The 72,089-nt window shown below is 40.1% G+C and overlaps 3 protein-coding genes across 4 annotated transcripts; all 3 read right to left on the bottom strand.

The window, feature by feature from the left end:
* Positions 1-8,575: 8,575 nt before the first annotated feature.
* On the bottom strand, positions 8,576-15,285 carry arrdc2 (arrestin domain containing 2). Of its 2 annotated transcripts, XM_017716586.2 has the most exons (9): positions 15,230-15,285; positions 14,709-14,969; positions 11,208-11,277; positions 10,948-11,095; positions 10,748-10,850; positions 10,391-10,647; positions 9,941-10,103; positions 9,692-9,846; positions 8,576-9,388 (listed from the first exon to the last, which is right to left on the bottom strand). In XM_017716586.2, exons 2-9 carry the CDS (start codon positions 14,965-14,967, stop codon positions 9,335-9,337), a joined length of 1,209 nt encoding a protein of 402 aa, XP_017572075.1. In that variant the 5' UTR covers positions 14,968-14,969; positions 15,230-15,285; the 3' UTR covers positions 8,576-9,334. The 2 variants fall into 2 exon arrangements, with proteins under 2 accessions (XP_017572075.1, XP_017572074.1); XM_017716585.2 differs by lacking the exons at positions 14,709-14,969; positions 15,230-15,285 and adding an exon at positions 11,626-12,826.
* An 8,338-nt stretch (positions 15,286-23,623) lies between these two features.
* On the bottom strand, positions 23,624-32,065 carry LOC119265277. Its single transcript, XM_037545589.1, has 6 exons — positions 31,989-32,065; positions 31,599-31,699; positions 30,735-30,853; positions 30,312-30,501; positions 24,975-25,063; positions 23,624-24,589 (listed from the first exon to the last, which is right to left on the bottom strand). The coding sequence occupies exons 3-6, from the start codon at positions 30,768-30,770 to the stop codon at positions 24,449-24,451; spliced, it is 456 nt and encodes a 151-aa protein (XP_037401486.1). The 5' UTR covers positions 30,771-30,853; positions 31,599-31,699; positions 31,989-32,065; the 3' UTR covers positions 23,624-24,448.
* A 6,970-nt stretch (positions 32,066-39,035) lies between these two features.
* On the bottom strand, positions 39,036-67,719 carry homer3b (homer scaffold protein 3b). Its single transcript, XM_017716588.2, has 10 exons — positions 67,222-67,719; positions 63,938-64,094; positions 63,679-63,810; positions 62,878-62,985; positions 55,906-55,914; positions 51,121-51,260; positions 48,386-48,542; positions 42,321-42,431; positions 41,803-41,883; positions 39,036-41,409 (listed from the first exon to the last, which is right to left on the bottom strand). Exons 1-10 carry the CDS (start codon positions 67,224-67,226, stop codon positions 41,224-41,226), a joined length of 1,086 nt encoding a protein of 361 aa, XP_017572077.1. The 5' UTR covers positions 67,227-67,719; the 3' UTR covers positions 39,036-41,223.
* Between the last annotated feature and the right edge of the window lie 4,370 nt (positions 67,720-72,089).

The raw sequence follows: 72,089 nt of genomic DNA, 5'->3' as shown, positions 1-72,089 counted from the left end.
TTTGTGCTGTTTTTATTTAAATATCTGTAAAATGATAACTTGCAGATCTCCACATTCTGCTTTTATTTGCTTAGTACCAGCTGGATTTGTACATATACATACACAAAACCTGCACTTGAATAAAAATAGAAATTTACTGTGTATATTTCTACTTGAGCACAAAAATACAAATTGCTTGCTTTTAAATGCACTTAAGCATCAAAAGTAAAAGGACATAGGTTTTCACAGTTATTTTAATAAATGGTTTCTATTAAGAAGATCTGCATGGCTGCAAACATGAAAAAACAAAGCAAGGTCTTTACTGCTGTGACCACACAGGTCACCTTAATAGAATCTTTATGTTCACATTTTAACTTAAATAGAAATATACTGAAAGTGATATATGGTGCTCCTAACTGGGTCACTGCCCTTTATGCTTCATTCTTATCAGTGTAACAGATGGTTTTAGTTTAAGGCCCATTATGTCAATATAATGACATCTACTTCATAGCGCAACTATAAATACTATTCAATGCTTAAGTATGTGTCATGAAAACCTTTTAAAGGTAGCCTTCAAATAAAGTATCACTATGTAAGTGAATTAAGTGACTCTTTGGACAGAAGGTGCTCCTGCCTCTATCCGTTAGCAGCCCACATGTATGTGCAAATGAAATTGTGGAAAAATATTTCACCTGTAGATAAGGCTTTGTTTTGGTGGCTTCACTAGCCCAAGGCTTCATTCACAACATTGAGAATGTCTGGAAAAGCAGATGGTTTCCTAGAGGGCAGAAAGTGGGTGGGAGTCACATAACAAGTGAGAAAAACATTTCTTTTTCATTCCTTGAAGAACATTCTGTCCTCCCTTTTGCTGCTAGAGCAATTGTGCAACTCCATTTCAACCAGTTCAGTGCTATTGGGTGCTATGCGCTACTCTCTCCCTCCTCTGAGCTAAACACATTCCTCTGCAGGCCCTCCACATTCACGATATCTGGACCTCGCGTGTCGAGCTGAGCAGCCAAGACTTGAAGCAAAACAACCAACCATGTGCTGCGGCAGTGAGCAGGCGCACCTTTGACGTATTTAACACTGCAGCATTAGCACATTAGCACTCTGTAACCAAGTGTGTGCTTGAAATGCTAACCACAAAGCTGCTGTTTGTCACTGTTTATGTCACCTTATATCACAGCAGAAACCTATAACAAATTTTATGTGTTTGTGGAGTATCTTAGCCTAATTCATACACTTAATGGGCAAAGTTCACATTATTCAATTAGGCAAATGAATTACATTAGCCTACATAGTCAATTGGATCATGTTTTAGAGTGCAGCATAATGTCTGGCTGTGATGTATCTGTGGTAAATACCTGACACAAATCCATTTGGCAATGACTGAAGCCTTTAGATCAGAATAATTTTTATAGAGGGAACAAAGAAAAGAGCTGTCCCCAGAGAACAAAGCAGACAAGCAGTTAGAAAAGGCAATGAAACAGTGACCTCTAAGAGCTTCAGTTCAGCTAATGGCCCCCATTAAAACACGTTTAGCATCAGACATCACGTTTAAATTAACCAAATAAAGATGCTCCAGGCTGTTCCGCTTGCCTGGGGTGTGCAGTGGGGAGTCCTTAGACATGCCTCGACTGTTACAGGAGCCTCTTGCCCTTACTGCTCCCTCAGTTTCCATGAATCTGTTACTGAGGCCAAATTTGCTGCAAGCTAATCTTCCCTTAGCATAGTAGTCAACAGCTTACAGCCATAGGCATAGCATGCAAGGGAACCTTGCTTTCAAGGGAGAAAAGTTAGCAAAAATAACTGCCAATTTAATTTTTTTGCGGTAAGGTAACTTCTTTTAATTTGCAATCTTCTGTCAGGAGAGAGTAACTGCTGGCTGAGAATAATCTGGAATGAATGCTTGCATATCCAGAAGTTGCTTGGATATGTCAAGGACTCCTATGTTTGAAGGATTAATGTAAAGAATTTTAAAGCATTCACTGGCCCTGACATTGCAGTGTGGTGTGCCATAATGTTCAAAACCACTTACTGTGCTTTACCACACTATGCTGTACTATGTAAAACAATACTATACTATATTTTACAGTACAACAAACACTAAGCTATTCTACACCACACGCTACACTACACTGTACTATACTGTTCCCTACTTACTAATTTGTGAGTTCAGACCATGTGCTTAACAGGGTGGAAGTATGAGGTAAGATTGAGGGAGGGGTGGAATTCTGAGAACTTGGGCTGGAGTTCTGGGGAGCTTCTGCCTATAGCTAGAAGGCAGAACACCTCCTCATAGCTGTAGTAGGACTGAGGGACAGGGAGGAGATGGGGTGGTGGTGGGAATTGCGAACACTTCATCATGGGAACGGAAGGTGAGGATGGGAATTTATAGAGTGAAAGATTGGAATAAGGAGGGTTTTCAGGCATGTTCCTCCCACCAAATTTCATTTTTAACACAACTATTTATTATACTGTACTACACTACACTCTTAAAAAAAGGTTCTTCTAGGGTTCTTTTGTAAAGACAGTGGTTCTATATAGAAACATAAACACTCAGATAACCATTTGCATGCTTAAAGTGTTCTTTGCATCATGAAAGGCTTCTTCAGATTGATGGGAGTAGTTTTTTTGTATATGGTTCTATATAGAACATATACAATCCAATAAACTTTTCGGTGCTATATATAGAACCATATCACTGCTGTCAGGACAAAACCTTTGTTTTTCAGTTTTTGGCATAATCTGAAAAAACCTGTTGTTCTTTACATTGTGTGTAAATCTCATAACGAATAGACCAAAAGAAAAGTCCCAAAATTACTTGTAAAAAAGTCTGGTTCCATTGGCTTACATTGAAGTTAATGTAAGTTTTTTCCTTTCCCTGTAAAGTTACCATTTTGGAGATACGTTGTTTTGTTCTGACAAGAGCAATATACAACAAATTGTGTAATGTACAGTGCCCTCCATAATTATTGGCACCCCTGGTTAAGATGTGTTCTTTAGCTTCTAATAAATTGAGGGTTTTTTTAAATAATATAGGACCACGATGGAAAAAAGAGCAAAATCCAACCTTTATCTCAAGTGCATTTATTCAGTAGGAAAAAAATCCCACATTAAGAAATAATTGTTTAACATCAAATAATGTGTGCCACAATTATTAGCACCCCTGATGTTAATACTTTGTACAACCCCCCTTTGCCAACAAAACAGCACCTAATCTTCTCCTATAATGTTTCACAAGATGGGAGAACACAGAAAGAGGTATCTTCGACCATTCCTCTTTGCACAATCTCTCTAAATCATCCAGCGACCTGGGTCCTCTCCTCTGCACTCTCCTCTTCAGCTCACCCCACAGGTTTTCAATGGGGTTAAGGTCTGGGGACTGAGATGGCCATGGGAGGAGCTTGATTCTGTGTGTGGTCAACCATTTCTGTGTAGATCTTGCCATATGTTTAGGGTCATTATCTTGCTGAAAGACCCAGTGACGACCCATCTTCAGCTTTCGGGCAGAAGCCACCAGATTTTGTTTTAAAATGTCCTGGTATTTCAAAGCATTCATGATGCCATGCACCCTAACAAGGTTCCCTGGGCCTTTGGAAGAAAAGCAGGCCCACAGCATCACTGATCCTCCCCCGTATTTCACAGTGGGCATGAGGTGCTTTTCTGCATACTCAGCTCTTGTGTTACGCCAGACCCACTTACAGCATTTGTTGCCAAAAAGCTCTATCTTTGTTTCATCTGACCAAAGCACACGGTCCCAGTTGAAGTCCCAGTACTGCTTAGCAAACTCCAAACGTTTACGTTTATGATTGTGAGTGAGAAAAGGTTTTTTCCGTGCATGCCTCCCAAACAGCTTGTTGGCGTGTAGATAGCGTCTGATGGTTGTTTTGGAAACTTCGTGACCCCAAGATGCTACCATTTGTTGCAGTTCCGTAACAGTGAGCTTTGGAGAACTTTTTATTTCTCTTATCATCCTCCTCACTGTGCGTGGTGGCAAAATAAACTTGCGTCCTCGTCCAGACTTGTTTACCACTGTTCCAGTTGTTTTAAACTTCTTAATAATTCCTCTGACAGTAGATACGGACAGGTGTAGGTGAGTGGCTATTTTCTTCTAGCCATTGCCTGACCTGTGAAGGTCAACACACATCTGCCTTACTTGAATGCTATGTTCCTTTGTCTTTCCCATGTTGAAGAGAAATGGCCTCTGTGTCACATCATAATTATACCCCAGGGAAACAGGAAGTTGTGAATTGCTAATTAAATGTTCCTACATACTTTGATTAACTTCGTAAACTACTGTAGAAGTGACAGAAATTCTTTAATTACATTTATTTCCTAAGAATTGTTAGGGGTGCCAATAATTGTGGAACAGGTGATTTTATGAAGAAAAATTATTTCTTAGTCAGGGATTTTATTTTCCCCCTAAAACTCTACTTGAGTTAAAGGTTACATTTTTCTACAATTTTCAGTGTGACAGTATGTTTCCACAATAAAAACTGAATTTATTTTAAGGCTTTTGACACATCTTAACCAGGGGTGCCAATAATTATGGAGGGCACTGTATATTACACAATATACTATTCCATACCACACACACACACACGCACACATTCTAAGCCACTTCTCCTTCCGGGTCACAGGGGGTGCTGAAGCCTATCCCAGCTGTCACTGGGCGAAAGGCAGGATACACCCTGGACAGGCTGCCAGTCCTCCATACCACACACTGCACACTATACCATGCCTACTTTCACCATACATTACTACTCTATTAGTAGTTACTAATATTATACTAATACTTTACCATGTGTACTTTACTATACTATGGATACTATAAGTGTACTATACTATACTATGCATACTATGGTTATTATGTTCTATTACTGTGCAGACTGGTATACTAGTCTGCATAGACAGCAGGTAACATTTCTAAAAGCAAACCAGACTCTTTTGAACACGTCCCCAGTCAGCCTGCAAAATACCTTCAAAATAGCCCTCTGAGCTATGGTTTCCATCCTGGCGTACTTCATTTCCCTTCCTATAAGCAGAAGTACTGAATTAACCTGACAGGAACTTCTATTATGTATTATATAGAACTTCTATATACTATCTTGTATTACACATTGTTATCATTTTATATAATACATTTTTAGATTGGGGCGGCATGGTGGCATGGTGGATAGCGCTGTCGCCTCACAGCAAGGAGGGCCTGGGTTCGATTCCCCGGCCGGGTGACCAGGGTCCTCTCTGTGTGGAGTTTGCATGGTGTCAGCGAGGGTTTCCTCCGGGTTCTCCAGTTTCCTCCCACAGTCCAAAGACATGCAGTCAGGCCAATTGGATGTACTAAATTGCCTAGGTGTGAATGTGTGAGTGACTGTCTGTGTCTGTCTGTCTGCCCGCCCTGTGATGGACTGGCGACCTGTCCAGGGTGTATCCTGCCTTCTGCCTGAAGAATGCTGGGATAGGCTCCAGCACCCCCCTGCGGCTTAGAAAATGGATGGATTTTTAGATTGTAAAAGGAACAGAAAAGATAAAAAATGTCTGTGTTATGTTTCTGTCCAGACTAAAGGTTGGCCTACATTTAATGATGTTTGCATGTCCTGTCGTTGCCAATCTGGTTGTTTGTACTGTTTTGCATTGGGTGTCCCATGTGGGGGCATATTTAAATTGTTTGTACAAAGTACACTCACTTCCTTCAGGGCGATGTGTACATGCTGTGCTGTTAGTGAGCACATTAAAAATAGATCATGTAGGCTATAAAACTGCAAAATAGCAATAGTTTCATATATTGTTTTTATATTTTAGCTCCCATCACCCATGAATCAGGGAATGAGGTGGAACAAAACTGAAGTGTTAGTAGTGTTTGGGTATACTTGAGCACTATGTGGGATACCAAGTGCAAAACATAGCAAAGAGTTTTTCTATGGTAGTGCGCAGCCCATTAAAAGTTTGGGGACATCTTCCTTGTGTATTTTCACTATCACGTTTCAATTAAAGTTCCACTGGTTTTTCTAAATTTCTGTATAATGCTATTGTTAAGATTTAAAATTTCAGAGTGGTAGATGTGGAATATACCATTTGAGAAATGAAATGTTCACAATGGCGATAATAGGAACCAGACATCCAAAAGGTGTCATGGCTCAAAAAGCTCCCTCCCAAAAAAAAATTTCAGGAAATAGTTACAAACATTACTTGATGCCTGATACACTGTTTTACAATAGTTTTGAGGTAAAGTTTTGGCCCAAGATGTATTTTTTCAAATCTATTCAGGGTGGAGAGTTACATGGTGGGTGTTATACGGTGAAATAGTCCTTCAAGAACACATTGTTTTCAGATCTTTGTTAACAAGTTCCTCTAAAATGGCATATTTCACATCAAACCATCCTCAAGGACTTCTCTCTTGCAAATATTTTGTAACCATTAACATGTACTGTTTTGCAGCCCTCAGGTTGTTCATTAAACTGCCTAAATGTTTATTTTCTTTCCAAACTATTGTTGAAAGCTCATATTCAAGCTCTTTCGCTGCAAAGATAGTTTAAACAGCAGTGCTGACATCATGGGATATGGCTTCTGTACCACAAATATGCACGACATTGTTTAATTAACACCGTTTCGTCTTTAATACGTTAAGAAATAGCAGCACAACAAAGGAAACACACAATTAAGGTGTCTCCAAACTTTTGATTAGCAGTGTAAATCTAGGAACTTCTTATTCTATATTTGCTCTGTGAAATCACATGTTCTTGTTTAGAATTGTAGGCCTTCACAATAGCTGGCAAATCCTAAGCATTTCCACTGAAATGTACAAATCACCTTAATTAATGGCTTGGCGCAATCAAAACAAAACCATTTTATGATCAATGACGCGTTGCCAGAGAACAAGAAGTTCTCACTGTTTTCCTTTCGTTTTTGTTCCTCTTTAAGTGAAGCCGAGTAAAACTGATGACAGTGTGTGACGACACAAAGTTAATACAGCTTTATCTATATTACTTTGAATACTCTCTGTTTTTACACCTGTGATAGATGTTGTATGGTGACTTTGGTCAAGTCTGCGGTCACCAAAACATGCCAATTGTTCAATCGTTCTGCCTGATTTGATTGCTGAGATTTGAACTAAGAAATTCAGGGTGGTTTAAAGTAAAATGCTCCATTGTAGAGAAAGGTATAGACTCTGAAAGGAGCCAGGGGTCACAAAGTCTACAAAGAAAATATAACCATTTTCTTTACTATCCAAAAGGAGCATTAAACTTAAAAAGATCTTCTAAATGTTTTTAAGTAATATTGATAATGTCCAAGATATCAAAATATTCATAACCACTTTATGTAACAGCTGTCTGTGAGCCAACTTCAGATGTCTGGTTCTGTAACTTTGTTACCATCCTAATTTAATCATGCAGAACTTCTGAGAAATCGTTGGAATTGCTCTTTAAATTTCAACAAACTGCAAGAAAAGCTGAACCTGACCTAACTGACCCGTAATTGTAGTAAAGGTTTAAATTATTCCATTCAACAGTAGCTCAGACCCTCAATGCAAGGCATCCAGAGTATAACCACCTGCTATACAGTTTAACATGACTAAAAGAAAAGTCACCATCTTCCATGAGCAAGACAGATGTACAACTTGTACTGTGAAACTTTTTTACTTCACTGCCTGAAGCTTTTCCAAGAAAACACTGGAATTTCAAAATATTGGTCTTTTAAGCAGAAGGAAACACTGGCATATTCAAAGGCCTCCATCTCAAAATCCACACTCGGGAAAAACACAAACACAGACACAGAAAGACACAGCCTCCATTCTTTGGAATCTTGTTTTAAGCGTATGGCCACAGCAGTCATTGCTGACAGCAAAAGTAAACATAAGACTTTGCTGGATTTTCATGTACAGTTTCATGACCCAACTAAATTTCTGCAATAGCCCACAAATCCATCCTATGGACGTTTCATGACTGAGAAACCATCTGAAGCCATTCCGCTTCACCATCTGTTGTATTCAATTTGGTGAATTAATGACACCAAAGATGCTTGAGGTTTTTGTGTAACTTTTATTACAAAATGATTACCAAAATATAGTTTTGACTTGAAAAAAAAAAAAAAAAGTCTAGAAAATACATTCATTTCTTTACACGAGTGCCATAAACATTACATTCAAATGTGTTCCAAACCTGAAGTTTTTTTGGAAATTAGGAAAATCCTACCCATTTTTGGAATGTTAAGTACACTTCAGAGTGGCATAAGTTCAAAGCTTAATGAAATGTGCATAATCCCTGTACTCATTGATTGCTGTTGAAACAACAAAATAAGGCACCTTGAACGAACATGGCTCGTCATCTTTCTGATGCTTCTAAGGCTAATTGTGCCTGCGACGGCTTTGTGCTGTGTTGCAAATAATCATTTACTAAAACCACTGGCAAAAACACAAAAGCCAATCAGCACTATTCTCAAAGAAAGATCAGTAACAGTGGTATATGTAGCTTCGTATTCGATTCATTAAGACATTTAAATCCTGATGGCCAGCTATGTGCCATCAGCCCAATCTTTCTCAAGCCTGAGACGTTACTAACAAACTTCAAAAGCACAAGGGCGGCTTTCTGTTCAGAAAAGAAAAAAAAAAAAAAAAAAAAAAAAAAAAAAACCCACAAAGTTTCTGCCTCAATGATTCTCATGCAACATCTGACAAATCTCCTTGGCACGAAGCTTAACTTTTTTCCCCCCCCTTATGCCCAGTATTACCCGTGCATTTCATAGCAGGCCTAAACCTGCACATTAGACTCCATCACACCTGCATACAGCTAAGCCCACATGAGAGCTTAGATCAACATTATTTCCTTGATGGTGGAAATAAAATGGGGAAGCAATGCACTTTGGAAACATTCTGGCTACCACTGATGGTTTAACATTTAAAATTACAAGCCCCACTTTAAATACAGAAAAAGCCACCTAACCATTTCACCTACATGGTTAGACACCAAATGTTTCATGTTTTTTTGGTTTAGCCTTCTCCAAAAGACATTTTCCTCCAATTCCACCAAACATAAGCTTCATAAGTTGACAATCATTGGCAAGCACTGACCAGAGTCTTCTTACAGACAGATTAAGGACGTTTACATGACCAGAAAATCCAACCACCTTTCATCATGTCCTTTTCTCTCTTTAAAGGACTTGAAAGGAGTCCATCCAGCCACTTAGTCCAATCTTTTCCTCCTTCTCTGCCCCCTTCTCAGTGGTACCGAAGATCCTCGAGTGATGAGGCAGCTTCCAAGAAATGGGTACCAGTCTCAGAGATTCCAGGGCATCCAGGAGAAAGCAATTCTCTGCTTCATTTCAATCATCAATTGATGCTCAGATGCAATGGTGTTCAACATGTCATGCAGCGAGGTCTCATATTGAATGGCTGAGGGTTTGGGTCCACCTGAGGATGGAACCAAAATAGAGCTTTTAGTAACCAAGGCATTTCGACATAGAAAAGGTATATGATCAACAGTGGCACCACTGTCATTTCTTTTAATGTTTAGGGGTAAAATAAACCCAGATTTAGATTCTGATATCAAGTGCACCATCACAATGCTTGATAACAAGGCAATGATATGACAGAATGTCAATTTAACATTAACCTCTTTAAATCAAGAAATAAATTACTGAATTTTTTAGAACTTTGAAAAGCACTGAAATGTCAATGCACTGTGCAAAATTAGGCTGCAAGTCAGTCGCTTACCTCGCTGTACACAGGAGGTGGCCTGAATCTGAATTCCTGCACATAGGCCATGAAAGATCGCTCTAGCACCCCACTGAGGTCCTCCTCCTGCCGAGCAGCTGGAGAATTCTGGATGGCCTCCTCCTCAGTCACAATTGAGCTGTATTCAGGAGGAGCTGTGGAAAAAAAAATAAAGGAGTCAACATATGGACCATGTATTCGAAAAACAACCGAAGAGGAGTAGTACTGAAGTATGATTCAGTTACTCACGCTCAGGCTGCTCAGGGATGGCCATGCGGAGCCACTCCATGTTGAGACTGTAGTGGCTGCTGACACTGGAGGTGCGGCTGCCAAAAGGATGGAGTGGGATAGTTCCCATGACCAGTGGAAGCTCCAGACACAGCTTAGAGGTCCCAGGAACATCCACACAAACCTAATGGATCAATAAAAGACACTAAGCATGTCATGCTGCTTTCAACTCTAAATCATGGTTTTACCATCAGTTCTGGAGCCCCTCTACACTGCATAGTTTTGAGTATGGAAAGCATCTCCACCATACTCAAATCTGTCAACAGCTGTTTCACCTGCTTCAGTATACCCAATTCAGCTGAAGAAGGAGTTGATAATTAGCTAGAGCAATGAAAATACAAAACTATGCACTGCAGAATTGCCCCAGGACTGACCAAAGAGCAGTTCAGATACAAAAACATCAGAACTCACCCTGAGCATGTATTCCACTTTGATGATGCGACACTGGAGGATGGAGGGGCCTACAGGAGGGATTTTGATGGCTCGGCCATGCCAGGTCTCTCTGCGTCGTGCTCCCACTACATCTCCACTCAGTGTGGCTACAACAGATTGCTTCTGCTTCATGGTGCCCCTTGCAATAAAGGTTTGTGTTTGAGTGATGCAAGCCTTAGGCACCACAGACCGTGAAGTTGAGTTGTCAAACTCTGCAAAAACTGGGATCACTTCACCTAAGGAGTGACAACAGCATGTTACTGTTTGTTTCTTTTTAAGACATTTCATGTTAAAGCTTTAGAGTTCTCCTAATATGCACCAAGTTTCAGCCCTCACCTGGTGTGTAGCCTTTCCGGTCAATCTTTGCAGTGATTGAAACTTGTCCAAAGTTTCGGTACCAGGCACGAGCAATCTTCTCTTTGGTTCCAGCCTGAGGTGCCTGCATATTACATCAAAAACAACACTTAGAATACAGTTTCTTCTCTTTAAAACTAGATTTACATAAAATGCCTGCAGAATTAAATACTGAAACTTACAAGTAGGGAGGGTGTGTTGATGTCAATGGGCTCAATAACTGTAAACTCTTTCTTGATTTTCCTCACTGTGCACCAGGGACGATGCAACTTCACTTTCACCCAGTAGCGAATGCTACCATGCTTGCCCTCAAAGGAAGTCACAAGTGTCCTGAGGGAGTAAACACATTGTTATTTCTCACATCCATAATAGCCTGGTGGAAGAAAAACTGCTTAATACTGAAAGCATCATGGCAAGACAAAATTATAAAAGGCATACTCACTCCTCAGGCAGCTGGAAACTGAAGGGATATTCATGTCTACCAGCAGGAAGGGTGGTCAGTTCCCCATTATCTGTAGGAAAAAGATTACAGTTCAAAACCTGGAATACATCCTGAAAGCTGTGTTTCAGCAAGTGTGCATAAGCCAGGCAGTCTTGAACAACTACTAGCATCACCACTGATGCCCTGCACTGCACTACTCACAAAGACAATAGGACCTGGACAAAAACAAACTCAGCTCAGACTGTCTAGTTTGAGCCAGCAGCTCTTTTTCAAGCATGAAGGCAAATACACCTTCTTTAAAAGTATATTTCTATTCTCAATGCAGTTTTTAAAGTGACAATAAAGTGATGGGCCTTGTAAGGGAACACTAAAGCACATGTAAGCCAACTGAGCTACTCATTCAGACTGAATGACTGACCTGCCTGCAGAAGCACCTCTCTTTGATTCAAATACTCCACTTCGTCGCTGTAGTTCTGAGTGTAAGTCGTGCTGGAACCAGCACTGCGAGACTCCGTCCAGTGGACTTTTGCAAAACCTTCTGCATGTAATTTCAACGACTCCACTTTGTTTTCGGCAGACAGCTCGAGCACGACTTTCCCGGACACCACATCTCCGCTGCTGAACACCGGAGGCGAGTCGATTTCGGGCGAGTCGAAAACAATGTCAAACTTTTTCACCTTGTCGAAAATCATTATCGCTCCTCGCAAGTTCTCACAACGAAAGCTCAAAGTCGCTTGTTCGAGTCAGGGTCGGTGAGAGGAGCGCGGTTGAAGTGCTGGGGAGTGGTCTGCGTCACCTCCAGTTCACAACAATAACTGAAGGGCTTCATGGCTCTAGACTACCTTTAACGCCGAAAACAGGGGGCGGGGCTTCCGAAATTATTATGTAAGTCACCAGGGAGAGAGCTAATCAGCAGCTCGGCCTGGGGGTGGACGTGCGGAGCGGGGCGGGCCCTGTCGGATGATTGATGGCTCCAGGTTCTTAGTCGAAAACAAGCTGACTGAGCATGCTCAAACCCACCGAGGAACACAGATTCAAAACATAACACTACCCAAAGCTGTTTAGCCTATTCACGTTGTTTGGTCCGGAGTAACATATGCTAAACTTTTTTTCGCATGTGCTTTTTTCCCCCCTTTTTGCCAATTGAAACTTACATTGAATTAAACAAGAACATAAAAATGCACGACTTCATACAATGCAAGACATCAATGGAAACCTATTTGTCAGCCAGTAAACAAATGAAAGGACATTATCTGCACTTAGACAACGTCAAACGGCTCAAAGCTAGGAAAAATAGGATAATGAAGAAAAGAAAACAAAACAATAAGGAAACAAAGGTGAGGGAAAACAAAGGAGTTAAAAACTGTCATATCGCCTCCTTGTGGAAAGTCAATTGGTCTTTCTTAGTCACTGAATGAGACAAAACTTTTGGACTGGTCGCTTTTCTCTGTAACTCGCGCTCCCTCTAGTGGTTATAAACCCAAACTGCAGAGAGCCTCATCACTACCCTGATTAACAGGGCACACAAAGACGTATTTCCTACTGGCTTAATGAATTTGAAGTAAGCAAAAACCTACGTTCTCAAGGTGTAATTCTCCATTTGCACCACAAATCACGCAATACACAATCACAGAGTTGAAACCAGTGATAAGGAAAATCACTTATTTCAAAATAAGTGCGTTCATGAAGGCCAACACTAGTATATAAATTATTAATCTGCTATCTTTAAAAAGGGAATTCCATCGATTTCTAATGAATTAGTTGTTGAGTTGTAAATACAGTCATTGAGAGTGGCTTGATGTGAAATGGTTCACCGTAAAGAAATGCACAAGATATCGTTACAGTGATGGTGACAGGAACCAGGGGTCATATTGTCTACAAGGTAAATATAGCCATTTTAATACTAATCAGAACCACCAGTGAACCTACGTGTGTCTGAGTTTTTAGTTGTAATATTAATAAAAATTTTTTTTTTTTTTTAATCAGGCAAGACATTATATGTAATAACTTTCTGTGATGTAGCTTTTGCAGACATTACATGCTTCAGATCTCTGGTTCCCATCACCACCACTGAACAATTCTGACTCTGCAAATTTCTCAACAATAACACATTTCACATCACAACACTCGGTTTAACTTCGTTTCCAAAAATCTGGTGGAATTTCCCTTTAACAGCAGAAATGTAGACATTCGGAGTGACGGCACCACCTTGCCATGTGCATTTTTAACTGTAAAGTCTATTTTATTAGCTTACCGATTAAGGTACTTTTTCTTTCCACCACTGCACATATTTCTGTCTGTGTCTTTATTATTATGCCACAAAAATGTTCTGAATGTCCCTCTCTGCACATTGTAGTAACAATGTGTCTGTGTCTGGTGGGGCACTTCTGTTGTTTCAGAGTCTGCTGTAAAGAGAATAACTGGGAGACCTTCATGATCATTACATTTGTGATCAGTAATTAATCAATAAATTTCTCATACCTCACTGCAAATAACAGAAGCCAACAGTTTGCTGTATCTCAGAATGTCCCTGTAATAATTTAATTCAATGCATCCAGTTTGCGAGGAGCTGTTTAAATGCAAATAAACAATGTGTGATATATATTTAAGGGCTACCTAAGCATCAGCATTATTATCAGGAGATCGCAACTTTGATAACCAGTGATGCTACTGCCATCTGGGTGGGCAGGATGGCTCCCCCTTCTACATATTGTACATATTGTTTCCACATGTATCCACTCCTAGCGGCAGTCAGGGCCTTTTTATCAACTTGCATGGTAGGGTTAAAGGGCAACACGCTACATGAGTCTAATAACATACTTTGTTTCTGCTTTTGACCTCAACAGATTAATGATCAGCCAAATGAGTCTCTAGCTCAGCTTTTCTGGACCTTTTAACCAAACACAGTGACAGCTGGACCAGTCTAGAGGGTACCTACATCAACCTCCAGCTTCAAACACAGACCAATTAGTCCAATATGCAAGTTAAGGAAAAAAAAGTTTAAAATGCCACCCAATTAATGTCAAGCCATCAGTGATGAGAGAAAATGCCACATACTGCTAAAAAGACTGTTCATCAACCAGGAGTTCTATCTAGAACCATTGTCTTTACTAAAGGACCCCTGAAAAACATCTTTTTAAAATGAGCACAACTTGGTCTAACGTGATGAAAGTTGGAAGAGTTTTGCCTTGGAGGTACATCTAACAAAATTCCTTTATTTATTTATTTCATTATTTTGTGATTGTTTTATTGAAATCTGTAGAGCATGTTATCAAGAACTACACATGAGAAATTGTGATGAAACTCACTTTCTTCATCAAATATGATTGACTGACTGAAAAAAGCAAGTTCAGAGAAATGTTCCAGAAGGAAATGTGACCTACAAAGGACGTTCAGGAGTTAATGAGTTAGGATTAATAACTGAATATTAAGCCTGTGGTTTAATAGGTTAAAGGCCTGATGTACAAGCTGATAAGTGAACTTGAACCTGATATTAATTACCTCGAATGAGCCGCTGTTTCTTGCGGAAGTAGATGACTTTGGAGGTGTAGTCGCTGTAAGCGGTGTTCACTCCGGGGCTGCGGTTCTCCAGCCAGTGAGCTGTAGCGGCTCCCCGGCCAAGCACAACCAGCTCTGACAGCCTCAGCTCCCCGCGGAGCTCCAGCACGACCTTCCCACTAACCACCTCCCCGCTGCTGTACACGGCCTCCTCGGGGCCGTCCAGTTCAAGCGCAAAGCGTCTGATACTTTGGGGAGTCATAGCTATGGAAAGAAAAGTGTAGCTAATAACCGAAGTATTTGTTTTTGGCTGGATGACCGGATGCTATCTGGCTTTACTTATTTTGGCCAACTTAGCGAAGTAGCTAACAACCGGTTTCATGAGTAGGGAACCTCCACAAATAATTCACTAAATGTTTAACATTTTCATTATTAACAAACTATCAGAAACCTACTTATATTGACAGAATTACATTAGTCTCTGGTTTGGGTTTAATAAATATGAAATTAGGCAAATAACTCACCCTCAGTCCCACAGTGTGTTTGAACGTAGCCACCGGTCCACTTCACTACAATAACAGCGAAGCAGTGAAATTTATGTCGTCTGCTGTTTGGACCCCGCCCTCTTCTGAACGCTCCAATAAGATACGACGGCCACGCCCTCCTTCATCACACTGACTAACTGCTCTTACAAGAAACGAGTAGAGGACCCTGAACTCAGTTTTAAAAGTTTTCAATCCCACTTTTAAATAACGACTCCAGCGAAAAAGAAACTATTTCCCAAAAAATAGTACGAGGGATCAGGTCAAAAACCTGCACTACTTCAAAATTAAAAATTGGTCAGAAAATATTAGTTATTTGCTGTGTAGACTGAAGTGTTAAACGATACACCAAGTCGAAACCCTGATAAAAAAACAACACAGATAAAAATAAACCAATAAAACTAGCATTTGTTTGGATGATTTTATGCTGGTCAGCACCAAAACCAGCAAGGCCAAAGAAATATGAGTATCTCTACAGGAGAGGGCAAAAATATTATTTACGTTAAATGGAAGTTAATGTAAAAATATTTTATTCCAGTGTCGCGATTGGCCCCTCCCAGTCCTGTCCAAGTGTTCGTGTTTTGGTTTAGACCATGTGTATTTGTTTCGGTTTTTCTAGTCCTGCCCCCTCGTTTCGTGACTCCACCCCTGATCGGTCCTTCGTTGTGCCTTTTGTTAATTAAGCCCTGTGTTTGCACTTTGTCTTTGTGTAGTTTGAACCTGTTTATACTTTGTATGTCATGTCTGCCACACGATCTGTCTGCATTGGCTCTATGACCCCGGACCGTCTTGACCCTGACTTTGGATTTGCCCTCAATAAAAGTCGCTTACCTCCGTACATGCGTCCGCTACCTCGCTCCCCTGCGTAAGAGCAAATCCCCTGGCGTCTCGTCGGTCCCACAAGAAGGCGAAGGACCTTCCCGCCTTATGTCCGGGCTGTGAGAGCTCAGGTAAGCGCCTTGGGTCCACAACCGCACGACCGCAAGTCGAGGTGAGACGCACGGAGCATACAGATAACCTGTACGATGGTACTCGGCTTGTTCTCAAGCGCCACGTCGAGCTGCCTATAGCTCGAGTGAGCTTTGAGAACGGCCGAGTGGGTTCTATGTCTGTGTGTTCCTCCAGGTTGGAGCAGAGGTCCCCAGCCCGAAAGCCTGATCCCGTGGCCGCACCCCGGGGCACTCCTGATCCCGTGGCTGCACCCCGCGGCACTCGTGACCCGCCGCCAGTCGCCACGGATGTCGCTGCAGGCCCTTTGTTCCCGCCCATCCCGCCCTCGCCTGTGTCTGTTCCCCATGGGCCTTCCATTCCTCCTGTCTCTGTTCCCCATGGGTTTCCTGTGCCTCCCATGTCTGCTGTTCCCCGTGGTTCTTCTGTGCCTCCTTTTGTGCCCCTTGCTGCTTTCCTGGCATTTTTGCCCTCCTCTGTCCCTGGTGTTGTCTTGTTTCCTACTGTTGTGTGTCTGCTCCCGTTCCTGTTCCTAATGTCTGTGTGCCTGTTTCTGTTCATGTGTCTGTCTTGGTGCCTGTTCCCCTGCCGTTTGCGTGGTCTATGGTTCGTTCTTGTTTTCCTCGTCCTGTTTCTCTGGTAGTGTCTCATTCAGCGGCGTTTTGTGTTGTGCCTCCCTGTCCCTTTTTTGTCCTCGTTCTGTTTCGACTGTTCCTGCTCCTGCCTCTGTGCCCGATTTCTTGCCAGTTTCTGTTCTGCGTTCTCCTGCTCTGGCTTCTGTGTCTGTCCTTGTCTAGTTTGGTTCTGTCCATGTTTTTGGGTTTTGCTTTCTTGTTTTGTTTTTCTGTTTGGCATGCCTGGGTGTGCGTGCCTTTGAGGGGGTACAGTCACGATTGGCCCCACCCAGTTCTGTCCATGTGCTTGTGTTTTTGGTTTTTCTAGTCCTGCCCCCTAGTTTTGTGACTCTGCCCCTGATTTTCACCTGTCCCTCATTGTCCCTTTGTTACTTAAGCCCTGTGATTGCACTTTTTCTTTGCTGGTCTTTATCGGTCTTCGTCTGATGTATTGGTCTGTTTTGTTTATTTAGAGTCTCTGCTGTGTTGTTTGAACTGGTTTATAGTTTGTCATGTCTGCCAAACGATCTGTCTGTATTGACTCTATGACCCTGGACCATCTTGACCCTGACTTTGGATTTGCCCTCAAAATTTGTGCCCAGGCACTTTTACAGCACATATATTGGTCCATTTATCATAAATGTACACAGGAGCCTATCCCAGTGGTCATTGGGCAGAAGGCAGGACAGCCTCTTACAGATCATTAGAAAACTATGGAACATTAGCATCATATTAAAGTCATTTTATACATGTATCTGCAACAAAATTGGTAAACATTATTCAAAAGTGACTGCAACTTTAACTGTACAGTAGCGTAAATAACTGCAGTAGAACTTATTCAGTATTTATCAGCATGGAAACTGAAGACTGTTTGGCCCTCTTCTCTATTTGATTTACTCTTGGACTAAAATGAGAAATGCCACACAAAAATGGAATTAGATAAGAGATAATCCTTTTAGTCCCACAGTGGGGAAATTCACAGTATTACAGCAGCAGAGTCCTTCTTCTTTCGGCTGCTCCCTTTAGGGGTTGCCACAGCGGATCATCTGCCTCCATCTTGCCCTATCCACTGCCTCCTCTACTTTTACACCAACAATCTCCATGTCCACCTCACTACATCCATAAACCTTCTCTGAGGTCTACCTCTTCTCCTTCTACCCGGCAGCTCCATCTCCAGCATTCTTTGACTAATATATCCACTTTTCCTCCTCAACACATGTCCAAACCATCTCAACCTGGCCTCTCTGGCTTTATCTCAACTGCTCCACCTTCACTGTCCCTCTGATCTGCTCATTTCTAATCTTGTCCATCCTTGTCACTCCCAACGAAAATCTCAGCATCTTCATCTCCACCACCTCCAGCTCAGCCTCCTGTCTTTTAGACAGAGCCACAGTCTCCAAACCATACATCATAGCAGGACACACTACTGTCTTGTAAACCTTCCCTTTCACTCTTGCTGCTATCGTTCTGTCACATCAGCCCTGACACCCATCTCCACCCATCTCCACCCACTCCACCCTGCCTGGACTCTTCACCTCTTTTTTGAACTGTCCATTGCTCTGGATGGTTGACCCAAGATATTTGAAGCCATCCACCTTTACGACCGCTACTCCTTGCATCTTCACCTCTCCAGATTCTCTTCCACCTGCTCTCTATTCTCACCACAGATTACAATGTCATCTGCAAACATCATGGTCCATGGAGCCTCCTGCCTGACCTCATCTGTCAACCTTTCCATCACCATTGCAAACAAGGGGCTCAAAGCTGATCCCTGATGTAACCCTACCTTCACCTTGAAACCATTTGTCACTCCAACTGCACACCTCTCCACTGTCTCACTATCCTCATACATGTCTTGCACCACCCTAACATACTTTTCAGCTACACCTGACTTCCTCATACAGTACCACAGTTCCTCTCTTGGCACCCTATCACATGCCTTCTCTAGATCCACAGACACAATGCAGCTCCTTCTGACCTTCTCTGTACTTCTCTACCAACACTCTCAATGCAAAAATTGATGGTACTCTTTCTGGGTATGAAACCAAACTGCTGCTCACTGATCTGAACCTCTCGCCTTAGCCTTGCTTCAACAACTCTTTCCCATATCTTCATGGTGTGGCTCATCAACTTTATACCTCTGTAGTTACTGCAGCTCTGCACATCACCCTTGTTCTTAAAAATGGGGACCAGTACACTACTTCTCCACTCATCAGGCATCCTCTCACTCTCCAGGATTTTGTTAAACAACCTGGTTAAAAAGTCCACTGTCTTCTCTCCTAAACATCTCCATACCTCCACAGGTATGTCATCTGGACCAACTGCCTTTCCATTCTTCATTCTTTTCAAAGCTGCCCTCACTTCCACCTTACTAATTCTCTGCACTTCCTGATCCACTATCTCTCCCCATTGTCCTCCTCTCTCTCTCGTTTTCCTCATTCATTAGTTCTTCAAATCTCCTTCCATCTGCTCAACACTCACTAGTACATTTCCCTCTCTATCCTTTATCAGCCTAACCTGCTGTACATCCTTTCCAGCTCTATCTCCCTGTTCAGCCAAACGATACAAGTCCTTTACTCCTTCTTTACTGCCCAGCCTCTCATACAGCTCATCTTGGGCCTGAGCCTTTGCCTTTGCCACCATTCTTTTTGCTATGCGACTAGCCTCACAGTACTCCTGCCTACTTCTTTCATCTCTGGTTATCCCACTTTCTTAGCTGCCTTCTTCTTCTGAATACTCTCCTGGACTTCCTCATTCCACCACCAACTTTCCTTGTCTTCTTTCCTCTGACCAGAAAAAACACCCAACACATTTTTTGCCAGTTTCTCTCACCACCTTAGCTGTAGTTTCAGAGTTCTCAGGTAGCTCCTCACTGCCCCCAAGGGCCTGTTGCAATTTTTCCCTGAACTGCCTGCAACCATCCTCCTCCTTCAGCTTCCATCTAATCTTTGGCTCTGTCTTCACTCTCTCCCTCTTCTTTGTTTCTAATCTCATTCTATAGACAACCACCCTATGCCGCCTTGCTACACTTTCCCCTGGTACCACTTTACAATCTCCTTTAGGTGGCATCTCCTGCTAAGGATATAATCCACCTGTGCACCTCCCTCCACTCTTGTATGTCACCCTGTGTTCTTCCCTCTTCTGAAAATAGGTGTTCACCAAAGCCATTTCCATTCTCTTTGCAAAATCTACAACCATCTGACCTTCTGCATTTCTGTCTTTCACACCATACATACCCAGCACCTCTTCATCCCCTGTTCCCTTCACCAACATGTCCATTGAAGTCTGCACCAATCACTAATCTCTCCTCTCTAGGGACACCATCTACCACTTCATCCATCTTACTCCAAAATTACTATCTCCTCTAACTGACAACCAACCTGTGGTGCATATGAACTGACCACATTCAAAATTACACCATCAACCTCCAACTTCAGGCTCATGATCCTGTCTGACACTCTCTTTACATCCAGAACACTTTTTCCAAGCTGTTCCTTTAGGATTATCCCTACTCCATTTCTCTTCCTCTCTACACCATGATGGAACAGTTTGAATCCACCTCCAATGTTCCTGGCCTTGCTTCCTTTCCATCTGGTCTCCTGGACACACAGAATATCTACCTTCCTTCTCTCCATCATGTCTGCAAGCTCTTTGCCTTTCCTTCTCTCTCGCTGCCTTCTAACCCGCCTTCCACCTCTTCTCTTTGATGGTCTTCGACCTACAGTAGTCCAATTTCCACCGGCACCCTGCTGGTCAACAGCACCGCAGACGGTTGTTGTTAACCCGGGCCACGACCCATCCGGTATGGCAATCATATTTGTGATCCGCATGATAGTTTTGGCACAAGTTTTACGCCAGATGCCCTTCCTGATGCAGCAGAGTAATAGAAATAAACTAAATATTAACTGTGTTGTCATGTCAATAATGACACATCCCTTTGGCCTAAAATAAAACGCTAAAGCTGAAACGTGAGAAGAGTGAGCAACAGCAAAGTTGGACCAACAGAACAGCATTAGGTTTAACACCAAGCAAGTAGGAACTGAATGTGAACAGCTAACCGAACTGAGTGAAAAGTAGATTCCTTTCCACAGTCGTAAAAGTACTCAGAACAGGTCCAACAAAAGGTTACTTAAATAGATGGGACTGGCTACTACTCACCTCTGGCCATGATGCACCAGCCTAAAGTACCTCCAACAATTCTTGATTCTTTATATCTGTATAATTGAAATGTTATTTAAAATATTTGCTTTTTATTCATGAGGACCAGTTGGACCAACTTAGGTCAAACTCCAGTCCCACAGTAAACAAAACAAATAAATACAATAAAAAGTATTCAGAACTTGGATATTTGTTATGGTTGTATTGTGATCTGTTTATGATTCTATTATCTGTTTGTTTTTATAATTATATTTTTATTTCACTGTAAAGTGAAGTTGAAAGATTTAGATTTATTATCAATTATTTTTAAATACAAAACCTTTTTAGTTTAGTCAGTAGGCAGACCCTTGTTTTAGCCACACCCTTGGATTTTAGACCAGGAATGGTGAGCAATTGGATCCCATTGTTTTGAGGTAAATGTGCCCCAAAGTCTGAAACCTGACGAGTGTGTAACATTAAAAACAGTCATGACCAAAACACATTTTCTTTGTGTTTAAATGAAAATATTATGAATGTGTGTGGACAGTTGTTCAAAGCTGTGTTTGCTAGACATGGTCGGCCTAGCATTTGAGTTTTGCTCAAAATGAGCTAAAATTGTCACCAAAACAGTCACTACTGCAACGTCACTATATTTGGTAGTGAGCAAAATGATGTTAGTGTAAAGTCTTATCCATAAAAAAAAAAAAAAAAAAAAAAAAAAAAAAAAAAAAACACAATAACTTAGCTGCATTAATGACTCAAGTTCACATTCTTATCACCTGCATGAAATAGATACAAAATAAACAAATACATTAGGGAAAAAAAGCCCTACTTACATGTTAGTCTTCTGCTAAAACTGCATTCAGCCTTGCACTAAATGCTTTTAGACAGGTGAGTTTGTTTTGGTGAGTCGGGTGCAAGTACACTGCTCAAAAAAATAAAGGGAACACTCAAATAACACATCCTAGATCTGAATGAATGAAATTCTCATTGAATACTTTGTTCTGTACAAGATGAATGTGCTGACAACAAAATCACACAAAAATCATCAATGGAAATCAAATTTATTAACCAATGGAGGCCTGGATTTGGAGTCACACACAAAATTAAAGTGGAAAAACACACTACAGGCTGATCCAACTTTGATGTAATGTCCTTAAAACAAGTCAAAATGAGGCTCAGTATTGTTTGTGGCCTCCACATACCTGTATGACCTCCCTACAACGCCTGGGCATGCTCCTGATGAGATGGCGGATGGTCTCCCGAGGGATCTCCTCCCAGACCTGGACTAAAGCAGCTGCCAATACCTAGACAGTCTGTGGTGCAACGTGACGTTGGTGGATGGAGCAAGACATGTCCCAATGTGCTCAATTGGATTCAGGTCTGGGGAACGGGCGAGCCAGTCCATAGCTTCAATGCCTTCATCTTGCAGGAACTGCTGACACACTCCAGCCACATGAGGTCTAGCATTGTCCTGCATTGGGAGGAACCCAGGGCCAACCGCACCAGCATCACATCTCGGTACCTAATGGCAGTCAGGCTACCTCTGGCGAGCACATGGAGGGCTGTGCGGCCCTCCAAAGAAATGCCACCCCACACCATTATTGACCCACTGCCAAACTGGTCATGTTGAAGGACGTTGCATGCAGCAGATCGCTCTCCACGGTGTCTCCAGACTCTGTCACGTCTGTCACATGTGCTCAGTGTGAACCTGCTTTCATCTGTGAAGAGCACAGGGCGCCAGTGGCGAATTTGCCAATCCTGGTGTTCTCTGGCAAATGCCAAGCGTCCTGCACGGTGTTGAGCTGTGAGCACAACCCCAAATCTGTGGACGTTGGGCCCTCATACCATCCTCATGGAGTCTGCGTTTGTGCAGACACATGCACATTTGTGGCCTGGTGGAGGTCATTTTGCAGGGATCTGGCAGCGCTCCTCCTGTTCCTCCTTGCACAAAGGCGGAGGTAGCGGTCCTGCTGCTGGGTTGTTGCCCTCCTACGGCCTCCTCCACGTCTCCTGGTGTACTGGCCTGTCTCCTGGTAGCGCCTCCAGCTTCTGGACACTACGCTGATAGACACAGCAAACCTTCTTGCCACAGCTCGCATTGATGTGCCATCCTGGATGAGCTGCACTACCTGAGCCACTTGTGTGGGTTGTAGAGTCCGTCTCATGCTGCCACGAGTGTGAAAGCACCACCAACATTCAAAAGTGACCAAAACATCAGCCAGAAAGCAGAAAGGTACTGAGAAGTGGGCTGTGGTCTCCACCTGCAGAACCACTCCTTTATTGAATGTGTCTTGCTAATTGCCAATAATTTCCACCTGTTGTCTATTTCATTTGCACAACAGCTGTGAAATTGATTGTCAATCAGTGTTGCTTCCTAAGTGGACAGTTTGATTTCACAGAAGTTTGATTTATTTGGAGTTATATTGTGTTGTTTAAGTGTTCCCTTTATTTTTTGAGCAGTGTATATATCTTTAAATCTTGCCCGAGACCACAAGCAGAAATAAATCCAAAATAAATCCCACTTTGCCCCACAGGTGAAGTTAGGCTAAATCCTCCTAATACAGTTTTAGTCAACAATGAAAGCCTCCAAAACAAATAGCGTCCAAGTTCAAGGTTACACAGCTGTCACAGGAGCGAGCTTTTCTGTTTGTTCAGAGAAAAATCAACAAGAATGGAAAAAGAGTGAGGGCTTTAATAGCACTGTAACACTGCCAGAAGAGCTGCAGTGGATCAACATCAAAATGTTTTCCGGTCACTGCACAGAGGTGCCTGCTGTGAAGCTACAGGTTTAACCAAGTAAAGTTTTAACACTCGGCTGTGGGATTTAGCACGTAGCATGTCAGCATACCTTAACTTGCCTAGTCTATATGGAATACGTTAGTCTAGGAATGTATCTCATAAACCTATATTATAAGTGATAGAGTTCCTGTTGACTGTTGTTACTGGCACAATTGCTCTTATCATTTAAGTCTTATCTTTCCCGCATAAACTTCATGTAGGACAAGTGGCATTTTCACAGCACGCCACAAACAGTTGTCTTGTTCTGATAAGACATTTGCTAGTACATGCTGGAACAAAGTGCATGTGCTTCATTACTGTACTTAAGTACATCTATGCATTATTACAGTATTTAGATTGTATGAGACTTTTACTTATTCCAGTACATTTCACAGCAAAACATGCCAATTTTTACTCCATTACACTCTGGAAAAGTGCTGTAAAGTAAAAATCAATTTACCATAATATCCAAGACAATATCATGCAAATAAATGAAACAAATCAAAGCACACTTCACTAAATCTCTCTTTTAAACATCAACTGGCCTTGGATTTCTATACATTGTCCAGCACTAGTTATAACTATAAAAGTATGCAGTGTGTGTCAATGAAGTTAACACTAGGAGAGAGTTCACATAACATTCTTTTTAACATGCGCTCCATAAGACATTGTGAAAAGCCATTTTGTACTGCAGTAAGCATCACTTAGCATGCTTGTCTGGTCAGAACGCAATGTGGCTGATATGCTGTCTGGGACAGTTGTCCAAAGACGCTTTGGAGAAGGGCTTGGGCTCAAAAGCTTCTTTGTGGGTTGTTCTGAAGCAGCGTTCGCTGTGAGGAAGCCTGATGTGACTGGCTTTTATCTAGAAAGGCAACAGAAGAGATAGCATAGACCAGACCAGACCAGAGCAGAGCAGATCAGAACTTGCTGTATGAACTTAATTTCATCATGCCATATACCTCATTTCTATTTAATCAAATACAGTAAATATTACCATTACTATCAACCTATTTTGAGTTTATAAGTCAAACTGGTTCTCTATTTTTCCTGTGTTTAGTGGCTGAGTCGCTACAAGCTAAAATGCAATTAGACTTTTAGAAGCAAACCACTATGAGCTATACCACTATTATTTGCCAAAATAATACGAATATAATAAAGATGTGTAGTTGCTCCTTCTATTTTAGCCATTGTGTAAATAAGAAACTATGAAAGTAGTAGATCAGTGACAATGCAGGGAAAGGTTTTACCTGGTGCAGCTTCTCAGGGCTTAAGTCGTGTCTTGTGCAGTTTGGTGGAGTAAAGTCGCTTTGCACAGTGCTAAAAGCTGGACCAGACTCTAGAGATGAAGAGCAAGAGAGAAAGGTCAGAATGCAGCAACAGAAACAAGAAACTGCTCATTCTCAATGCACTTGTCATATAGTTCAGCCTTAGGCCATCCGAGAAACTTATATGGAAAGCTTTTTATCTGCGCAGTAAACATTTGTTAAAAAAAAAGTTAGAATAAATACAAATGAAAAAGGAAGGCAATGTATTCTAATTTTATTAGGGGTGTAACTCATAATTAAATTTTATACAATACAGTTGTGTCTAAATTCAACACATTTCAACATTCGACACCACATGTTTTTGGCATGGCAAACATAACTGCTTATATTCATATTTTGATGTTTATTATATGAGCTTATTAGACCATTATACATACAGGAATAACATTATGACCACCTCCTTGTTTCTATGCTCATTGTACATTTTATCAGCTCCACTTAATGTATAGCTGCACTTTGTAGTTCTATAGTTACAGACTGTAGTCCATCTGTTTCTCTGCAGACTTTGTTAACCCCCTTTTACCACATCAGTGTTACTGCAGTGCTGAGAATGATCCACCACCCAAATGCTCTGCGCTGTGAGGGTCCATGGGGGTCCTGACCACTGAAGAATAGGGTAAAAGGGGGCTAACAAAGTCTGCAAAGAAACAGATGAACTACAGTCTGTAACTATAGAAATACAAAGTGCCCCTATATAGTAAGTGGAGCTGATAAAATGAACAATAAGCGCAGAAACAAGGAGGAAGTCATAATGTTATGCCTGATTGGTGTACATAAATGTAGTAATTCAGGTTGTAGAGCCTCTAGTGGTATTTGTTTGAGTCTTGTACAGTAGATGAAGATTAGATGAAGCTAAAGTTAACTTCTTATTCTTATTTCCTGTTCCTCCTTAAATTATGGAGCATTTACATTGAGATATCTGTACGAGTGCTCACATGTAACAAGTTTTGTTCCCAGCTTTTTAATGTTATATTCCAATTGCTTATGTCTAAAACAAATTAACAATAGCTTACATTCATCATAAACTTCGCTTTTGTGACCACGGCAATGAAAATTATGAATTTTTATTATAGAAACAGACGATTTTGCATCTTCTCATTTATACAGTAAGACTAAGAACACTATAGGCATTGCAAATTTACACAGATTACCAAAAACTGTTCAGAAGTGTGTGGTTTTCCGAGATTGGACCAGTTGTACATAGTTTTCATCTTTATGATTGCCTAGGAAGCCGCAAACCACTGCGACAAAACTGTTCCAAGCCGCTATCTCCTTCCTATTAAGCTTCTTGGGAAATTCACTGCACTCTATGATCTTGATTTGTGGTCCGACGAAGACAACAGCTTTGATCTTTGCTTCAGACAGCTTAGGGAAAAGATCTTGGAGGTAATTGAAAGCTCTCGACTCCTTATCTAGAGCCATGACAAATTGTTTTATGAGCCCCAACTTGATGTGTAGTGTTGGCATCAACACCTTGCATGGGTCCACCAGTGGCTCCCAATTTACATTGTTCTTCCCCACAGTGAACTCTGTCCGCTGAGGCCAGTCCCGCCTGTGGTAGTGCGCTTAATATCCCGGCTGTCCCAAAGGCAAATAAAGCAAGGATACTTAGTAAAACCACCTTGGAGGCCCATCAGGAATGACACCATTTTGAAATCTCCAATAACTTCCCAGCCATACTCATCATACTTCAAGGCACCTAGCAACATCTTGACACTGGTGTATTCCTCTTTCAGGTGCACCGAGTGAGCTACAGGAAGAGATGGGTACTTGTTCCCATTGTGAAGCAGCATGGCTTTGAGGCTCTTGCATGAGCTGTCTATGAAGAGACGCCACGCATTCGGGTTACAGGTGATACCTATAGCCTCGAATAGACCGGCCACACTGTTGCAGAAGCACAGTCCGTCTTGATGACTGAAGAAGGTGGAAAAAACTTGGTGACGCTTCCTCTGACCTGTGACTTGGACGCTTTCATCTAATAAGTTCCATTGCTTGAGCCTTGATGTCAGAAGCTCAGCGTTGGACTTGGTGAAACCAAGGTCTCTGATCAGATCGTTGAGGTCTTTTTGGTTAGGATAGTATGGCTTCCGCTCCTCATCTGCACATGAAGAGAAATCGTGCTCTTCAACATCTTCCTGGGTGTCTGACCTGCTGCTTTCTTCTGAAGGTGGTGTTGCTCTGTCTGGAGGTGTTGGTACAGGAAGTTCAGGACGGTGTGGTACTGGGGCAATAGATGAAGGAATGTCAGGATACGTTACAGGCGTTGCATTTTTGCCAGTGCGACGTTTGGAAGGATCCACCATGCAGAAGTAGCAATTTATTGAGTGATCAGTCGGTTCACGCCAAATTCTTGGGACAGCAAAATCCATGGCTCTCTTCTCTCCCCTGTATCAACCTATAAGCAAACAAAATAAAATTTGGATTGAGAATTTGATTTAGGCCTATTTCGCACTAATGACTAGTGGTATGTGCGATATTAACACAGTTTGAAATCTGTTATATATCAAACAATAAAATATATCTGTATATATTTGATATATTTAACTTTAACTGATTTAAAAATTTTGCAAAATAAAAATTTAAATCTGCTATTTAAGAGAGTATCATTTATCCACTTACCTTCAAGAGTTTTCTTGCAGTGCTCACATGTGAAATGAGGAGCCCATGGTTTGTCTTGGTCACCAACAGGCATGCCGAAGTATGTTTTGTAGGCCTCACACATCTTAGCAGATGCTTCCACAGAGTACTTTTTCTCTCTTGTCTTTATAAAATGGCCACATACATAGCAAAATGCGTCTGCTGGATGTATGCAACCTCTTGATGCCATCTAAATTGACTAGGTTGCTGTGTACTGTAAGGAAAAAGGATGTCTCTCCAAACTCGATAAAAATGGTCAATCTTTATTCCATGCAGTATCAAAGTACAAGAGTGTACTGAGGATTCAGCAGAGCAAGACTGATCACCCGGTAGCAGAGTAACACACAATATATACATTTGAAAATAGTGGTCCTTCCTAAGCTCCTCCTGTAATGGGTGTGGGGTGAAGTGTGAATAATGTCGTTATCAGAATCTGAATAGAGAATGAATTCACACCTGTCTGTCTAGGTCAATTCCCCTTTGTCTGTGATGGCTGTTGCCCACTTACTATGCAATCCCAATCAATTAGATCATGTCTCTCCGTCTCTCAGGAAGGGCTATAGTGGCCCTATATAACTGTAGTTATACAACTACCTACAATTCTGTACAGTCCCAGAAAGTTCTAGATAATTCTGGACAGTTCTAGAAACTTCTTGATAGTTCTCACAATTCCAGAAGCTTCTTAAGTATCTTGAAATATGGCGAATATCCTTAAAAATAGATCAATTTCAAAATATCATTGTGCTGACCACAAAAGCAAAGTTTACAGGGAATAATAACTTTTTTCTATTCATTTAGGGTACAAACAATCAGGAAAACACACTTAACAACTGGGAACAAACATTTTTTTTGAAAATTGTTACATGGTGTTATTTAAGGCCTTGAGAGATGTATCGAATAGAGCACAACGACGTGAATCTAGTCACCAGCATATGTTGTGTTTCGGATGCTGGCCAGCATATTAATAACTTTGTTACATTTTACAGTTTTTATGTTTATTTGTATTTATTCTAATTTTATATAGTATTTGCAAGAAAAACAGACTCACTGCCAGTAGTTCATCAGTTTTCTTGGCTGCCTAACACTTCACCTGAACCCTGCTACAATACACTGATTAAACCATGGCATAAACGTGTTATGGAAGACGTCATATGCTGTCATGAATTGTAATAAGAGATTATGTCTAGTAATATTACTAACTAGAGTATATTTATCAAAAGTAGCATGTGACATAGGCGATCAGGACATAAAATATTAAGGCATCTGTCACAACAATAACAGGTAGTGGTAACATGATAAAGCTGTCATAACAACACCTGACAGCACATGACGTCTGCCATGTTTGTTGTATGTCTGTCAATATTATGTATCAGGGTTCCAGTACAATTTTGCACACTTTTGCTCAAGACTGTATTTTTTGTGAATACTATCATAGATTTTACAAGCCTTTATAAGTACCTACATTTTGAACTGTATTACCCTTAAAGTAATAAAAGCCTGTACGTGTGTATCGAAAAACTTTCACTTTTGCAATCCCTCATTTATCAGCTTGAGCTACAGTAAACCTGTGATCATTTATGATTAGGTAATTCATTACCAGATAAATTATTAATGAATCAAATACTTATATATTAATTTATTTGTGGTCCTTAATTCTTCACTCCTTGTATTGCTATTTACACAACTTTACAAACAGTTACTGTAGCTACAATAAGTTAATAATACAACTACAATAACTTGATAATAATCTTCCACTGACAAATAAACAAACTAATTTGTATTTATTTTTTGCACTTGGGCCTAGAAGATCCTAGCTGTTCAACTGCGAACAGCACGTATTATTGGATTTGGGGAAGGAATTCAGTATGGTGTATAAAAAATGTTCAAATAAGCGCTAATACTGTTTCCTTCCTTCTCTGTTTCTGGCAGCAGTATTGTCAAACCTTTGAACGAATATCTTGAAATACTGATTTGTTTTCTCAAACTTTTAACTTAGTACATTGAAAGAAAAGTATATTATGTCAAAATAATTGCTTAGTTTTGTCATAGTATTTTAAAATAATGACTTATTTTTTAAAGTTTTGACTTAGTATCTGAAAATTATGGCTCATAATCTTGAAATAGTGACTTATTTTCCCCAAATTATTTTCTTGACTTCTAAATGACTTATTTAGTCTATATAGAAATAAAGTTCTCAAACCTCAAAATAGTAACTTATTTCCTTGAAATTCTGGCTTAATTCTGGCTTAGTATCTTTGAAATAATTCTGTTTTCTTAAAACCATTTGTCCTCTACATGGTGATAATGAGATTCCATAGCATTCATAGCTGTATTAAAAGAAAATGTTGCACCAGAAAAGTCACTTGCTGTTGCTCTTCCCTAATGTGAGTCAGTAGAGGGCACTTGTGTATGTTATTTCAGGTCAGGTTAGATTAGAGACAACACATTAGTCCTGGAGGACCAGTGTCCAGCACATTCTGGTGATTCCATTCTACTCAAACAGCTGATTTAACTCATCTGTTAATTGCCAGGTTTTGTAGGTTAATTGGAGGACAATCACCAAACTTTGCTGGACTCCAGGCCTCCAGGACGCCTCCCCTGCTTTAAATCATAAGGTGGTACCTTGATCTGCCAGGACTCGGCCTGGGGGGTAACGCTGTGGCTGGGCTGGAGCTAACGGTTTGGGAAGATAGTTCTCCTGGTTTGTTGTGCTGTACAACATTCCACCCAAACTGTGCTCCCCAATCTGCACGTTACTCTTAGTCCTAATGCTTGCTCCATCCACATGAACTGGGAACTGCTTGTTGTTTTTCTGAGGAGAAACAGCAATACGATTAGGTCTCAGTGAAACAGCACTGGGAGTTTGCACATAATAGTGTTATCACTTAGATCTGTGGTCATCCGCCTTCCTCTTTGGAGATCTTGCTTTCTTCAGAGTTCAGCTCCAACACTGATCTAGTAGATTATCTAGAAAGGTCTTCGAACAAAAATGATTGATAGAGCTGGTGAAGCAAATCCCAAGTGGAGCTTTGGATGAAGTTGTACCTCTGAGGAGAAGAAGAAGTGATTAGTGGTGACCATCCTCTCTTGGTTACGCCTTTCATCTGTGTCTCCTTGAGGAATGGAGCTGAGAGTTCTCTTTATTGACTTTACATGAACCCAGTCTAGTGTAGAGTGAAAACAGAAACAGATCAAACAGAGTTTATATCATGCGTTGCCTTTGTTAGCTTCTCCTTTTATGTTTTCATTGTAGCTAATTGATGTGTATTCTGCATTTTCTTGACTGTTCACACACTGCCATGTGAAGGCTGAGCGTAAATACAGGCTCCTAAAAAGTATAGTGGAGTAGAAGATATAGAGCATAACATTGAATAATTAAAGGCCTTTAATGGCTTGTTTGCCAGAAACAACTGAAATGCCTCCATCTGCTGGACAAATCCTGCTACCTTCACAAGCGTAAACATGCTTTGAATTCTGAGTCAACCTGAGACGGGAATTTACAAGCCATGATTTCTCAACTTAAGCCAAAACTCAGGCCTGTCCAAAAGGCAAACTTTTGGATAGGCCTGAGAGGCATTCCTATTGGATAATCCTCACTTTGGGCTTTTAAGTTACACAGCATTACTGAGAAATGCTGAAATTGGTGAAATATTACTGCAGATAAGTCAAGATTTCTAGACAACTTACTTGTTCTCAATAGAGAATATGAAAAGCAGGCTTTAAAATCTGACCTTATTTAGAAGTCTTAAACATTATGCACAAGAAAATGTCACTTGTAGCTGGCATTGTACTCTGTATCATTTCCAGATTTATCTTCTGCGTAAATAATGTGTAGCATATCTGAGATTGTGTTTCCCTAATAAACATTACTTTCTCAAAGAACATGATTACAACATACATTCCACATACCAGGCTTGATTTCAGTAAATGTGTCAGATGTTGTTGTGCTCCATTTCTGATATCGATCATCGCCAAGATTGACACGTAGACGTTGTTTTAGTAAGACAGGGCTGTGGTAATGAGAGAGTCATTTATAGCTTCATTTAACTATATATATAACATACACTATATTGCCAAAAGTATTCGCTTATCTGCCTTCTCACACATATGAATTTGAGTGACATCCCATTCTTAATCCATAGCATTTGACAAAGTATGCAGAGAAACAGATGGACTACGTTCTGTAATTGTAGAACTACAAAGTGCACCTATATAGTAAATGAAGCTGATAAAATGGGCAATGAGAATAGAAACAAGGAGGTGGTCATAATATTATGCCTGATCGGTGTGCACACGTACAGAATGGGGTGCAGACATGACCAAGACAAACCAAAGAATTTTAACAAAGACCAACATATCAAACAAAGACCAATACAAAGACCACCAAAGACAAAGTGGAAACACAGGGCTTAAGTAACACAGGGACAACGAGGGACAGGTGAAAACAATCAGGGGCGGAGTCACGAAATGAGAGGCAGGACTGCCAATACCAAAACAAACACACATGGACAGGATTGGGAGGGGCCAATCGTGACAAAATGGAGATACAAGGTTATCTTCCGACAGCAATGATATATATGTGTGTGTGTGTGTGTGTTTGTGTATATATATGTATGTGATGGACTGGTGACCTGTCCATGGTGTATCCTGCCTTTCGGCCAATAATAACTGGGATAGGCTCCAGCACCCCCTGCGGCCCAAAAGGAGAAGCGGCTTAGGAGATGTGTGGGTGTGGGTGTGTGGGTGTGGGGTGAAGACAGATAAGTTGGGCAGGTAATATGGGCCAGATAAGTTTCACTTTCTATGCCATTTTCCTGCCTGGATATGTCACATCCATATTGGATATGCATAAATATATGTACATTCACATGTGGACATGCCCCCAAGCCCACTTGTATAGACAAAGTTCAGAAAATGAATGTATGTTTTAAGAACATTGTTACTGTTATACTTATGTTATTCCTGTTCGGTACCCTACAAATAATATTATTCAATTGTTTTGACTGTAATAGTCAAATTCATATCTCCATCATTCACACTATTTTTTAACCACAATTGTGTGTCATTTTCAACTAAAATGAAACAAAGAAATGTTCTTTGTTGAAAAACAAACTCTGTAAAGAGTCATTGGCTCATATTAGCTAAACGCATGGACCATTTTACCATTTTACAGTAAGGTTGTATTTGAGACAGATGTCTGATGCTTAAATAGCTGCTTAAATGCTTAAACAGAAATGTGTTTTAACATATTTAAACCTAAAATACTCCAGGGTAACTACTAAATTCAATTAGTGAAAATAATACTTGACTTTTCTGGCTATTTATATAAAGTGGTTTTCTTTACCAGATATTTTTAAATTTCTTTTGAAGTTGAAAGATTTCAATTGAACTAGATTAACTAAATTTCACTACTAAAGAGTTTTAATCTACAAGCGGAGCCTTATTTTAGCCACACCCCTGCATTTTGGAGGAGACTGCATCCCTGTCCTTCTTGGCCACATGGTGTACAGTTAGATCCCATTGTTTTGAAGTAAATGTGTCCCGAAGCCTGACAGTCTGTGTATAACATTAAGAATCATCACTATCTAAACATGTTTTCTACAAGTGAACGTTTGTGTTTTAATGAAAAATACGATATATTTCATGTGTGTACAACTGTTCCAAGCTGTGCTTACTAGTCATGTACTGGCTTGCTTTTTTGAGTCCAGCTCAAATATTAGCTGAAAGTGTCATTAATGAAACAGTCACTACATTTATTAAAGTTTTGGTAGTTATGGTTGTATCAGTAGTGACAAAATGGAATGTTCACTCGTTTATTTTAATAAAATAAAAACGATTAAGGTATAGCGTCATTAAAAAAGCAAAAGAATTTCAGTCTAAAATCCAAGTCCTTTATTCAAACTCTGAACAAGATCAGTATCATGGTATGAATAAAGTGAATATAAAAGCATAATTATAAAACAAATACATTAACTTACCTGTGGCCTTGAGTTTTGCTTTACGCATCACACTAACTTATTTAGCCTTATGTACTGTCACATTAATTGACATGAAGAGTCTGTGAGATCTTTTAAGCCTCCAGAGGAGCCAAGTTCAGGAGTTGGAATATGTTGCTTTTCTTTAACATTGATATTTTGTTGTTTCTCCAACCTTGATGGGGTTTGTCAAGCATAATATATTTACCATTTATTTTATTTGTTGCAGAATTATTGATGTTAGTAGGTATAAGATTAATAACAGGCATCAAGTTCAGCTTGAAAATCCTGTCATAAGCTCAGTGTGATGGAACTAGACTTTTTAGCATTACTTGACACAAAAAGAAATAATTGCTTCTTTTTGACTGGATTTAGTGCAGTGCAGAATGTGAAATGTTGAATATATAAGTATAATACCCAGAATTTTTAATGCAGTATTTTTAAGCATCATGATAATGATTTTGCTGTGTGACCCACATAACATAAAGCACCACTATTTTTTATAAATGATATCGAAAACATTAAAAACATACCTATGGACCCCTGTGTGGATGAATGATGCTGAATGAGTTGTTTCCTTTTCTCCTATTTTTCTTTTGTCTCCCATTGGCAAGGAGGAGTGCCATTGCTAAGCCAAAGAGAACACATACAGCTATACTGGACAGTATTGTTAGGAAAGTGAAACTGCAGTATTAAGAGCTTTCTAGAGGACAAAATGCAGTAAGCAAAAAAACAATCTCTACCTTCTCAGTGGACTGTGGAGGAGAGCACCATCTATACTGGAAGTTGTCATTGTAACTGGAGCTAAAGTGAGAGTTTCTTCTGTCCCCTGTGATTGCTGGTGTTCCACCTCAACATTACACAACATTATTAAAAGATTCAGAGAATCAGGAGAAACCTCTGTGCATAAACGGCAAGGCTGAAAACCATTACTGAATGCCCATGACCTTCGATTCCTGAGATGGTACTGGATTAAAAATGGACATGATTTTATAATAAATACAACCACGTGGTTATATTCAATTTATTTCCCCACAAGGGAAATACTTTAAATTAATATGCAAGGCAGAAGCCATATATCAACATCCAAAAATGCTGCCAACCTCTTTGGGCTAAAGCTCTTCTAAGATGGACTGATGCAAAGTGGAAACGTGCTGCAGTCTCATGAGTCTACCTGTCAAATTGTTTTTCGAAATAACAGATGTGTTCTCCAGGCGAAAGAGGAAAATTTGAACGATAGATTCTGTAACGAAGGCTGAATTGTTTCATAAGTTGTGGAGGGGGTGGGGACTTGTTACCCCAGGTAGGGTGACATCTTTCCCTGATAGTGTGGCAAGAAGCCCCTTTTAAAGATTTCTTTTTTTGTGGTATAAAAATACAATTTCCTCTAACTGTGTAAAGGTTTATGAATTATCTGTGTAGCATTACAGTAAATAAACATTGTTCTTAAGGGGGGCATTTCCCACATTTTCCCCTATTCAGTACAAATACTGAGCTAAGACAAACAAGTGGACATTGTGGACACTGAAATGAAGAACATGAACAGAGCCCACCTACCTTGTGGCTTCATCACTGGCCTAACAATTGGTGAGGTCTTCTGTGGGACATACGATGCTCTCTGAGTGGTGTTAGGAGGTTTGTCTTCTCGCCAATTAGCCAGGGCAGCCATGACATGGCGTGCAGGCTTGCATCTGACAAATGGCATATGAACCAAATGTTGGAAACTCTCAGACTGAGTGGTGTGAAAGTTCAGGTACTGCTTGTCTGAGTGCATCTTCAGGTTGGTGACAAGCCTGGTCCATGCTGGGATACGATTGATTGGTTCCACATGGTAAGGAGTGAAGGCCTTTCCTGCCTCTGTCTGGAACTCCTTAATATGCTGAAGGTCCTTGTGTTCTATTTGTGCCAGGACAGGTCTGGTTACGGCAGCTCTTTTTGTTAAGTGGCCAACTGATTTGAAATCTCTTTGAACTGTTGTCTCATAGGTTTTTTTCAGCTCGTCTGTCTGGCTCCCACCCCAAAATGGGATGTTCGACAACCTTGAGACATTGTCTCCAAAACTGGGTTGAAAGAATGTGCCTGAATTCACAGTGACAGCCATTAAAAAAGGCCTTGAGGCAACTTTGCTCAGTTCCTTAGCTGCAAATTTTGTTTATTGTTGCCTGTTAAGTTCTTGTTTTAAGAGAATCCATCTCTGCCTTAGAAGAATGCTGAAGTCAGAGAAAACTGCTTGAACAAACAGAATTTAGAATGTCTCAGAAACTACGAAGTAGGATGACATCATAACTGAAGAGATAATTCAGCAATAATTGGCACGCTTGTCTACCCCTTACCCCAAATGTAGCTAATGAGCCAAGGCACATTTGTGTCTTTAGCTAGATTTACACTAGTTGCAAGGCTCATGTAGCTAGTAAGTAAAGGAAACTTAAAGAACTGTCATGATTACTCAGACGTGAATGATAAATCTCAATTTGTATGATAGAAAGGGTATATGCACATCACTGTGTAGCTTTATGTAGCAGATTCTCCACAACTGTTTGGTTTTAAAGGCATTAACAGTAATCTCTCTCTCTCTCTCTCTCTCTCTCTCTCTCTCTCTCTCTCTCTCTCTCTCTATATATATATATATATATATATATATATATATATATACATATATATACACACACACATATATACACTCAAATAGTAATCATAGAACCTTAACCTGTCAATTAGTATCATTCCTGATTCCACATGAACAGCTAAAACCAGCCTAAAAGTTTGTACTTTTGTCCATTTCTACAGATAACAGTATGACATATAATGTTAAGAACCACATAAGCAAGTCTATTAAAGACTACTTACAGGGGAATTCAACAATTTTTTCAAAGTTTCTGCATAAGTTTATGGTTAAAAGTTAGACACAACTATTCAGAGTGTTTTGATATAAAATGGTCCATTATAGAGAAATCTACCAAGCCAGAATTATTCAAGTAGTGGTTATAGGAACCAGAGAGATGATGAGCTAATAACTCTACGGCTAAAAAAGCTTCCTTGCAGAAAGCTATTAAACAAAATGGTTATGAATACACTGCCTGATGATGACCCCTGGTTCCCATCATCAACACTGAAATTAAATCTGAATCACTAAGTTTCTCTTCAATGCACAATTTCACATCAAACCACTCTGAATGACTTTGGTTACAACTCAACAACTGAATTATACAGATTTTTTTTAAAGGTGGAATTCCTTACTAACTCGACATCAGTATCTTTAAATCTCAATATTCATTCATTTCGTTAATAACATTATGTGCTCATATTTTGACATGAAAACACAAATACGCAGAAATAATTTACCTTACATTGTCTCCACTCAGAGCTCAAACCATCCTGTCTGACCCATGACGACACACGCTTTGTTGGGGGATTTAATTATTAATTGTTTCCCCAGACAACCACAACAAAATCTCTCTTTACTTGCCTTAATCTCTTCTGACCAGCATTTTCTACAATAGTTTTGAGAATCACATTCAATTTAAAGCATCTCAGTGTTTTCACAGTCAGATGTGAAGTGTGAGGCTGTATTATTAGCTTGTCATTTTTAATTTTTCCCCAAAAGTCAACAAAACTCTAGGTGGCAGCTGAGTCTGAAATAATTACCCTGTGCTTTATAGTTTAGAAGAACAGCCCTGCCAGACTCCTGACTTCAAATGAAGGATGTAGCTTCAGCACAGTTCGAGTTACATAAGCTTCATTTAATGATCCTTTTCGGCTCCAAACACACTTACAATAGAAGCCAATGGACAGCTGCTGAAGCAAAAGTAATGTATCTACTCAGCCGTGTTACTGTGTGTAGCTCTATAAACTGACCATTATAATGACCATAATCTCCTGCCAAGTTGCACATTGGCTTTTATCAGTGCCTTTGAATTAATGTTAGCTAATGATCAACTGCCACATACAATGCCTTGAGTATGGAAATATTCAAGTATACAAATGTATACAAAGTTGTCAGATTTGTCTGGATTACAAATGACAGTTTGATATTTTTTGTTGTCATTTTATTTGAAAAAGATTAACCCTCAAAATGAATGAATTTAAAGTGATACTGGTTTCACGTAAGCAAATATTAACTGAAAAATGCAATTATTTAACCCCTGTGCTATGGAAGCCTCAAGTTTACATGAACGAAAGCTACTGTTTTAATGAGGAAACAACTGACTTACAGCTGGCCTCTACCTGTGAACCATTCGCAAAGTTCACCTTCTCTGGATTAATAGACTCAAGTGTCACTGGTCAGACTCTGAATCTGAATGAAAGCGGTGAAAATGAAGACCAAAAAGCATCCTAAGGAAATTTGAGCTACAGTTATAGACATGAAACTATAATAACAAATAGATTAAATTAATCAGGTAATACCTCAAAGCAGAGCTTTGTACCATAAGTAGAATGAATAATATTATGTCCTTGCAATGAAACACAACCAATCCATCTTTTAGACAGATGGCTAAGGCAACAATGAAGAAATCTCCATTAGTAATTAACCCAACTTGTTCTTGTTAAAGCTAAGAGCTACACCTCAACCACACAAGACAAGCTCAGCCATAGAGATACTCTGCTGAAAGACGTCAGAAACAAAAGTGTTTCTGCCTCCAGCTGTGAAACAACATCGTTTTTTCCCATGCAATGCGACACAAGTGTGCTCGATAACTGTATAAAGCCACTGGATTCATCAGGTCACAGTTCGAAAATAAGTTCACTGGCTGTGGAATGGAAAAAATGTTTGATGGAACCCAGGGGATTGCTTTTATTCAGTTAACTAAAAGACCCGCTCATCTTGAGAATTCATGACTGTACAGTGAATGCACATGCAGAGTGCATTTCTAAATGTATGAATTATACAGTTAGGGCTCAAATCACCTGTTACTTTACAAAGAAAAACTTTTGATGAAATATGTGAACTCTCGTAAAGTACTCCCTAATTTACACATACAAAAAATATGCTGCCAAAGCAGGCCAATTTGAATTCACTGTTTTGTAAAGTTAAAAAGCAATACATTTACACAAATCTGTCTTTTCAGCTTATAGGAATTTAGCCTCACCCATTCATGCTGAAGTTATAAGGAGTGTTTCAGCCCAGACTGCTTTTTGAATGAGGCACAATGCAGGACAGCCAATCAGCCAATTCATTCACATGTCAATCTTAAAGGCACAACACAAAAGCCTGTGTAACTAATGGATAAAGAGAGCTTGGAAAACAGTCATTCAAACATGAATCATGACATTTTTTTTAATGTTATAAGTGAACCTCAGGGGGAAATAAAATACAATAAAAATGTAGAATATGGGCACTTTTAGGCAAAAGTGAACATGCATTCCCACCACAGAAAGTAAAGCTGGAATCTTTATTGTGGATCAATACAAAAATCACAATATACAGCATGTTCAAGCATTAGAAAAATAACATTTATGCAAAAGCCCTGTTGAGGGGAACAAAAAGTTCTGCTCAGCAAGGAGTGTGAATTTGTATTATCAATAGTACCAAATTTAGCTTAGCAGATGCTTGTCCAGTAGGCAGCTCTGGACAGCTTTATAGAGCTGTGCTTAAGTTGAAGCCAATAAATAGATGAGATCTACTGACCTTTTTGTTGTAATAGCACCTTTTTTTTTTTTTACTCTGGGCAACAAAGACTCCACTAGCCAGCTGAACGTTTGTGCTGAGAACAAAGCTGAATCACTAAAGAAGTTAATACGACGATGCTTGGCTCCTTGACTGAAGCGTTTAGTGTGTTATAGCATAATGAGACTATTATGTGTTATAGCATAGTACCTATAGGCTGTTGCATTTTTGCAGTACCATTGTAAAGTAGCTAGAGTCAGATGCAATCTGTGTATAATACCCACTAAAACTAGCCAATCCAATTTACAGGAACACTCTGCTTCCACTTTAAAATAATCTCTCCAGCACTAGACTTATTATGGTGCCTTCGAAGACAATGCTTTAATACCGCAAGAATTCTCATAAAACTCCATCTACACACATCCTAGCAGCTTCTAAGACAATAAGGATAATAGCGAACATAAGCCAACAGTGACGGTAAAAATAATTCAACTAGTGGTTAGTGTTTTCATTTATAGTGGTTAGTGTTTTAGCTGTAATACTGCCATAGTGGTTACCTTCATAGTTTTTGCTACAAAATGAACTACCCTAAATTCCATAAAGAGGCCTATTGCATTCCTTCAGACACTTCATGTGGGTTACTTCAATCATTATCAGCAGACATGATATACCATCACTATGTTTATATGTCCTAACAGAATCATGCTAGTGCCATTTAGATTTATACAGATATGTAAATCTAGCCAATGCAAACCTTTGACTCTCCAGCTGTGATCTAGTACTGTGCAAAAGTCAGAGACCACCCTTTATTTATTTAACATCCAGTCAAACCAGTCATTAAGTACAAGCTATTCATTATTCAGCATCAGGCATGAAAACAGAAACCATATATGCAACAGAAAATTATGCAGAAGCACCTAAATATAATATCAAGTTCCACACTTTGTCTCTATTACAATTTCCATTTCTTTTTTGAGCCTCGCTTTTCAAAGAAAATCTCTGTGCAGGTTTCCACACCCCAGTTCAGTCTTAGAAGTTGGTTACATTACACTCTGCTTTTCATGACACAAGTAATCTCAAACACACAGTGAAGCTGAAGTATGACTGACTTTTTAAATTTATATTTCCTATGAGGTTCCCCTTCCTTATGTAAGTGAAATGTCTTCTATCTAATCTTCTCTGGAATATCTTATAAAAAAAGGAATGTCAATTTTGACAACAAATAAAATAAATTTGGGGTGGTCTCTGACTTTTGCACAATAGTGTGAATGTGCTTTAAAGATAAGCATTGTGCTTTTAAGAGAAAAATTACCTAATAGGACATACAGACAAAACACAATTTATGTACAGAGAAAAACACCACCACTACAGAACAACAGCAATCAGATGAAAAGCTATCTTTCATCAGATTCATTCGCTTGCAGCCTCTCTCTTTCGTACCCGTCAGGATAATGCTTGCTGCACGTGGATCCGCTCCTTCAGTTTCTACTCCACTTCTTTAATCTAGTTGTGTGTGCTCAGGCACTGTTTTATAGATAACTCCCTACAGACTCATCAGGGGGCTGATGACTAGAGACACAGCAAAAAGACACCTGATACAAGAAAGAAATGCTCTGTGCTTTCCACCATGAAAACAGAGAAGCAAGATTATGACAGCCTTTGTTCTGGGATGTTTTTGCTGATGCAAAATTTGCAGGCCCCAGTCAGCTGCCATGTCTCTGCTCTAAGGAATTAAGTGCAGCTTAACCAGCTTCATAAGAATGTACTGATTTATTCACAAGCTTAACCTTGCATGGCTACGTTTAAGCAATTCTTGCCAATCAAGTTGCATGGATAGCAATATTCCCCATAGCCAATGGCTGTTGAAGAAGAGTTCAGTGGGGTGTAAGATTGCTCCTGTAAGTGCTGCCTTTGTGAGCGTCATAGATCTTCACCAAACATGACGTTATGGCTGTTACTTATCTACAAGTTTGGCCAGATTCTGTCGTAAGTCATTAAGGTCAAAAATCTTGAGGTCCAGCACTTCAATGACCTTCCGCACTTCACTCTCCGCCTGCTGACGTGCATCCAGGGAGGATGCCAGAGTCTGCTCTGCTCTCTGGACCTGCTGCTCCAGTTCAGCATTCTTCTCCTCCAGCTCCTAATGACAACACAGAAACAGTTTTATTATCTTTTATTAATCTGCAATAGTCAGGAAATCTGTGTGATGATAACGCATTTAACATTCTTCTGCTGGTCTCTCCTGTAGAAAGAAAAAACCTGATGGAAGCAAACATTCAAAAGCATTTCTCATCACATAATGTGTTAACATTTTTTTTCTTTTTAATGGGTTTTTATTTCTTCCCCCCCCCCCCCCCCCCTTTAGGACCTTGAGAATCTTTGCATGATTTATTATCCATTAAATTTCAGTTATTATAGTTTGACCCACTAAAAAACCTGATCCATGCACTTAACATCATTACTTGCCTAATACCATCAATAGTGACATGCACAAAACTTAAGAAAAAGGTTTAAGAATGAAGCTCAAGCTTACCTGCATTCTTTTATGAACATCTTCCCTTTCTTTCTCCAGCTCCCCAAAATCTGATTTCTTGCACTGTAGAGTGTTAATTTCCTGGAAAAATATGATTTGTATACAATTGTACATTGTAAAATATGTTCTGTAAGATGTTGTCATTTTCAAGAACATATTACATATATGTCCCATCCGAACTGCTTTAATATGGCAGAAGTATGTACATGCATGGAGCTAACCGGTCAAAACTAATTCATCAGTAATAATGTCAGAGGTATGAAGTAACATCTAAGACTAATTTTAAATACAGTTTTTGTCTTTTATACAGCTATTCCTACTGCATTACATTGTCAGATACACTTTTTCTATTTTCTCCAACAAATGCGACGACTTAGGTTTTGCTCACAAAGACAGGTGACTTTGTCAGCCAAGCAATTGACATTAAAGTGACATTTTTGGCCATTTAAGAAACACTTACTTTTAAAAAAACTATGCTTTTTCTTTTTGACATGAACTACTGTGAAAAGTCCTCTTACTTCATCTTTAGCTTTTATAAGGGCCTCCATCTCTTCTACTGAGTGGGAGGGCTCCTCATTACTCTTCTCAGAAGAAGCAGGATGACCACTCTGAGCCTCCAACTCTGCCACCTGAAATCCACAAAGATAGTCATATTACACATTATCCACCTCAAATAAACCCTCAGAACCCCCAAAATACTGCTTCTCCAGACAGAGAACAACTGTCCGATGGCACATTGCTGAGATGGAACCTGAAAAGTGATCATATTGTTTTTAAATTTTTTGTCACAGTAGTGGCACATGTATCACCTTCTGCTCTGAAAGTCATGCCTAGGCATCACAGTGAGGGGCATCCCAGCCCCAAAAGCACACTTTTAAAGGCTGAGCTCTCTAATGCATTTTTCCTTCCAGGCGGCTGATACAGTAATCTTGCTATGACTCGCAGACAAGTTTTCAGAGGAGCATGGTAAAAGTACATGATTCAGGGGCAACAAATTTCTCTTCTTTCTCTGCAAAAAAATGATTTACCCTTGAGGCAAAACAGGGCCATAACACGGCTGCTGTTTTCAGCATACTCAGAATTTAGAACACCACTCATATTTCTGTGTTGTGGGAGAGACAAACAACATCAAGTTTCCTATGGTTGTTTGTCTTTTCTCCATTTTGGGGCCATGGCCATACGTTACCCTACACTAAAAATAACATTCCCCTCTCTCCCATGAGACCTGAACTACTTTTCTCCACCTTTTTTTTTTTCTTCTTATATCAACATTACACAGCTTTTTTTTTAATGATCAGCATTTTTATTGAACATTTTATAAATAGCACAATTTACAAAGCCTCAGAATAAACAGTAGTAAATGGAGCAGGGAAAAGAAAGTTACAGTATGTTATTATTATAATTATAGTATCAAAGATGTACAACATTGTTTATTTTCAAAACAAAAAATAAATAATTGAATAAAAAATAGTAATAATAATAAGAAATAATAATAAAACAGACCAACAAATAGATATAAATAAATAAATAAAGGGGGGTGTATATGTAGTGCTACTACTTTAACAGATGTGATTTGATAATTTGGACAGGTGTGTGCTATGAGGTGGGGTTTGCTGAGTCTGAACCAATATGACCTAGGAATTTGATAGGGATACTGTACCCCGATTATCATTTTGATGGTTCCATGTAGCTGCAGCCAGAAGCCCTGAATTACTGAGCAATCCCACAGACAGTGAATTAGTGTACCTTCCAAAGAACACCTCCAGCAAATTGGGCAGTCTTTCAAGTTTGCTCTGAATAACTTACTAGGTGTCCAATAAAAGCGATTAATATTTTTAAACTGTACAAGCCTACTTCTAAGTTCTCTGGACATTTTCTTTGAATTCCTTAGAATATTTAACCAATCATTATCAGTGAATGTAACATTCAAATCTTTTTCCCATGCTGGTTTTAGTGAAGAGGGTTTGATGGACTTCTGTAACAGAATATAGTAATACCTAGATGCTTCATGACCAAGGCCAAGCAAATTAAAGAAATGTTTTTGATCCTTTGCCTGTGGGGGTTGTGTCCCAGCCCCAAACACATGTAAGCAAAGACTGCGAATTTGGAGATACCGCCAACTCTGGTTAAGGGGTAGTCCATATTCATGCTGGAGACACTCAAAGGATTTAAGAGAATCCCCTACATATAGGTCCTCCACCATATGAATGCCCTGCAGTACCCAAACCTTCCACAGAAACAGAGATTTGCCAATACATAATTTAGGATTTGACCATATGCTGGAAAGGTTGTTCAAAAATGGACTGAATCCAACCAGCTTTGAGACTTTGCACCATACCCACTGAAGATGTGAAATGACTGGGTGATCTGACTTCACAACAGAAAGACAATATATAACAGGAAGGGTGTGGCATACATGGCTCTCTATATCGAACCAAGGTGGAGCTCTTTCAGGGGGAAGTGACCATCGCACCAGGTGTCTCAAGCAAAAAGCATAGTGGTAGAGCAGGAGATTAGGTTTGCCCGGCCCTCCCTGATCCACTGGTTTTTGTCATTTACTCAGGCGTATACAAGACCGTTTACCATTGCAAAGAAAAACATTACAAAGCTTCTCAAAATTATGAAAATATTTCAAAGGAATGGAAATTGGTAAAGCCTGGATAATGTAGTTAAATTTTGGGGCAACATTCATTTTAAGGACATTGGCCTTTCCCCACAATGAGAGAGTCTATATCCGCTTTAAAATGATCCAGGAGAGGTTCTACGTTAACCCTACTCAGATCAGACAAATTTGGGGGGGGAACAGGACATCGAGATATGTTATTCCTTTCTGAGGCCATAGAAATCGTGAAGAGAATGCTGTTTTAGGGCAATAAGATGTCAAGGGGAGGGCTTCACATTTAGACCAATTTATTTTATACCCTGATAGTTTGGAAAATGAATCAATAGTTGTTAAGAGAGAATTCACAGATCTTTCGGGGTTAGAAATAAATGTTAAGATGTCATCTACGTAAAGCATTATTTTATGGGTCTTTTGGCCTATCTGAACACCAGGGAAGTCTGGATTCAGTCTTACAGCTACCGCAAAAGGCTCTAATGCAATATGGTGAAATAAGCCCGTTTGGCTTTGGGCCCAGTGTACAAGATATGAATCCATTTTATGAAGACATCTCCAAATCCAAAAGCTTTCAGGGTCAGCAAAAGATAGCGCCACTCTACCCGGTCAAATGCCTTCTCGGCGTCTAATGACAGGGCAGCTACAGGTTCTTGGTCATTCTGAACATGCCACATGATGTCAATGAACCTTCTGATATTATCTGTAGAGTTGCACTGATGGATAAAGCCAACCTGGTCGGGATGTACCAGTGTCTCTACTACTTTATCTAATCTCTTTGCTAAGACCTTAACTAGAATTTTTGCATCACAGTTAATAAGAGAAATTGGTCGATAGCTCTGACAGTTATGGGGGTCTTTACCCTTCTTGAGGATGAGAGAGATCAATGCTTCAGACAGAGTTGGCGGAAGAGAACCATTTGCAAATGATTCTTCATACATATTCAGTAAGTACGGGGTTAGTTCCTTACAATACATTTTGTAAAATTCTACTGTAAACCCGTCTGGGCCAGGTGATTTGCCAGTAGTTAAAAGTGTAATCGCATCTATAATTTCCTCCTAAAATATTTCTGGTCTGTTGATAATACTGGTAAACTAAGTTTGTCAAGGAAGGATTCAATCTCACCATCATCCACCGCCAACTCTGTACTGTAAAGGTTTTTATAGAAATTATAAAATGATTCATTAATCTCTTTTGTAGAGGTTTTTAATTCCTCACCTAGATCTCTTATACTTGAAATTGTGCTTAAAGATTCCTGTTTTTTTTATGTAGCTGGCAAGTAGTCTGCCAGCCTTATCTCCTTCCTCAAAATATCTCTGCCTGGCTCTGAAAAGAGAGAATTCCACTTTTTGTGAGAGAAGAGTATTAAACTCATATTTAGAGTAGGGACTCATTGGACAGGTCTATTTTGAATTTAGCTTCTGCGACACTGATTCTCTGCTCCAATTCCAACTGTCTTACAGTACTATTCTTTTTTTTGTAAGCACAGTGTTGGATTATGTGTCCCCTCAAAAAGGCCTTAAGTGCTTCCCAAGCCACAGCCGCAGATGATGCCGTAGGGAGGTTAGTTTCTGAATACATCTTAATCTCAGCTTTGAGTGCCATTCTAAATGCTTCATCCATCAGCAGACTTGAGTTTAGCCTCCACCGACGAGATTTTATTGTTTGGGTGAATGTTGCATATAAAGTGTCACACAGGCATGGTCTGAGATTATTATATTCCCAATTTTACAAGATAAAATTGCGGGCATTAATGTTTTGGATATCTGGAGGAAGAAATCAATTCTTGAACAGGTTTGATGTGGGGAGGAAAAAAAATGTGTAGTCCCTTAATGTAGGGTTCAAAGTGCACCATATATCCATCAAACCTAAAGCTTCACATAGATTTTCAAAAAACTTGCTTTGATCTCCGAGGTTGGGAAGTGGATGGTCTGATTGAAATCCCCCCCTAGAATGACTGGGTGATTACCCATTCTATTTATACTGCACTCTAGGTCTCCAAAAAAATGGCTCATCCAAATTAGGTGCTTAGATATTTGCTAATATTAATGTTTGTCCCTGAATTTCTGCCTGAACAATCAAAATTCTACCCTTTCTATCTTTAAATTTTTTTTTAAATTGAAATTGTAGATGTTTATTGATGAGAATTGCCACCCCCCGGCTCTTGGTTGAACCTTCACAAGATAGAACATTGCCCACCCAGTCTCTACAAAGCCTCTTACACTCCTTGTCTGTGGGATGTGTTTCTTGCAAAAAGACCAGATCATAATTTCTTGATTTCAAGAAAGACATTACTTTTCTTCTTTTAATATTGTGATTTAACCCTTTCACGTTCCATGTGGTTATGCTCAAACTCTGTATTTCCTAATTTAGCTGACATTAAATTTGACATTACAGCAGTATGGTGACCACCTGTCCATCATCTTCCAAATTTAGCTCAGTGCATACCAAATCCCCAAGATCGTATTTATCCTTTGAATGAATAGATACACTGGCACGTAATAAAAGGAGCAGCAATGACTGGGGTAAAAACAGATAAACAAACAACCAAACTGAAAAAAATAAAACAAGATGATGTAAATAAAACAAATGGGCTTCCACTCTCCTGGTGCCCCGAAGAAACACCAACTAGGTCCATGATCTGCAAGCCTTTGGCAGCCAGAAGGGCAGTGTCACCATCACAACAGCGAACTTTAAACAGTCTATGTAACTCGACTAAATGGCTCCCGATGTGACAGAACGTGAGTCTCTTTGTGGGAATTGTGGGATGATGCAGGTATCCAATATTTTTCATGTACATACCAACACTGACATAAAAAAATGTAGAGACCGGGACTAAATCCACCAAGATTAAAATTACAGAGAAATGTAGCATTTATTTGTAGAGTAAAATTAATAAAATGCACGTAAGCATTCTGCTATTTAATTGTACAGTAAAAAAAAAAAAATCAAATGGCAGTCAAATCTAAACAACTGTCCAATGTCAATTTTGTTTTTCTAAACAAATATCTTATTATACCAATATGATTCTGATATCATTGTGTGTCCTACAGCTTAAGATATAAAAACACTTGTTTTGAGGAAAACAATACCACATGGAGATTTTTGTGACAGCACTGCCCAAAGCTCACACAATTCATACCCTGTTGGGATGTTTGTATTCAAACTTTTTATCTTTGCGGCAAAAGCATTTCAGTATGTGCTTTTAATAGTAATACTTTTTTTTTTTTTTTTTTTAGACAAAACCTGCTCTTCATACCAATTTGACAAACAAAGCAGAGTGATACACACCTAAACTACTAATCAACGCCTTAATGGTTGAACATTAACAAAATATTTGCAGCCATTTTTCTTACTTAAAGCAGCACTATGTAACTTTTTTGGGATTTTGGGGAGACCCCTTTGGTGGAAATGTGTAATTACACACAGAAGTCCAGAAGAACTATTTTTAGTAATTTTTAGTATTCAAAGAGAACTCTTGGTAAAGGATGCGTCTTCCAAAGAGGTCAGTAAATTATCTACTGTGGTCATTATATCTCAGTATAATGTTGATTTTGCATTTGAGCCATAAATATTAAACCTGACCTTTCTATTGAGCCTTTGCTTGGGATGTTAAGATATATGATGTGACCAAAAATAAATAAATAAAATTTAGATTTAAATGGCTATTTCAGGCTTTAGAGAGTGCCTCCCAACAACACATGGACATCATATTTTAGGGTATGTTCAGTAATGTTAATTCTACCTATTTTAACACAAAATCTTAAATGGCGCAGCTGAAAAGTAGCAAATTTTTGACATGTATGCTTCATGCGGCTTACCCTTTATGGATTTAATTCTGGCCACTTTTCATAATTAGTGAAGTCAGGGTACTGTTAGCTAAAGATATTTGACCTTTGGCTCTAGGCAAGATCGTTAAGCATCTCAGGCAAGACAAGTGAAGAGAACACAGCAGACAGTAGGATCTACCTTCTCACGCAGCCTGTCCGTCTCTTTTTGGTACTCGGCCAGCTGTTTCTTCCACTGCTCGATGCTGCAGTTGGCTTCATGGAGTGCTGCAACCAGCTTACTGTTACTCTCCTGTAGAGTGTACAGCTCAGCTTCCATGTTCCCCTCACATACCGATCTATAAAAAAATATATAGAATGGTAGAGAAGACAATATGACAATATTTTATCATTATAATTTCAATTTTTTCATTTCATGGATATTGTCAGTACTTCAACACTGTTTCACCAGACAAGAGAACAAAATTAGACATGTTTACCTGAATTTAGCACAGTTCATTATGTGGAAATGTTGAATAAAATGCTGTGATGTGTGTAGTGAAAATGTTTAAGTATCATGATATGACAGAGGTGCAGTATCCCCCACCTCTAAAGAATGGTTACATGTGGTAACTCACTGCCCAACACATAGCAAGTTAATCGTACATATCCAATTGTATGCAAAAGTATGAACACACCACATGAAATTACGTTTTGAATATTTTCTATAAAAGAAAATGGCATTTTTCTGTAAAAAAAAAATACTTGTGCACTTTTTCTATATATCTGCTCAGTTCAACAAACAAAAATACTTTTGCACAGACCATATTTATGTTTAATATTTCCCCAAATATATTAAATGCAGCAAATTAACAGTAACTGTGCATTACAATGTACAGAAGTTTGTTCTCTCTAGAGGATGTGTTAACTTGTTTACACAACAAAACATGTCATTTGACCAGGATGCCCAAACTTTTGCATACCTTAACAAATATAACTAGCACTGTACAATATGTGACCCTGCACTGATTTTATTACATTAGGAATTCATTCCATGCTTGGGAAATATATCATTTTTCCCAAGTCATATTTCACCACAATCTGGTTTGATTATTTTTGTATGAACCAGAACAATATTTAAAAAAACATAGATTTTTACAAGCATCTTTTTCTTAACTTTTGAAAACGCTTAATGAATTTTGTTTCTGCCAAAAAAGACAGAGTATTTCACTAAATATTATAACAATCACTAATACATTTGCATACTTGTAGTTCTAACACATTGCTGCTGTAATCTTTATGGCAAAAGTAACCAAATGACTTGCACAAATCAAAGGGCTAGACATTATTAATCAGACATAGTGCTCAAGTTCAAGATGCACAGTAAAAACAGGACAGAAAATGTTACAGTCAACAGATTTTAATCAATTTGCTAGCCAATAGATTTTTTCATCTCAGCTCTGGGAATTTTAATTGTGTGGCCTGTTTGGCTTTATGCTTTGGTGCAAGATAAACCTATGTACCAAAACTTTCTGCAGTAGTTACTGAATTCAGGGCATGAAGATTCCAATTTTAATTGCTGTAATCTTCACAATTTGCCACAGGCTGTGAGCTGTAACACACTGTACAGGCCACATTCACAAACAGTAATACTGTAGTGTGGCGTTTGGCGTAACTGATTTAGAGCAAAGCAATCATGCATAATGATATGACTGTCATTGGGAGACAGCTAAATGAACTGCTGGCTTTAGGCTTTAACTAAAACAGCTTTCTAAAAAAAGACTTCACAACATCAGGCACTGACTTCGTGCATCGCTGTGCATGATGTTCTTAAACCCGGAATGTTATTGACATTTAGCTCCCTGTCAAGTGCCCTAGAAAACTACTGATGAGGAAGATCATGTCTGGCAGTTTGAGATGATGATTTTGTACAAATAGCAGCCTCAGGATTGCAGTCATCCAACAAAGATGCAATGAAACATGAATCCTAAATAGGTTCCTGTTTTTGTTTCTTCCAATCAAGATGTAGTATGGAAACCCTTACTTGCAAAACAGTTTCACAGACCAGTCACAACTTAAATCTGAAAATTCCACATAATTAACAGTTCCCAAAACAAGTAAGGTGTATACTGAGGCAGAAATGAAAGGGGAATTCCACCGAATTTCCAAACTTTCTAAGTAATTAAATTATTTAGATGCAAACAAAGATGTTCAGATTGGTTTGGCATGAAATGCCCCATTCTAGAGGAACTTACAGAGCCAGAATTGTTCACAGTGGTGGTGATAGGAACCAAATGTCTGATGATTTTAATGCTTCCTAAAGCTACTTCTCTGGAAGCTATTAAGCAAAATTATTACAAAAAGCATGTTGCCTGATGCCTGAGACATTGTTCTGAGACAAGACTTTGGCTTAAAAAATATTTTTTAAAATCATAAATGGAGAAGAGCGACATCCACAGCGCTCTTAGGTAAAACAGTACTTAAGGAACCAAGGAAAACATATGTACTCTTTTACCATTATCAAGACTACATCTGTCAGGAAAAAAAGGTTCATCAAGGTACAATGTGAATGTATCCTCTAACATACAACAATGGGTTAAAGGTCCAATAGTGTACCTTAAAGACGTTTTTCCCCAGAGAAAAAGTAAGTGTGTACGTTTTCATGACTTGATGTTTTAAAATGGAACAATAAAAACAAAAGCTTGAGACGAGATGTGACATTTTACAATTATGTTCCCTGACTAAAGGTACTGTAGATGGATGAGGATGCCACCCCTAAGACAAGAGGGAACTGCCCCAGTGACAGTTTAGTTCCCCATTTTTCTGAGGTATAGGTCCACTGGTCATTTTGAAAAGTAAATAAAATAGCTGTGGATAAAATAAAATTAGCATTGTAGACATTGCATGCATGACATGAAATGCAGGTTTGGTGATTACCCCTCAGAAAGCATCTTTTTAACATGTTCCTTCTCTGAAGTCTGCTCAATGTCTGCACTCTTGCTGCGGAACAGCTTGTCCTCCCCAGGGCCATTCACACACAGAAGCGGTGGCGGAGAGTGGCGGTCTTCAGAAAGCCCCTGTGGGACAAACACAGGGACCCAACAAATGAAAAGGGTCTGGGTAGAGAGAGCACACCTTATTTCACTAAGGGGCAGGAAGTTATAGTTTAAGTACAATAATAATTACAGAAAAACAAGCCAACAAGTCAAAGAAATATGGGAGTGCAAGGCACAACCTAACACAGGGTAAAATGAAACACTGCTTTCAACAGATTTAAGTAAAACATGCTTTCTTGTTTTACCAACATATACTGCAAATTGTAAGAGCTATCTGGCAGCCTTCCTTTAGATCTGTGAAGACATGTTTATCACAAAGGTAATTTTGTTCATTTTAAGTTTTTTTCAAGTACTGAATTGTGTGTATAAGCAACAAAATTCACACTTGTAAGACTTTAATCTGCAACACTACAGCATTTTAAGAGACACTAACTATTCACTGCGAGAACCAGCCAGGCTAAAGTACAGCCTCAACATGAAAGGGTTAGTTATAAATAGGGTGATACAATTCACTCAAAAGAAAACAATGAAATAACGCCATCGCCTCTGTTAATAAATTAAATCAAAACAGTAATTTATTTGGAACTTTTTACAATCCAAGTTCCCAGAAAAGTTGGGACTCTGTGCAAAATGTGAATAAAAATAGAATGGGATGATATGCAAAGCATGTAAACCCTGTATTTAATTGAAAGTAGTACAAAGACAACAAATTAAATATTGAAAATGTTTGAAAATCTTGGGACCATTTTGAATTTGATGCCAGCAATATGTTAAAAAAAAGTTGGGACAGGGGATGTTTACCACAGTGTTGTATCACTTCTTCATTTAACAACATTATGTACGCATTTGAAAACTAAAGAAACCACTGTTCTCAAATTGTTGCAATATTCCTTGTGCAGTCTTTGGAATCCCTTCCCATCTTCACTTCTGAAATACTCAGCTTCTCTATGATGCCCTTTTTATACCCAATGATGTTACTTAATCTGTTGCCACCATGTTTTTTTTTATATGTTGTCTTTGTACCATTTTCATATATTTCATATATCATTTTTAATATAGGATTTAAATGAGTTGCACATCAACTGCATTCTATTTTTCTGTCATGTTAAAAAAATACATTAAAATAAATATATTTCAATAGTGCTGATATTTGCTTGTTCTGCTTTGTCATCAAATGTGCCACTGATTGACACAGACTATTTTCAAGAGTCAAATTTATTTATTTCTTTTTTTTTTAAATGTGAATTAGGCTGGAAAGAATATTTGGCTCAAACAACATAAAATAATATTGAATTAACTGAGTTTGCATAAACTTACCAAATGTTTATAGCAAATGTTATACCCCCTCAGCGTTGTAACATATACATGTGGATATGTTCTAACTCACTGTTAAACTAACTCAAGTTTAAATACATATATTAATTAAAGCATGGAGTTTGAATTCCACAGCGAATTGAGTGAAAGGAGTGGTCATTGAGCAGTTTATTTTTCAAAAAAGTAAAAAGAAATCATATTAAGTAAATATGTAGTAAGAACAGTGTTATAAATGGTAAAAAAAAAAAAAACAAACAAAAAAACAATGTTGTCGCTACTGCCGCTGTGTTAGCGCTAACTGGATTAATAAACTGCTTTATATTCTTAATACTTAAGTGACCCTAACAGAACCAGAGGAATCCACCTCTGATAGCAGGATGTCCCTAATTGGTCCAGAAACTCCACTCTAAGTGGTCCAAGATGTTTGGACCCAAACTAACCTGCCCGGGTTGCAGTGGTGATGTAGCCTGATGTAGATCCACTGTTACTAGACAGAAAATCCTGGGTTGGACTGAAATAAGCTTAAAAGTTATCTGGTCAAGCAAGAAATCCTGCTTTGTGTGGCAGGCCTCAGTTCTGGGATGTTTTTGATTAGCACTAGCAGTTTAGCCTTTAGTCAGCAAGTTAGTGACATCTAGGTATGCTAAACCTCCAGCCTCAAAGTTTCGGGTTTCATAATTTGGTTTCATTTTAAATATTAACTAAACATTTGTTCACATGGGGGCAGTCGTGGGCTGGAGGTTAGGGATCCAGCCTCGTGACCAGAAGGTCGCCAGTTCGATCCCCGGAGCTGACAGCACATGACTGAGGTGTCCTTGAGCAAGACACCTAACCCCCAACTAGTGTGTATGTGGTGTTTCACTTCACAGATGGGTTAAATGCGGAGTTGAAATTTCCCCATTGTGGGACTAATAAGGGTCACTTAATCTAATTAATCTTAATTTGTAAGAGGAAAAAAAAAAGTCATACATGTTACACCTGATATTAAAATCTGTTACACTTACTAGTGGAAATAGCAGAGCAGCCCTTGGTAAATATGTGTGTGTATTTTATATACACACACACACACACACACACACACACACACACACACACACACACACACACACACACACACACATATATATATATATATATATATATATATATATATATATATATATATATATATATATATATATATATATATATATATATATACACACATACACACATATATAGATTTGTTTTCTTCTTCCACTGAATAATGAACTGAATATCTTGCCCACAATTGGCTGGTCCATTTTATGATTTTGACTGTAAGAAACAGGAGATGGCCCCCTAAACCCAGCCAACAGCCAGCAAACCAAAGAACACACAACCTTATCTTACAAGCACATGTGCAGCTGTGGAGCCCTGCGCCCATGCACTCAGAAAAAGCCTGTATTATTAATCCATCTCAGCTTCCCCCAACGGAACCTGTTCTGTTTCCAAGGCTCAGTACCAACGACTGGTTAGCCTTCTTTACAGCAGGACATGGAGAAAGGAGCGAGCTCTGGAGGCCTGCTCTCACTGCATGCTGAATATATTTAAAGAGAAAGAGCTGATAATCAAAGATAAGACAAGTCAGCACTGGCTAAAGCAGGGATTGATTAATTATACATCCAGAGGACCATGCAAAAGTAATGAGGGATCACAGATTTCTGAAATATTTCTCCCCTTATAAAATTTTATTTCACAAACATAAAGCAATGCTAGTTTTTTATTATGCTATGAGTGAAGCTCTAACCCTTAGACAAAAAGCATCTATTTTACCTTTTACTATGATGCTCTCCTGTAATCATTTCTCACTGCTTTTGTCACATTCATTGTGATGCAAAAAATGGAAAGATCTAAAGTCTTTTGAAATTCCTTTCTGAATGTGTGTGCATACTTGCTCTGAAACTGTCAGTATGTCCTGCTATAAATGACGAACTGTGCTTTTTATAAAGTGCTTCAAAGCATGGTAGCACACATCAAGCTCCAACTTCACATGGGCATCTATTTTTTTCCTAGACTAACGTGGACAGAGATTATACGCAATTCAGTGGCATATTGACTAATGGTCCATGTCCACTGCATGCAAATTTGTCATCTGAAATTTTGTTCCCCTTTAATTTTCAACAAGGAGCAGTGAAAAATGTTGGATAACGAGGGCGCAAACACGACTCATGGTGTGAAAATTTGAGTTGGCTTCAAATTCATGCAAATTACACGCTCAGATCACTGAAACTGCAAAACAGTAAAGAATGTTACATACATGCCTTATAAAATTCAAATGTCCTTGTTTATGCAGCACTGTCATAAGAAGTATTAAATCCAGTCAGGAGAAGTGACTGTTAAAGTAATTTATCTTATTGCATCTCGCTATAATATAGTATATATAAAAATACACTAGAATATGATGCATATGTTGAAGAAAGAACCCTAAAACACTGCAAAAATCAAGGCAAATCAATAGGGAATACACTTCTAGGGAATACACAGTGCTTCAGTAGTGTAGCTACTGGACTGGACTTCTACTATTAAACTAGATATATTTCTCTATGTTTCAAAATACTCTGGGGACAGATTTTACCCATTTAAAGAGGACAAAGTCACTTAATGTGACCTTAAGGTGATGAATTGTTTAGCAACATAGGACTAACCAGAATAAATAGAGCAGAAACAGCTTTTCTTAAAACTTATGCAGATTGGCTAAAATCTACAGTTGAGAGGTCAAACTGCTAAAAACAAACTAGGTCAAAACTGTTATGCAGCATCATATATGCTGACACTGGACACAACTAGGCCTCACAGCAGTGGGCTCCTTTGGGATTTGAAGACTGCTCCAACAGTGGAAAATATGATGATATATTATTGTTATTGTGATAAATATAGCACATGCTTTTGAGAGTATATCATGGGTGTCACCAGTTCTTCTAGAACACTTAACTAGTGCATGTATCATACAAAACTGATTTAGGCTGAATATAGAGAGCCTGTAAATTTTAATAGCCATTGTACTGTAACTGCATCAACTGTATAGCTTGCTTGTGAACCCATTATTTCATCATCTCATTTGAAAGGTTTAAAGATATTCTGACCAACTCTTTGATTCCTTCACCCTACTGCACATTATTAAAAAGTTCATTCAGGATTTCATTGCTACTTTAAATGTGATTGGCAGGTCTATTTTGTCTATTCCAACTGGCAAATCTCAGAACAAGTTCTACACAATCTACACAACACTCTAGTGTAGAGTGAAAAGGTCTTCAAGCATGTTTACCAGCATGTTTACTCAGATATAAGCTAAAGTCAGTGGAAGCAGCAAAAGACTGTCATAGAGACTCACCTGAGACAGCTTGAGGAGATGTTTACCCATGCCACATGAGAGAAGACACCAGAAAAAAAAAAAGAGAAAAAAGGACAAAGATTACACATCATATCTCGCATTTCCTTGATTATACTGTACTTTCATTAAAACACGACAGAATGAAGTGAGCCACAATGTTGACAACATGGTGGAACAACACATGAATAAGTTGTGCTTGCCTGACACAGCACTGTAAATATTTTAACATTAACAGATACCAGGGGGTGCAACTTTTATAAAAATAAAGACTTCCATGCAGGGGTACAACTTGTAGGTTGTTCAGAAAAGGGGAAAAACGTGAGTTTACACCAAGATAAAGCAGATAGTAACCATAAAGCATGGGAAATGGCGCTCTACGGCTAAAACAGTATGTACATCTCCGCTACTTATTTATTCATATGTTTTCCATGTTTCTTTGCTTTCACGTTTTCAGGCTACCTCTGGTTGCACGCAGCCCCTCCAAAAACAGCTTTATTAATTGATAAGTGAAGCGTTTACACCAGCCATCTTAAGCCCACACTGTTGCCTTGGAGCCTTCGTAACGCTCAGTTCAGATTAAAAATGAATAACTCCCATCCAGTGAGGGATGCATATGGCTCTTGTACATGGCTTAAGTGAAGCAAACTGGGTGCCCTATGAACTACCTCAGACATAGCAAAGCATCCACAGCAGAGCAGCTGGAGAATATGTTAGACTACTGTCCACATAACATCCACATACTGAAGCTTATTATGTATTATTGTCACACAGGATTATTAGCAGTCAGGACTGGAGTTGAGAACCTGCCATAGAGCGCCAAGTCTTTTACCAAGCGCTGTGAAGTTGAGCCAAAATAAATGAACCCACCGAGTATACTATACTGTCCCAACATAAAGATGGTATATATTGCACTGTATCATATGATGAATCAATGTATTTGTGTCCTAATGTGGACATCTTTAATAGCAGCTTCTGTTTATCAAAAAACACTTATGACAAAAATTCTCATTTCAGCTAGCATGAAAATGAGAATTACCATTATGTGTTAGCATCAAGCTGACAAGAATGTTTCTTCTATGGTTGAATACTACTCAGCACGAATCAACACATAGATTTTGGACAAATAAAGCAACTGACAGACATTCAGGCAACTTTCCTCATTTTGTATGCTCCAGTTTTACAGTGAATCATTCAGCACAGATTTTAAGTTAAACCAAACTCTGAATATTATTGGATACGCCAATGCATTAGCCCATTAACAGTCTGCTCAGCTGCTTGTAAAACAAAACCTGATTCTGAAGGTTAAATCAGAATCAGAATCCTTTATTGATCCCAGAGGGAAACTGCAGTTGTTACAGTTGCAACCATTTATGTAAACTAAGATATAGAGAAATGTGCAATATGTAGACAAGATTTAAGTTCTTATGAATATAGTATATAGGTGGTGACCGTGATAATAAATATTAGTATAAAGCAGTTCAAAATACCTCTCAGTTATTGCACACAATTATTATTACAGATATGAACAGTACTGTTAGGTATTGAGTTTTGCACAGATGAACCACACTTTGTGAATCAGGGTGTAGTTATAGAGTTTAATGGCCACAGGTAAGAATGACTTCCTGTGGCGCTCTGTGGTGCATTTTGGTAGAATGAGTCTTGCACTAAATGAGCTCCTGTGTCTCATCACCGTGTCGTAGAGTGGGTGGGAGCCTTTGTCCAAGATGGCCTGCAGCTTAGACAGCGTCCTCCTCTCCGATACTGCCGTCAGCGAGTCCAGCTCCACACCCACAACATCACCAGCCTTGCGTATCAGTTTGTTGAGTCTGTTGGCATCTGCCACCCTCAGCCTGCTTCCCCAGCATGCAACAGTAGGGGCAGTAAGGGGCAGTAGTGGAGGTTAAAGATCTGGCCCTGTGACTGGAAGGTTGCCGGTTCGATCCCCACGGCCGACAGTCCATGACTGAGGTGTCCTTGAGCAAGACACCTAACCCCCAATTGCTCCCCGGGCGCCGTGGATAGGGCTGCCCACCGCTCTGGGCAAGTGTGCTCACTGCCCCCTAGTGTGTGTGTTACTAGTCACTAGTGTGTATGTGGTGTTTCAGTTCACGGATGGGTTAAATGCGGAGGTGGAATTTCCCCGGTTGTGGGATCAAAAAATGATCACTTAACAGCATAGAGGATAGCACTCGCCACCACAGACTCATAGACAATCCAGAGCATAGTCCGGCAGATGTTGAAGGACCTCAGGCGCCTCAGAAAATAGAGATGATTTTGGCCCTTCCTGTAGAGGGCGTCAGTGTTCTTAGCCCAGTCCAGTTTATTGTCAATATACACACCCAGATATCTGTAATCCTCCACAGTGTCCACACTGATCCCCTGATGTACACGGGTCACCGGTGCCTTGTCCCTCCTCAGGTCTACTACCAGTTCCTTTGCCTTTGTCACATTGAACTGCAGGTGGTCACCAAATGTAGTATGTTGTCGTGTATTTTACTTCATATATAAAGTATTTGACTGCAAAACACATGTATTTGTGAGATTAAGCGTCTGCTCCTCCTTCTGCCATGCTGTAATTGTTAAATAAACACTATATTTCCAAAAGTATTTGCTCTTCTGCCTTCATACACATACGAACTTGTGACATCCCACTCTTAATATGGGTTTAATATGTCGGCCGACCCTTTGCAGCTATAACAGCTTCAACTCTTCTTGGAGGGCATTCCACAAGGTTTAGGGAGTGTGTTTACGTTGAATTTTTAAGGAATTTTTGACCATTCTTCCAGAAGTGCAATTGTGAGACACTGACGTTGGGTGAGAAGGCCTGGCTCACAGTCTCCGCTCTAATTCATCCCAAAGGTGTTTGAGGGTTGAGGTCAGGACTCTGTGCAGACCAGTCAAGTTCTTCCACACCAAACTCGCTCATCCATGTCTTTACGGACCCTGCTTTGTGCACTGCTGCGCAGTCATGTCGGAACAGGAATGGGCCATCTCCAAACTGTTCCCACAAAGGTGGGAGTATGAAATTGTGTAAAATTTCTTGGTGCTAAAGCATTAAGAGTTCCTTTCACTGAACCCAAGTACATTTACGGCATTTGGCTGACACTCTTATCCAGAGCGACTTACAATTTGATCATTTTACACAAGTAGGCAAAGGTAGTGTTAGGAATCTTGCCCAAGGACTCTTATTGGAATAGTGTAGGGTGTTTACCCAGGTGGGGGATTGAACCCCAGTCTACAGCATAGAAGGCAGAGGTGTTAACCACTACACTACACCAACCGCGGTACTTTACACCACTGCATTTGACGCTTTGCATTGCACTTGGTGATGTAAGGCTTGGATGCAGCTGCTCGGCCGTGAAAACCCGTTCCATGAAGCTCTCTATGCTGTTCTTGAGCTAATCTGAAGGCCACATGAAGTTTGGAGGTCTGTAGTGATTGACTCTGCAGAAAGTTGGTGACCTCTGCCCACTATGTGCCTCAGCATCCACTCACCGCGCTCCAATCGCTTCCACTTTGTTATAATACCACTGACAGTTGATTGTACAATATTTAGTGAGGAAATTTCACGACTGGACTTGTTGCACAGGTGGTAATTCACACAGCTCCTAAGAGTGATTCATTCTTTCATTAATGTTTGTAGAAGCAGTCTGCAGGCCTAGGTGCTTGGTTTGATACACCTGTGGCCATGGAGGTGAACAACTGTATTCAATGATTTAGATGGGTATGTGAATATTTTAGGAAAGTATATATATATATGGAGGTGGAGAGATGGAGCCGCAGTGACCACTCCCCACACAGGTACGAGCACAGACATCTTTTACAAACGAGTAAGTAAGGGAGGAAGCTGGCCTCCAGGCCAAAGGCAGGCCAGAGACAGCTTTTTTTAAAATGTGTAAATAAAGCATGTTAGTTCACTTGCATTGGTGTCTGTGTGTGCGTCTCTGAGCTCTTTTTGGGTTTCCTGGGCAGTATCCTGTGACTGGGAAACAAGCAAGACTCGTAGGCATGCTGCAGCTCCAGCGTGAGCGAAGTTAGCTTGATTTTGTTTTGTTTTGCTTAAAAATAAAAATAAGAATGAATGCAGAGACGGAAGAAAGCAAAGAAAGGAAAGCAGAGCAAGCAACCTACCCTCATCCTCCTCAACTCTCTGGACTGCCTTTACTGAGTCTGGAGCGGGCAGCTGGCTGGCTCGTTTAACAAGCAGCAGGTGGGTGGGGTTACCTTACCGGTCCCTACACCCATGGAGGGAAAGTGGCACCCTTCACCGCCAGAATGTGGTTGATGCACACTGTGTTTCGGGAAGAAACCCCATGCCGAGGACTGCACCAGTGGGAAGAGGCAGCTTTGTTGCTGCTTTGTTGCTGCCGTGTGCTCCCCAAGGACTTGGACGAGGAAGACAGTGTGGAGTGATTCTTTGGGCCTGAGGAGGTCGACATCCTTGTGTCGCAGCCTGCCCACGGCCTCCCGACCCTTGTGGACCTGCCACTTCTCCTGCTGGAAGACAAGTGGCACGGCACAGTGGAAGCCCCTTCCCCCATCCACTCAATCCCTCCCACCCTGGATTGGCTTCTCTCCTTCTCTTCCCCGCTGTGTTCTGCTGGCCTGGAGAGGGCAGGCCCATGGAGGAGGAAGAGGACTTCCCTTGGCCGGAGTGGCTGCTACGGCCCAACACCTGGGCACTGCCTGGTGTCCCGATGGGCACCCCAGTGCCAACAGAGGGTCCTGGAGAACACCACAGAGCGACAGTAGCGCCAGGTGTCCCGGAGGACATTCCAGAGCTTCCTGCATCTCCAGCGCCACCTGGTGCTCAGCCGCCCCAGTGCCAACAGCACTTCCTGGTGTCCTAGAGGATGCCGGGAAATCTTCTATAGCACTGCAGGGTGTTTTGGAGAGTGCACTGGAGCAACCACCAGGATTTCCCACTTAATCCACAGCAGCCCTGCCTCTCTTTCCTCACCTCTCCACCTTGGGCCAAGCCACCAGACCTCGCCTTTCCTTTGACCTTTGGTGGAGAGATGGAGATGCCGTGAATACTCCCCACACAGGTGCAAGCTGCTCCTCTCCCTTGATTTAGCGCAGCCGGGCCTAATGAGGAGAGGAGCACAGACACCTTCTACAAATGAGCTTTCTCTGGAGAGTAAGGGAGGACGCCGGCCTTCAGGCCAAACACACACCAGAGAGAGTGAGAGGAGAAGGGACTCTTGGAAAGCCGACACCGAGTAAGCCGTCGTGTATTTAAGTTTGTTTTGTTTTGATTTAAATGTGTAAATAAAGCGCATTTGTTCACTCACGCTGGTGTCTGTATATGTGTCTCTGAGCTCTTGCTGGGTTTCCCGGGCAGTGTGCATTGGCCCCTCTACCGGCCGAGCCACAATATACATGAATTTTAGGAAATATCATGAAGTTGCAATTACAAAACGCTACTTGTAATTGTATATGTGTACAAGCGGATCTTGACTGCTCCAAAAAGGCAGACAGGCAGCTGTATCGCCTTGGATAGAGAACAGACAACGCAGATTATATGTATTTACATCTATGATTGAGATCAGAGGTCACTAATAGGCGGAACACGGTCCAAGTCAAGACCCAAACGCTATCCAATGTTGACTTGGACCTACAACCGATAAACTATGGAGCATTCTTTCATTTTGATGGGGTGGTCCTATTTGGTTTGGATTATATTGGTCAATACTGACAACCCATGGTTTGGTATCAATGCCATCGACATTATTAGCATAATTTGCAACTTGTTTCGTCACAGCATTGTAAAGATGCAAGCTTGCTTTTTTCCAATGATAGGACAAAACCTTAGATACTGACCCAGTACAACTCATCCCCTCATCCCAAATGTTACAGAAATACAAGAAGAACTGCTTAGCATAACAACCATAAAATGTATCCAAAATTTGGCAAGAAAATACAAGTTATAAAACAGAAAAAAAATATGTGAAGAGAATTCATGAAAAAAGAAATAACTGACATGAATGAAAACTATAAAGAACTGGTGAACCTGTCACAATGTTCAAATACTCAGATGATCACAATTATTTGGGCCAATTTTCACAGTTTAAGGCTTTTATAATAATATTTTTACACTATTAGAGTATTTTTTTTAATGGGTGCACTTTCAAATAAAAAGCAGAATATGCATTTACTGAGACATTTAATGGATGTCAATAACTTGACTTGCTGCTATAACACTATAGTTTCAATGGAGAATCTTATCTGCCAGTAAAGCACTGTTCAACAAAAACTACTAAATAAAATTCAAATATAACACTTAAAAATGTAAAAAAATGTATAAAAATCTAAAATTATATTGACCTATTTAATCAGTTAGCAGAATTGTTTAATTCAGTACTGTATGAGCAACAACATTTTCATATTGGTTGTGCCCTACAAAACACTGCTACGTCTTTATTGGGCACAATATGGAAATCACGGATGAGTGCTGTCCAGATGGAGAATGAAAAAGGTCCGTCAGCTGTAAAGTAAAAAACACTGTGGCACTGAATTGCCCTGCTGAATCCATGGGGCAATTAAATTCCACAGGGGCTGAAACTAGCATCTCCCCCAGATCTGCTGCCATATGAGGCTGTGTTTAGTGAATCTGCGTATGTAAGCATGCAGTCTACACAAGTTCAGCTAAAAACAGTTCAAATGCTTTTTCAAGGAACTGGCTTAATTCAAATGTGTACAACACTTTTATATTTATATGTTACATCAATGCAATTACTGTCAAAAGTAAGTAAACCACAACACAAAATATTGTTTATGTAAAATATATTATTTTTTTATACATTTGAACTCAATGCATCACTTCTTTCATTTTGGTATCACAGGAAATCAGAAACATATCTGACCTGTAACTTTAAATACATGGTACTGATCAAACATAACAGGACATACACAACTGTCACTGAACTGTTGTTGTGAGAGTTACAGTGCATCACTCTAAGGTGTGGTTACCTGTGGGGCAGCGATGTTTAGACCAGCGTTGATCAACTCAAACTTCTCTTGGGACTTCTCCCGGACGAGCCGTGCTGCTTCCTTAAATTCTTTGAACTGTTCTGAGAACTGTAAAGAAAGAGGAGAGAAGAGAGAATGAAACTAGTCAGAAACTAATAAAAATGAAATAGTTGATACTTTAACTTATAGGGTACTGCCAATTAAAAGAACAATATTGGAACGCTCACATAGTCCTGACCAAACAGAGAATATTGCAGGTCAGTCTTTAACCATGTCATACTGTTGCTTCTCCAGTTTGTTTTTAATATACTGGACTTGTATGTAAAAATGCAGTACTAGTACTTTCATATTATTGCACAGCTTTATTCTAAAACATATAGGGACATTTAGTGAACATAATTCTATATTGCATTCTTTTATATATACAATATACATTATACAAAATTTATGAGTGAAAAACTGATTTTTTTTTTTATTTACATGAAGTTCAACTTTTTTCTTAGTGTTTGGTATGCCCACCTTTTGCTTTAATGACAGCGTGTACTCAAACTGGCATGGACTCCACCCAGTTTGTGTACAAGTCACTGATGATCAGATCAAGTCTTCTCAACATGTACTTATACCCAGGAAAGGGATAAGACTTCTGGTATGGTTTTGCACAATGGCCTTAATGTAGTCAGATTTTCAAAGTGGTCTCAAATATTTTAACCCCACTGCAATTCTGATAGTGATACACAATCTGGTTTATATGATATACATAGTGATATACACTGCCAAATCTTTACTGGGAAAAGTGTTTACCTGTTGAAGCTGTTGTTCTGTGGCGAAGCCTAAGCCATACACCGTGTTCGCCCTGCTGTCTGCCCACTGGCCGAATTTCTGTGACGTCTTGGTGAAGGTCATGTTAGGTGTGATGGTGCTGTTTATAATTGCCTGTGTCAAAGTCAATGCCATAAGAGGTGCATTTTATAGCATCCAAGAAGACCAGGTCATTAAAGAAAGACACAGACTGCGCATTACATTATGAAGCGTCCTTCTGCAAGTAGTCTGGATATCTCACCTTGGTACCTCCTACACTGATGATGCGATATACACTCCTGCTGGCATCGTAAAAGAATGAGACAGTGACAGCATGCTTGCTGGCAGGGATCCAGTTTCTCTTAGTGGCTGGATCAATTTGGAAGACATGTGCCTTTGCGCTGAAGAGTGGCTGCTCCCTGTGGCATACAATAATATTCACATTACACAATATCCACTTTATTGAGGTGACTTCATTAAAAGGACAGATACCAATTTTAATAAAGATGCCTACAATTCTGAAAACTCTTACAGTTAAATTGAAATCAAACTGACTTCTTTTAGACCTTGTTAGTTTATCTCTCCAGACACATTTAGCACAGCTCATCATATATTATTTAAAAGATAAAATTCTTGTTTTTCCTGGGTGATACAGCAATGTAATCAGATATCAAGAATCGACAAGTCGACAAGCCTTCAAAGATTTCAAGTGCCATTTTAATGCTTTCTGATTTTTCATTATGTTAGCATGCACTGTGAAAGGAGAATATTAAACTACAATATCATGTTTCCCCTCTTCCACCACTGTTACTTAGCAAAGACTTCTGGAGGCCATGTTTCAAAATATGTTGCATTGTATAATTTATGTTTCATGTTGACTAAGTAATATAAAAGCATCCACCCATCCATTTTCCAAGCCGCTTCTCTGTCAGGAGTCGCGGGGGGGTGCTGGAGCCTATCCCAGCAGTCATCGAGCGGAAGGCAGGATACACCCTACACAGGTCGCCAGTCCATCACAGGGCAGACAGACATAGACAGTCACTCACACCCAGGGGCAATTTAGCATACCCAGTTGGCCTGACTGCATGTCTTTGGGCTGTAGGAGGAAACTGGAGAACCCAGAGGAAACCCACACAGACACGGGGAGAACATGCAAACTCCACACAGAGAAGACCCCGGTCACCCGGCCGGGGAATCGAACCTAGGCCCTCCTTGCTGTGAGGCGACAGCGCTACCCACCACGCCACCGTGCCGCCTAATATAAAAACAACAAAGTTCTAACACTGAACTCTCAAAAGTACCTCAACTGTTCTGTTTAACGGTCTGTCTTAAAAGTCTTTATAGTGTATAGTGCAATACATCCGTTCTCAAATATTATTGGTCAGACTATGGCCAATGCCAAAAAGCATGTAAACCCCTAATGTCAACCAGTTTTACTACCCAAACATTCTAGTAGATGCACATGTGGAATGAGACTTAGAGGAAAATACACTCCACCAACATTGAGGCCCTAAAGCTAACTTGCCTGGTGGCCACAGACAGACATTCTGTAGAACTACGCTACCCTATTTTATTATTTATCCATCCATCCATCCATCCATTTTCTAAGCCGCTTCTCCTTCAGGGTCGCGGGGGGATGCTGGAGCCTATCCAAAGTATAGGATCAAGAAATGAGGAAGTGTGTGCCCTCTCAGCACCTGAGATGAGCTGGATAATTGGGTCTGACTAACTGTAGGCTCTACAGGTTTTAAACATCCCACTCAGCAACTGCAGAAAGACCATCATGGCTCCAGAACCAGCTCTGAGATTTTACTGTGACAAAGACTGGCAAATGTACACCACCTGAAAAAAAAATCACTGTTCTTAAAATACTATTTTTGTGCAATAACCAGCCATCAGGGCTGGGCAATATGTAGTTAGTTATCTAACTGACTACATACTAGTCAATAATGGCAATTCCACACTGAACTGCATCATTTCATTCAAATGAATGAATTAGCCAAGTCTTACTGAGGTGCCCTCAAGGCAATTCCCAGCTTTGTGAGTGAGAAATCCAACAATAAACACCTTTACATTTCATAATTGTTACTGTCAAGATGAAAAAATGGCTTAAAGCAAGAAAAAGAAAGACAAAGTTGAAGCTCTCTTGAATATTTGTTTGTGTAATATATAATAGGAAAACAGTTATAATCAAAAACAGAACATGACATTTGGTTGCTCTTCATCAGCCTTATTACCGAGCCAATGTGCTGCCATGACACGAGGCATTCTGGACAGCCTTAAGCATCGTCATCATCAGAAACACTCAAGGGTGGCTGGGTTCTGATGAGGATGGTAGGTCAGCTTCCCTCATCTCTCAGCTGTTATGTCTGGTTTTACAGCTGATGTCTGCAACACCAGCGTGCTCAAGAGCACTAGAGTGCTTCCCCGAAAGTAATTGCCAGGGGAAACGCAGAAACATATAATTGACATAAGGCCATCTCCACGTAACCACTTTCTCTCCCCTTTTAGAAACATCCCGCTGGATAACTGGGTCTTTCCATGCATCTTCCACTGGGACACTACAAGAAACGCACCATCTGATTGTCTAATCATGAGACCCAACTGCCACAGCAGCTCTGTTGGCAGCTAGTGTAAGGGTTGGCCTCAGGAGAGGATTTGTTTGAGAACAGTCTGTCTCAGTTCCCTTTGCTCACTCAGGCTACAGTAAATGAGGATGTGAATCCATGTCAACGTGGCCAAAAAAAAAATTTAAATAAATAAATACAGGAGGTTGTACTGAGTGAATTAAATATTCCATTCAATGCAGTGTAATCCACCATTTAATATAATGTGTTGCCATTCATTTTTTAATGTAATCTATTATTACTCTAGTGGTAATGCCATGTTAAGTGTTTTGATTTTCGACTAGAAATGATTGTGTATGAAATTCATGAAATACATTAATGTGAAATTAAAATAAAAAGATCAAATAAAAATGTTTTTGCTTTCTTTTTTTATTTACTTTTTTAAATGATCATTTAATACTAGCCTAGAAACTACAAACCTGAGCGTTTTGTGAGAATGACAATGGCTCTTTTTTTGGAGTTTTTATATTGGTTATTATAGTGGGCTGTTTTGCCAAAAAAATAGTATAACGAAAAAACAATAACCAGTTAGGCGTCCTAACCTAAGCACACTTCCAAGAACCATAGCATAGATATATTATGCTCTCTTAGTAAAACATGAGTTCGTTGATCTTCTGTACTACAAACGCTTAAAATAGCTTAGCAATGAACAGCTCATATTTCACGATTTCAGCAGAACTGAACGGGGCACTGTGATTACCACGTTCAAAGGAACAAGGCAAACAGAGAGGATGAACTAGTTATTCACACGGTCATCTACAATCTCCAGAAACTGAAATAATAATGAAGCAAAAGCAGAAGTTAGTTGGAGGCGACAAGCAAGACCATTTAGTGCGGAAGGTTTGAACGCTTTCGAAACACAACAAGCAGTGAAATGTAAGAAGCTAGGTTAGCCAGGTTAGTTATGCGAGAAACTCACCCCATTTTCCACCAAACTGTCCTCTGACTGACACGAATATGTGGAAGTGTTTCGCACAGCGGGTTTAGCCTCGAAGACTCCTTTCGGGGCAAATAGCTGACAAAATAGTCCGGTAACTTCTTCAGCTGCCTTTTCTCCCTCTTTCCAGCTACGTGAATGACGAACACTCTTCTGTTAGCGGTAAACACAGTTGTTTCGTTTAGTTCTTCGGTGTTTTGTCCGTTATGTGTTGTTTGAGGGCAGCGGGTCTCTCCTTTGTTTGTAGTGTCTCCAACGAGTCTCGTTTTCCTTCTTCCCCATATTCCGCCCCCTCTTCCCAGTCTGAATGCTAGGCCGTGTTTGGCATGTTGCGGGAAAGCAAACGTTCTCGTTTCGGATAAATTCCTCCGATTCCTTCTTTGGAAATCCTTTTAAACTAATCTGCACCGCTAAAGCGGCGTTCACTTACTGTACTACAGCGTTTGAAATATGGTAACTTGCGAATGTGTTCCGGCGCCACCTGCTGGCCACATCATGCAGTGCAGCACAAGCTGGCAGGCAGCTGCAGGCGAAAAACTCAAGCTAAATGCTGAAAGAATAACTCGGGTGTGTTTGTGTTGGATCCTCATAATGAATTTTGATCATGCCACTAAATCTGCATAAACTGTGCAAGTGCAGGTACAATCACACTATAGTGTGTTGTTGAGCTGTAGAAGAATCAGAGGAGGCCATATTTCTCTTCATTGAGAAAAACAGAAAGGCTACAGAGCTGATAGAAAAATAGCAGGAGAGGTCACCTCCAACAATGAAACACCTGCTGACGGTGACCACCCCTACCACACTCACCAACCAGCTGAACACAACAAAACACAAGCAACACAAAAGCATATTTTAAAACTACATTGTGTAATAATTTTACCTTACAATAGCAGCTTCAAAATCATTTTGATGGCAAATTTTGGACTTATAATAGTGAGAAAGGTTTCTCTGTTATTGCCTCCCTGGGCTCAGAAAGCCTTCTATAATGCTAAGTAACTTCTCAGGAGCAGGCACGAAAACTCTCGTGAGAGCTGTGTAACGCTGACATCATGTCACACATTAACAACTATGGCTCTTCAGCTAGCTATAAGAAGCTAGCTTAGTATTCTCAGTATGGACATCATGGCAGAAGCGGCAAAGAGACTGAAGAAGACGTCGGAGGAAGCAAGAAAGAAAAAAAACAGAGTGCGAGGATGGAACCGGATTAGAGTAAATCTCAGACTGGCTTTTACTCAATGGTAAAAGCTAAAGGAGATAAAGGATGCAAGACAGTGTCAAGGCTAACTGGAAAACAGAAAAAATCTGAAATCTGAGTGTACATCTCCATAAAAAGGCTGTAACCTTCTCTATGTTATCCCTGTCTCATATAGTTTTGTAGTTTTTCCAGATTTCAAACGGCATGCTCAGTCCTGTTTTAGGCTAGTATGAAAAGAAATCAATTCATCTCATGCCAAAAAGTTTGGTCAGTCTTTGTCTTTGTCTGTAATAAAGTCCTGTAATATTACTTTACTCTGTAAATCTACATGGTTGTTTGCTGTGCTGAATACCATCTCTGCCAGCAGAATCCAGTGTTGCATCCATTTAGTCCCCCCTCAAATCCACATGCCCCTCCACAGGCCAAGTCCTCAGGAAAGCGTATTCACTGAGTAGACAGGGTTTTTGGCTCCGTCCAACAGGGCAGATGTCGGTGCCAATCATGCTGGTGCTGGGCCATGATGGCAAGTTGAGTCGTGAGTATTTGGTTTAAAAAAGCTCCACAAAGCTGTTGTGGGTCTTGTGGATGCCCAGCCAGTTACAGACCTTGGTCATGACTGCCAAGTGGAAGTTGCATACCTGATCATTGTGGAGCTCCTTAGGCATTTCAAACTGGCAAAAGAACCCCTCAACCAGCCACTCTGCCATCATGGCCACACCTTGGTCCAGGACCGCATACGCCTCTTTCCATTTTGTCAAATAATCCATGGCCACAAGGACATAACAATTGCTAGAGTGGAGGAAATGCAGCAGGGTATGCAATGGGTGTGGCGGCCCCTTTTTGCTCTGCACAGGTCGCAGCAATGTCCATATACATGCAGCAGCCCAGACAGTAGGACCTCTCCCACAGCTCCTTTCCCATTCCAAAGCCCCACACCAGTCACTCCATGCTCCAGGGCTCAAGCTTCCCAGGTACCAGTTCCTTTCACACATGGTACAGCAGCTTATTGTGCATTTAGAGGCTGACCCAGATGGCATGAAGTGCTTTAGCAGTGGGCCCATGCAGCATTGCATCTGTCCACCCCTTTCTTCCGTGCCTGGAGTCAACTGCATGCCCAGGAGAATTCAGCATCCTTCTCCTGAGCATGATGGAAGTCCTCAGGACTCACTCTTTCAAGTCTGGTGCCAATGGAAGCCATGGCAGCAGCAGTGATGCTCTTCTAATCTCCACTTGCGTCTTGAGGTAGGTGTAGTACCAACACTCCTCAGCAGTGCAAGGGACAGGGCGTTGGAGATACCATGCACCCAGCATGGGGATGAATGGTAGAGTGGAATTCCTGTAACGCCACAATCCACCTTGCGACTTCACTTTGAACTGCATAAGGAATGCCAGAAAGGTTTGATAGTTGTACAAAATGAAGCGGACCATGTACAGGTATGGGTAGAAATTGTGCAGTCCCAACACAACATCCAAAAGCTACCTTTGTGCCATGCAGTAGTTGCCCTCACTTACTTAAATGCCGGCTGTATTATAAAATGACTCTTGTACTCTTATTCTGCACTACCGAGAGGATGGCACCAATGCCCTTATTGTTAGCATCTGTGTCCACAGTGAACACCCCTCCCTGGGGAATGTCAGTATTGGCGCCTCACATACCTGGGCACGGATGGCAGCAAATGCACATTCCATCTCCTCATCCCATTGGAAGGCAGCACCCTTTTCTCCGACCATGTGTAAAAGTGAACTAAATCAGTGAAATCATGCATAAAGCACCAGTAGTATTAGGCCAGACATAGGAAGCTTTGCTTGTCTCATACACCCCACGGCACAGGCCACAACATTAGATTTTATAATTATACATGTAATGAAAACCCACAGGTGAAAAGAAAATTATTAGGTGCGAATTGCAATTTTTTAAAGGGCCCATATCCTACATTTTTCTTGCCTTATATTTGCCCCACTGTCCAGTATTAATGTTTCTGTGATTTAAGTACCAAAAATAATCCTTTTACACGACCATTCCTAACCTCTCTTTATGCTTTAGAATAAAATATGCTCTTTTTCCGACTCCAAGACTGACATACGTAAATGACCTCTGTTCTGACTGGCTATACTGAATTGTGCCTCATTAAAAAAAACGCAAAGGCCAAAACACTCCTTGTAAGTCCATTATTAATTGTCAGGGCTAAACTGCTGGAGGCAGATATGTTCAAATCCTTGCTTTTCTTTAAAACAACACATTTAAAGGAAACTTGTTTCTGCAGCTTAACATGTGAACTGTATCGACTGAGGACTGAACAGTACATTTTGGAATGTTAAACATATTTACATATTTCTTTTATTTCCAGAAACGGGATCATTTTCTTTGTGATATGGGCTTTTGAACAGCTAATTAATGATCTGGATTGTGGCAACCTGTGAATGTGTTTTGTCACCACCTGCTGGTCACATTTCTTCTTCTTTCAGCTGCTCCCTTTAGGGGTCACCACAGCAGATCATCTGCCTCCATCTTGCCCGATCTACTGTCTCCTCTACTTTTACACCAACCATCTCCATGTCCACCTTTACTACATCCATAAACCTTCTCTGAGGTCTACCTCTTCTCCTTCTACCCGGCAGCTCCATCTCCAACATTCTTTGACCAATATATCCACTATTCCTCAACACATGTCCAAACCATCTCAACCTGGCCTCTCTGGCTTTATCTCCAAACTGCTCTACCTTCACTGTCCCTCTGATCTGCTCATTTCTAACCTGCTGGTCACATTACATAATACAATTACAGGCCTCTGTAGGCTGGAAACTCAAACTATGGCAGATGTGCTCACTCATGGTCCTGGAGAGTTCAGATTCAGCACAGCTGGCTCTGATATTCAGTAGGCCTTTGTTACCTGGATCAGGTGTGTTTAAGAGCTGGAACTGTGCAGAGTGGTTGATCTCCAGGACCAGGTCTGAGCATCCCTGAACTAGGGACTAAAAACAGGGGGGCCAAAACCTTGAGAGGCCCAAAGTGCAATGTTTGTGGTGGCAAACCAGTACACACAAAAAACAAAAATGCACAAAATACTTCCAGAATACAACTTTTCCTTTTGAAGATGAGTTTATTATAAGTTACATATGGAAAAATACACTGCTCAAAAAAAATAAAGGGAACACTCAAATAACACCTAATCCTAGATCTGAATGAATGAAATATTCTCATTGAATTCTTTGTTCTGTACGAAGTTGAATGTGCCGACAACAAAATCACACAAAAATCAATGGAAATCAAATTTATTAACCAATGAAGGCCTGGATCTGGAGTCACACACAAAATTAAAGTGGAAAAACACACTACAGGCTGATCCAACTTTGATGTGATGTCCTTAAAACAAGTCAAAATGAGGCTCAGTATTCTGTGTGGCCTCCACATGCCTGTAAGACCTCCCTACAACACCTGGGCATGCTCCTGATGGTGGCGGATGGTCTCCTGAGGGATCTCCTCCCAGACCTGTACTAAAACAGACTGTCCAGGAGTTGTGGTGCAATGTGGCGTTGGTGGATGGAGCTAGACATGATGTCCCAGATGTGCTCAATCGGATTCAGGTCTGGGGAACGGGTGGGCCAGTCCATAGCTTCAATGCCTTCATCTTGCAGGAACTGCTGACACACTCCA

This window comes from Pygocentrus nattereri, chromosome 15 (assembly GCF_015220715.1).
Source record: "Pygocentrus nattereri isolate fPygNat1 chromosome 15, fPygNat1.pri, whole genome shotgun sequence".
Lineage (NCBI taxonomy): Eukaryota > Metazoa > Chordata > Actinopteri > Characiformes > Serrasalmidae > Pygocentrus > Pygocentrus nattereri.
Note: the sequence above shows the minus strand (reverse complement) of the source record. Positions and strands in the feature narration are given on the sequence as shown.

Bases quoted from the DNA above. Each gene is read 5' to 3' on its own strand.
- arrdc2 (XM_017716585.2), bottom strand. From the start codon at position 11,899: ATGATTTTCGACAAGGTGAAAAAGTTTGACATTGTTTTCGACTCGCCC. The intron at 11,278-11,625 runs GTCAGTCATTCA...TTTTTCCTACAG, and splicing joins AGAGGTGCTTCTGCAGGCAG to ATAATGGGGAACTGACCACC. The intron at 11,096-11,207 runs GTGAGTATGCCT...TTACTCCCTCAG, and splicing joins AGTTTCCAGCTGCCTGAGGA to GACACTTGTGACTTCCTTTG.
- LOC119265277 (XM_037545589.1), bottom strand. From the start codon at position 30,770: ATGGTCACCACTAATCACTTCTTCTTCTCCTCAGAG. The intron at 30,502-30,734 runs GTACAACTTCAT...GTTTCTCCTCAG, and splicing joins ACTTCTTCTTCTCCTCAGAG to AAAAACAACAAGCAGTTCCC. The intron at 25,064-30,311 runs GTACCACCTTAT...CTTCATCTCTAG, and splicing joins CCGAGTCCTGGCAGATCAAG to AGTCTGGTCCAGCTTTTAGC.
- homer3b (XM_017716588.2), bottom strand. The intron at 48,543-51,120 runs GTAATCACCAAA...ATTTTTTTATAG, and splicing joins AAAAAGATGCTTTCTGAGGG to ATCGGTATGTGAGGGGAACA. The intron at 41,410-41,802 runs GTAAGCTTGAGC...TGTTGTCATTAG, and splicing joins ATGTTCATAAAAGAATGCAG to GAGCTGGAGGAGAAGAATGC.